At 38.1% G+C, this 71,550-nt stretch overlaps 4 protein-coding genes across 4 annotated transcripts; all 4 read left to right on the plus strand.

Annotated features, from left to right (window-relative positions):
- Positions 1–12,431: 12,431 nt before the first annotated feature.
- Positions 12,432–13,379, plus strand: LOC137817055 (uncharacterized). The gene has a single exon (XM_068620281.1). It carries the CDS (start codon positions 12,432–12,434, stop codon positions 13,377–13,379), a length of 948 nt encoding a protein of 315 aa, XP_068476382.1.
- A 1,450-nt stretch (positions 13,380–14,829) lies between these two features.
- On the plus strand, positions 14,830–19,183 carry LOC137817064 (uncharacterized). The gene is made up of 2 exons (XM_068620292.1): positions 14,830–14,840; positions 18,490–19,183. Exons 1-2 carry the CDS (start codon positions 14,830–14,832, stop codon positions 19,181–19,183), a joined length of 705 nt encoding a protein of 234 aa, XP_068476393.1.
- On the plus strand, positions 19,180–37,137 carry LOC137817076 (uncharacterized). The gene is made up of 10 exons (XM_068620304.1): positions 19,180–19,778; positions 19,874–20,546; positions 33,708–34,110; positions 34,193–34,250; positions 34,409–35,001; positions 35,048–35,051; positions 35,093–35,522; positions 35,597–36,162; positions 36,217–36,712; positions 36,766–37,137. The coding sequence occupies exons 1-10, from the start codon at positions 19,180–19,182 to the stop codon at positions 37,135–37,137; spliced, it is 4,194 nt and encodes a 1,397-aa protein (XP_068476405.1).
- A 10,466-nt stretch (positions 37,138–47,603) lies between these two features.
- Positions 47,604–54,868, plus strand: LOC137817083 (uncharacterized threonine-rich GPI-anchored glycoprotein PJ4664.02-like). Its single transcript, XM_068620315.1, has 6 exons — positions 47,604–47,852; positions 50,078–50,200; positions 51,762–52,268; positions 52,496–53,247; positions 54,232–54,611; positions 54,759–54,868. The coding sequence occupies exons 1-6, from the start codon at positions 47,604–47,606 to the stop codon at positions 54,866–54,868; spliced, it is 2,121 nt and encodes a 706-aa protein (XP_068476416.1).
- Positions 54,869–71,550: the final 16,682 nt, after the last annotated feature.

Consider the following 71,550-nt stretch of genomic DNA (forward strand, 5'->3'; position numbering starts at 1 on the left):
CTCCCGCTAGGCCACGCGCCCAGACCAGGATCCAGCCGCAGAGGGTGCTGGAGACAGCGGCGGCGTCCAGGAGGGACCAGAGGACTCGCCATCCTTATGATAGGAGGAACAAGGGCGGGGGCCAGGGACGCCAGCAACCAGCACGCCGGGAATACAATCGCCCGCCTAAGCACAAGTTTGTCATGGGACTGGCGGATCTGATCGCCATTCCTAACATATCTGCTAGGTTGAAAGCGCCTGAGAAGGTGGGCGACAAGGTGCTGGGGTCAAAGCCGGATGCCTGGTGTGAGTTTCACCAAGGCTTTGGCCACACTTTGGACTCGTGTTTGTCCTTGGGATATCAGCTCGACGATCTGGTTAAGAGAGGGTTCCTAAATGACTACCTGCTGGATAAAAGGACGGGGGGCGCGTCGAGCTCCCAGCCAGCAGGCGGAGAAGCCCAGCAGCACGAGATGCCTATCCACGGGGAGATCCACACCACTACTAGGAATACACACCATCGCAGAGGAAGAAGTACGCGCGGTCGGTGATGACAGTGGATATGTTTGAAGATCACTCGCCGGAGGTGGACATTACGTTCACCAAGCAGGATCTTCGGGACGTTGTGCCCCATGACAACGATCCCATAGTTATTTCGTTGGTTACGGCGGGAAGGAAGGTCCACAGAGTTCTGGTGGACCAGGGAAGTTCGGCAGACGTGATGTTCTGGCCGACTTTCACGCAGCTGGAGTTGCCCCTTGACCAGCTAAGGCCCTATGGAGGGTGCCTGTATGGGTTCGCTGGTGACCAGGTGGAGGTCAGGGGGTATATTGAGTTGAGGACCACGTTTACAGATGAGGCTGGTTCGAGGACGGAGAAAATCAAGTACCTCATCGTAAACGCTCCTTCAGCATACAACATCCTGTTGGGAAGGCCCACGCTTAACAGGATAGGCGCCATTCCGTCGACTCGGCACATGAAGGTGAAGTTGCCGTCTATGGAGGGGGTGGTGATCACGATCAAGTCTGATCAGAAAGAAGCGAAAAAGTGCTATGAGAATAGCCTGAAAAACAAGAGATCAGTGAGTTATGTAACAACCACCCCACCTCCCGGTGTAAAGCCCAGATCGACGGTAGCGGCAGAGACCGTCGGAAGGGACGTGGAGATGGTGGACGCTGAGCTAGTGAAGGGAGACGCTGGTCTGGAGGAGGAAGAGGCGCGGAATCGCCCTGAGGAAGCGAGGGAGCAGGGAATCGCCAGGGCGGTGATCGCCCGAGAATCCAGGCCAAAACCTGTCGAGCAGTGGCTCGAGAAAGAGATCGGAGGAAAGATCTTCAAGCTGGGAAGATCTCTGGAGGTCGAGCTCCAGGACCAGATCGCCAAGGTGATTGAGCGGCATCTGGACGCGTTTGCATGGTCCGCTTCGGACATGCCCGGGATCGATCCCGACTTCCTGTGCCATCATCTGGCGATGGACAATTTGGTGAGACCAGTGCGACAAAGGAGAAGAAAGTTCAACGAGGAGAGGAGGCAGGCGATCAGGGACGAAACACAGAAACTCCTCGCTGCAGGCCACATCAGAGAAGTCCAGTACCCTGAATGGCTGGCAAATGTCGTGCTGGTGAAGAAGAGTAACGGGAAATGGCGCATGTGCGTCGATTTCACCGACTTGAACAAAGCTTGCCCGAAGGATTCATATCCTTTACCAAGCATAGACGCCCTGGTGGATAGTGCTGCGGGATGTAAGTTGCTGAGTTTCCTGGATGCCTTCTCGGGGTATAATCAGATCAAGATGCATCCCATGGATGAAGAAAAGACAGCCTTCATGACGGAGAGGTCGTGCTATTGCTATAAGGTGATGCCGTTTGGGCTGAAGAACGCGGGGGCCACGTACCAGAGGCTGATGGATCGAGTACTTGCACCAATGCTGGGAAGGAACGTGCAAGCGTACGTCGATGACATGGTCGTGACCTCGCTGGAAAGGAGCAAGCACGTTGCAGACTTGGAAGAATTGTTCGCAACGATCGCCAAGTACAAGTTGAAGCTGAATCCAGAGAAATGCATTTTCGGCGTGGAGGCTGGAAAGTTTTTGGGTTTCCTCTTGACTGAAAGAGGAATAGAAGCCAACCCAGACAAGTGTGCCGCCATCTTGGCGATGAGGAGCCCAGCTACGGTGAAGGAGGTTCAACAGTTAACAGGTCGGATGGCAGCCCTGTCTCGCTTCGTGTCAGCTAGCGGAGAGAAGGGACATCCCTATTTTCAGTGCTTGAGGCGCAACAACAAGTTTGCTTGGACGAAGGAGTGCGAGGAAGCCTTCCTCAAGCTGAAGGAGTATCTGGTGAGCCCGCCGGTTTTGTGCAAACCGCTGGTCGGGATCCCTCTCAGGTTGTATTTTGCTGTAACTGAGAGGGCGGTGAGTGCGGTGCTCGCCCAAGACCAAGATCAGGTCCAAAAGCCTATCTACTTTGTTAGTAAGGTGCTGCAGGGCCCAGAAACGAGATATTAGGCCCTAGAGAAAGCTGCGTTGGCAGTGGTGTTTTCGGCGAGGAGGTTGCGCCACTATTTCCATAGCTTCACCATACTGGTGATGATTGACCTGCCCATCCAGAAAGTTTTGAAGAAGCCCGACGTTGCGGGAAGGATGGTGAAATGGGCAGTGGAGTTGTCAGAGTTTGATATCAGGTATGAGCCCCGGGGCCCGATCAAGGGGCAAATCTTTGCGGATTTCGTGGTCGAGCTCTCGTCTGAGGCGACACGAGTTGTGGGGGACGGTTTCCGTTGGGTACTTTCGGTGGATGGATCGTCGAACCAGCAGGGTAGCGGTGCTGGAGTCATTTTAGAAGGGCCCAACGGCGTGCTGATCGAACAATCTCTGAGGTTTGCCTTCAAAGCCAGTAACAATCAAGCAGAGTATGAGGCGCTGATCGCCGGAATTTTGTTGGCCAAGGAGATGGGAGTGAGGGTGCTGATGGCTAAGAGTGACTCGCTGCTAGTCACAAGGCAAGTAACAGGCGAGTTCCAGGCTAAAGATCCACAAATGGCGGCCTATCTGGAATATGTGCAGGAGTTGAAGAGTTCTTTTGCCTCCTTTGAAGTAGTGCATGTGCCCAGAGAGCAGAATGCCCGAGCTGACTTGCTAGCTAAGCTCGCCAGTTTAGGCAAGGGGGGTAGGCAGAGGACGGTGATTCAAGAAACTTTGAAGACGCCAAGGGCATTTGTGGCAGATCACCTGGTTCTTCAGATAAGCAAGTCGACGGAGAAGGCAGCAAGAAGTCACAAGTCCCTGACGCAAGAAACTCTCAGATCGCCGAGAATTAGAGCATGTCGAGGAGAGAAGGTGAATATGGCGCAGGTGTGTGCCATCCATGAGCCAGACACCTGGATAACCCAGTACAAGCGGTGCCTGGCAGATGGCCTCCTCCCACTGGATCCGACAGAAGCTAGGAAGGTAAAGAAAAATTCCAGCAAGTACACATTGATTGATGGCGATCTGTACAGGTTTGGGTTCACTCACCCGCTCTTGGAATGTATACATGGCGAGAAGTGCACGAGAATCATGGCGGAGCTCCACGAAGGTATATGCGGAAGCCACGTCGGGGGTCGAGCTCTGGCCGCGAGGACTCTCCGTGCAGGATACTACTGGCCATCGATGAGAGAAGATTGCAAGAAGTATGCCCAATGTTGCAAACAATGCCAACAGCACGCCGATTGGCACAAGGCACCTCCCGAGGAGTTGAAGTCGATCTATAGCCCTTGGCCGTTTCACAACTGGGGAATCGACATCCTGGGACCTTTCCCGCGGGCGATCAGGCAGATGAAGTACTTGGTGGTGGCGATTGAGTATTTCACCAAGTGGATTGAAGCAGAACCAGTGGCCCAGATCACCGCACACAAGATCGAAGGTTTCGTGTGGAAGAATATTGTGTGCCGGTTTGGTGTGCCCAAGCGCCTGGTGTCGGACAACGGGACTCAGTTTGCAAGTCACCTGTTGAAGAAGCTTTGCGAAGGGGTGGGAATTCAACAAGTGTTCGCATCCGTCGAGCACCCTCAGACGAATGGCCAGGTGGAGTCAGCTAATCGGGTGTTGCTGAGAGGATTGAAGAGAAGGCTCGAGAAAGCCAAGGGAAGCTGGGCTGAGGAGGTACCCCGTATAGTCTGGGCATACCATACCACCGAGCAGTCAGGAACCCATGAGACCCCGTTCAGCTTGGTCTATGGGTGTGACGCAATGATTCCAGTAGAAATTCAGGAGAGCTCGCCGAGATTCCAGAACTTCGTAGAGGAAGACTCGAATGAAGAGAGAAGGCTGAACCTGGATCTACTGGATGAGGTCAGGGAAGAGGCGAGATTGAGGGCTGAGGCGGTGAAGAGGAGGATTGAACGAAGATATAACTCGAAGGTGATGCCAAGGCAGTTTAGAGAAGGCGACCTGGTGATGAGGAAGGCCCACCAGTACGAGATGGAGAATAAACTGTCGCCCAAGTGGACTGGACCGTTTAGAATAACCGAGGCGCTCGGGAACGGCGCCTACCGCTTAGAGACGCTGGAAGGAGGGGCGATTCCTCGCACCTGGAACGCCACGCACCTGAAGTTGTACTATAGTTAAGAGCTTTGTAAGTAAAGACAAACACAAAAGTTATATTACAATGTCTCTGATGAAACAGTTTGAAGGGGGCACTCTTTTTTCCCTAAGGAGGGTTTTTAATGAGGCCACCCAATAAAAGAAGAGTTTTCAAAGTATAAGGCGTTTTCAGATTGCATGTTTGCTATTTTCCAAAAGTTTTGAAGAAAGACCTTGTCACTTGTACGTGATTTAAGGCAAGTAAAGATATATTGCATGCTTTCTAAAAAGTTTTTAAGTCCTCATCGTTTTTCGGCGATTGGAGGCATCAGTTAAAAGTTTTAAAGTCCTCATCGTCTTTCGGCGATTGGAGGCACCAGTTAAAGTTTTAAAGTCCTCATCGTTTTTCGGCGATTGGAGGCACCAGTTAAAGTTTTAAAGTCCTCATCGTCTTTCGGCGATTGGAGGCACCAGTTGAAGTTTTAAAGTCCTCATCGTTTTTCGGCGATCGGAGGCACCAGATAAAAGACCTCAACGCCCTCGCGCGTTCTGAGGCGAGATAAAGACCTCCTCGCCGTCGAGCGAGTGCAGGCGAGGAAGAGTAAAAGTCCTCAGTGTTTCTGAGGGCGAGAAGATGTAACCCCTGGGGCAATGTAGAGGCACCAGTAAAAAGTCCTCCGTGTTTCTGGGGGCGAGAAGATGTAACCCCTGGGGCAATGTAGAGGCACCAGTAAAAAGTCCTCCGTGTTTCTGGGGGCGAGAAGATGTAACCCCTGGGGCAATGTAGAGGCAAGTAAAAGACCTTCTCGCCGATGAGCGAGTTCAGGCAAGTAAAAGACCTTCTCGCCGATGAGCGAGTTCAGGCAAGTAAAAGACCTTCTCGCCGATGAGCGAGTTCAGGCGAGTTAAAGACCTTCTCGCCGATGAGCGAGTTCAGGCGAGTTTAAAGACCTTCTCGCCTATATGCGAGCTTAGGCAAGATAAAATCCTTCTCGTCTCGAACGAGTTCAGGTATGGTGTAGAGGGTGGAAGAAGTTTGGAAGGTGGCTAAGGTAGGTTCGAAGAGAACGCCTAGTCACCCGGTCTTTCGTTCTGAAGTTCAGGGAGGTAAAGAAGGATCCGAAAGGCGTTTCTACCCCAGATAAAGGAACAATGGCCAAAGCATGAGGCTAGAAAGAAGCTGATATCGCCAAGAGTCTTTGGCGACCAGGAAGAGTTCAAACAGCGGCGAGAAGGTTAAAAGACCCGTGTGATGAAGCAGGTCGAGTGGAGCAGTGTTCAAGCCAGTAGCTGAGTTACGGTTCGTTGCTTGAGGAATATTTTTACGATAAGGTTAATTGCCTTAAGATTACAAGTTGATTAAAATGATTGTTACTTAAGTTTGAAGTGGTTCGAAGCAGTTAAGTCAAAAGTCGTGTTTACAAAATCGTTAAGTTAAATCCGTTGAAGTTAAACACGCAAAGAAGGTTAAAGCGGTTAAAGAAGCCATGCAAGGAAAACCAGCAGAAGAAGGAAAGTAGGTACCTTTCGATGATCAGGAAGACGATGAAGGATGATGGTGATTCAGAATGTTGAAGAGCGCTGAGAGAGTTTTTGCAGGAGAAGGTGAGAGCGTTTGAAGATACGAAGAAAAGTGATGGAACAGTGTGGAGTGAAAATGGGTTTAAGGGTTTTTTTCGAAATGGGTTTAGGAAGCGCAAACGGCAACTGAAGAGAGCCGTTGATGAAGCCACGTGTCGAGCGATGGGTGAGGGGTTTGGTGGAGCGTCAGAGAAGCAGAAGGTACAACCGCTTGGAATTCTGCAACAGTGCCACGTAGACCGGTGTTGACATGACTCTTTCAGTCTTTTCGCTGGACAAGTCTTCGCTTAAGACTGGGGGGCTTGTGTACCGCCCTGGTAGTCGGGAGTGATGACGTGGCAACAAGCTACAGTATAGGCGTGTTGACAAGGCGCCAGGTTGGCAGAAGGGAAGGAAGTCGGGGGGCTCGTGAAGTCGTCAGTTGTTAAGTTGGCGTGTTCCGATCTCCAGCATACCAGAATCGGCGATCACCGGGTTAAAGATGAAGTCGCCAGACGTAGTGATTGGAGATCGCCAGAGCAAGCACATCGCCAGAGATGAAGGTGGTGCAGATTATGAAGGCGGCCGGCGAGACCACAGGGAAGGTGTATGAAGGCACCCTAACTCGCCAGTTCCAGTAGAGATCGCACTCCCAAGTTAGCTATGTACTGGGCAGCACCATGCATAAATAACTTAGCCAAAAGGAGAGTCAGAAGCAGCGCCCAAGTCAAGGAGGCTCCAGATGATGGCACGTGTACAGTTGGATGCGAGCCACGTGTCCAAGTCTGTAACTGCCAGGAGAGAGAAAGTAACCAGGTATATAAGAGTTCTCAACGAACTTTCTGAGGTACGCACGTTCAGAATACATTCTTCACGCTTGCGAGTTATAGAGCTTACTGTGAGAGAGGATTCGCACGGTTCTTGTTCTCTTAGTATTTGGTGATTCGGTCACTGACTTGGGCGTTGGAGTGCGATCGGCCGCAACGGCGCCGTTCTGTTTCTTTGCAGGTTCTTGAGGCGGATCTCGAAGAGGAACGGAGGTGTGAAGCGGTGCACACGTCGATCCTTTGACGAGGCAGTTTCCAGCGTTCTGGTCAACAGGCAGGATCAGCTAGTAAAACTAGTACTGCTAGTAATACTAGTTCTGCTAGAAATACTACTATTGCTAGTAAGACTAGTAATGCAAGTAATACTACAAGTGCAAGTAATACTAGTACTGCTAGACGATGGAAGAGGCCCAAGCACAAGCCCACATGCAAGCCCACCAAAGGGTAGATTTGGGCCAACCATAGAGTTATGGCCAAGAGGATCCAAGAAGACGTTCTTTTAGATGTTCAAATGCCACAAACTCTAGTGTAGAGTAGACTTTAATTTCTTGTCAAAATTAGCATAGGAACTTTATTTGTAATTTTCTTAGAATTAATTTTGGCACCTAAAACACCAACCTAGGTAAACTTAGAGTTTCTAAAAAAACCTCTAAATTTACCAAGGCCGGTCTAGAAAGCCCATGGAGGGGGTGAGCATAAAAACTAGACACACCCCTCCCCATGTGCTCATTTGTGCACCCATGTGCCATGTGCACCCATGTGCTTCACATTTACATTTCATTTGGCTAGCATTAGGGTTGCATTATGGTCCTCCTTAGCCTATAAAAGGAGGAGCCTACACCTTGTATTTTCAAGTTTATTGTGAGTAAAGTTATGCTGCCATTTTGTGCCAAGCTTTGCTTCTCCTAGAATTCTAGGCTCTAAACTTCACATCCTTCACCATTCCTTGGGCTGGCCGAACCTCCCTATAATCATACCTTTCATGCACCTTCAAGATCAACACCACTCTTAGGAGGATCTTGCTCACACACCTTCATAGCTTCCGCACCACTTTTTCTTACATGATTCAAGAAGACCTTCATGAAATGCCATCATTTGGTATCATGAGCTTGGGTTCTTCAAGATGAGTTGCTTTTGGTCTTTTCATTTCTAGTTCTTCTTTATTTCATGTTGTTCATCTGATTTCCATAATTGTCTTGCTATTTTTTGCATTTTAATTTGTTTTGGTGTGCTTTTTGGAAGATCCAACCGAAGCACTTTTGTTCAATTGATCTTGAACAATTTCTTGTGCAATTTGTGATAGGATTCCATACACCTTTGAGTTGCTGTTTTCTTTTAGGCTTTTGAGTCTTTATTGCTTTCTTATTTGGTTCATATTATGCTTTTGAGTCTTTAATTTCTGAATCCATATATGTTTTGTCAAGTCATGTTCATCCACAATGTCAACAATTCTTAGTAGTCCTTTATTTGGCTTGATTGTTTCTTGATTTTGGGTATCTTTAATTGCTTTGAATCTGCTGTTCTTTAATCTTTTGGTGCTTTTTTAATTTAGTTTGAGTTCCTATTTGTGTTTAGATCCTACACAAATTCTATTGTGTTTAAATTTTGGTATCTTGCTGTTTTTGTTTCCAGTTTCCAGAATCCCCTGTTTCACATTTTCTGTGCTGGCTGTTTTGTTCCAGAAAAATATTTTCACTCATAGGAAAATTTTGATTCTCTGGAATATGCAAGTTTGAAGTGTTATAGAAAGGAAAAAAAAAGAATTAGTCCAAAAGAATCAACAGAAAAAAAATGATAAATCTTTTAAAATCAGTGTGCAAATCTGAGGCGCTACAGCTGGCGTAACTGAACACCAAAATTGCAAAATTTATTAAAAAAAATTGGTTCATGCGTTTTCAGTGATTCTAAAGCCAGATTTTAGCTAAGATCTTGAATATCTTGCATATCAAATTTCAGAATCATATCTTAAAAACATAGCTCAGCATAAATTGGGGAAAAACACGTTTCTGGCCCACAACATTTTCCAGTGGTGCTGTTTTTTTTATTTGGTCATCTAATTCTAGTGCCATTCTTAGGATTCTTTTGTGTGCCTACCTTTATTTTGGTACCTTTTATTTGCTTGCTTAATATTTCTTGGACCTCTTTCTAGTTTTCATAATCTAACTCCTTTTGGTGGTACTGTTTTATTCAATTAAATTGTTTCTTGCTTTTGTTCTTTGACCTCTAATTTGGTGCTGGAATTTATTTCTCCTTTGGTGCTTAATTGAATGGAAACTTGACTTGGGTAAGGTCTAGTCTTTTGATAGGTGCTGGAATTGGAGAATTAAAACCTTCATTCTAAGGGGAAACAAAGCCAAGGCCGAAACAAGCTTTCTTGAAAAAACACTACAAACACTTGGAGGGCCAACAAGCAAAGACAACAAGGAAGTGCATTTAGCAAAAAGAGGATCAACAAAGGGAGTTTTTCTAAATTTCCTTGCAACTTAATTTGTGTTAATTACTTCTTAATTACGATTTAGACGGTGAGTGTGTCTTCAAGGGCTCCAAGTGTCCAAGAAGCCTCACCTAGGGCCGACTAGTATAGAACTCTTTAATTAGCAATTGTTAATTGTTCTTAGTTGTTTCTATATTGCTTAATTAGTAACGCCTTGTATGTGTGGTTGTTTTAAGTTTTGTTAAAAACCATCTAGCTTTGTTAATTAGTTAGCATGCATTGCTTTCTTGCATTAAAATCTGATTTCTCAACTTAATTGTGTTCCAAGTGGTTTACTAAGAGAAAGCTTTGTGTGAAGACATTGAGGGATAGTTTTTGGCTAAGGCAAAGGCTTGGTATTTAAGTAGTCCACTGTGACTCACCTCCCTTACCTGGAAGACTACCTTCTTTGACTTCCCTAAATTTTTCTCAAGGTAAAATACTTCTACACACAAAGTTTTAGTCATGTCTTCTCACTCCTCTAAATCTCTTAAAAGTGAGGTGAAATCCTTGGAATCTCTTTTGAAGCAACTTACTAAGGATATTCAATCAATTTCATCTAAACAATTGGAGAATGAGATCAAAACTAATGAATTGACTAAAGCAAAGAATGAGAAGTCTCAATTTTCAAAAAAATTACATTCTCATGCATCTAGCTCTAAACATCATGATTATCTTGGGGAAGAAAGTCTTAGGAAAAATGAATATCATCAACAATTCCCTAGGAGAGCTAGGAAAGAGAGACAAGAAAACCTAACCAAGCATATCTCTCACACTCAAGCTAGGGAAATTCCATGTTTAGAATACCTTGGCAATGATCAATTAGCATCTCAATGTTTCAATGAAAGATCTATGATCTTAAGGGACAAAGATGAGAATAGTAGCCAAGAAAAAGAAGCTAGTGAGAGTGAAGAAAAGGTAAAAATAGAAAAGCAAGAGAAAACCCTTGGGAAACAAAAGGCGTGGGAGAAGAGTGTTCCTTCCCACAAGGTCATTCAACAAGAAGGAAAAGTTGAAAATACATTTGAAAATATACCTGTTGTTGAACAACCTAGCCTTACCTTTTGTAAAGGAACACTTGCAAGCCTAGAAAAAAAAGAAGAATCCTTAAAAAAGGCTTGCATAGATAAAAATATAGTAGATTATTTTACATACATGCCAAGATATCACCAAGTGAAGGTCAAGTCATCTATAGGCATCTACAAAGACAATTTTTTATGTGAAGTAGTGCCTAAAGAAACTTGTCATGTCTTATTGAGACAACCTTTGCAACGAATTGAAATTTCCATGAACAAAGGTTGTATCAACGAGACTACCTTCACACATAAAAGAGAAATTCTTCATGAAGGAGAACTCATGGGTCAAATTAGAGTTGATAAAACTCTAAAGCTTTTAAAAGGAAAATTATTGTCACCCATGAGAAAAGATGTTCAAAGACATTACCCTAGATACATTCCGTGTTTTAAAAATACATCTAAGGCGATGTCTCATGAACTCTATACTCCTTCACCTTTTGCAAATGATCCTTGGGAAGACATAAGCCTAAATTTCATATTAGATCTTCCTAGGACAACAAAAGGTTTTGATTCCATTTTCATGGACATGGATAAACTCTTCCTTAAAGAAGTGACAAGTCTTCATGATTTCTCTTCAAACTTAGTGTTGGATAGAGCTCCAAAATTTGAAAACCATCATTTGAGGATTCTCTTGGAAAAACTTGCAACTAAGTTGTCCTTTTCAAATTCTTATCATCCTCAAAAGAATGGTCAAAATAAAATTGAAAACATAGCTCTTGTTACTATGCCTAGAGAAATCATGAAAGACAACCACAATTCTTGGGATGAGTATCCTTTTTCTATTGAACATGCATACAATAGAGTAGTCCACAAGACTACTAATATTTCTACATTTGAAGTTGTATGTGAACATAGTCCTCTTTCTCTTTTTGCGTTGTTACCACTTCCTAAAGGAATTATGCCTAAGGAACAAGTAACCACTATTGAAAATTTTACAAAGCATGAGAGGATTAGAGAACACATGCAACCATCAAAAGAGAAATATTGTAAAAAGTTGCCAAAAACAAAAGAAAAACAAAAATGGCAACTTCATAAAATTGATTTGTATATGACTGCTTCAACTAACTCATTTGCTTTATTTGATAATTCCCCTAGGTGGATGTTTGATCCGGGAGGGCAAGCATAGTTGAAGAAGCAAGAGGCTGCTATCCGAGATCAAATCTCTAGATCTGAGGATAGATCTTCTCGAGGAGAAGGAGATGATGGACACCATCCAGCCACATCCATTCCCCTAGCCATGAAGAAGAAGAAGCAATGGATTTGAGGACAAATCCTTTTCAAGAGGGAGGGGATGATGGAAGAGGCCCAAGCACAAGCCCACATGCAAGCCCACCAAAGGGTAGATTTGGGCCAACCATAGAGTTATGGCCAAGAGGATCCAAGAAGACGTTCTTTTACATGTTCAAATGCCATAAACTCTAGTGTACAGTAGACTTTAATTTCTTGTCAAAATTAGCATAGGAACTTTATTTGTAATTTTCTTAGAATTAATTTTGGCACCTAAAACACCAACCTAGGTAAACTTAGAGTTTCTAAAAAAACCTCTAAATTTACCAAGGCCGGTCTAGAAAGCCCATGGAGGGGGTGAGCATAAAAACTAGACACACCCCTCCCCATGTGCTCATTTGGGCACCCATGTGCCATGTGCACCCATGTGCTTCACATTTACATTTCATTTGGCTAGCATTAGGGTTGCATTATGGTCCTCCTTAGCCTATAAAAGGAGGAGCCTACACCTTGTATTTTCAAGTTTATTGTGAGTAAAGTTATGCTGCCATTTTGTGCCAAGCTTTGCTTCTCCTAGAATTCTAGGCTCTAAACTTCACATCCTTCACCATTCCTTGGGCTGGCTTAACCTCCCTATAATCATACCTTTCATGCACCTTCAAGATCAACACCACTCTTAGGAGGATCTTGCTCACACACCTTCATAGCTTCCGCACCACTTTTCTTACATGATTCAAGAAGACCTTCATGAAATGCCATCAAGTAATACTACTACTGCTAGTAATACCAGTGTTGCTAGTAATACTAGTACTGCTAGTAATACTACTACTGCAAGTACTGCTCGTGCATGTACTGCTTGTAATACTAGTACTGCTATTAATACTAGTAGTGCTAGTAATACTAGTAGTGGTAGTAATACAAGTACTGCTAGTAATATTAGTAATGCAAGTAATACCAGTACTGCATGTAATACGAGTAGCGCTAGTAATATTAGTAATGCTAGTAATACCAGTAATGCTAGTACTGCTAGAAATGCTTGTAATTCTAGTACTGCTAGTAATAATAGTACTGCTAGTAATACTAGTAATATTAGTACTGCTAGTAATACTAGTACTGCTAGTAATACTATTACTTCTAGTAATACTAGTACTGCTAGTAATACTAGTACTGCTAGTAATACTAGTACTGCGAATAATACTAGTTCTGCAAGTAATACTAGTTGTTCTAGTAATACTAGTTCTGCTAGTAATACTAGTACTGCTAGTAATACTAGTACTGGTAGTAATACTACTATTGCTAGTACTGCTACTAATACTAGTACTGTTACTAATACTGGTACTGTTACTAATACTAGTATTGGTAGTAATGCTAGTAATACTAGTAATGCTAGTTCTGCTAGTAATGCTAGTAATACTAGTTCTGCTTGTAATACTAGTTCTGCTAGTAATACTACTTGTGCTAGTAATACTAGTTATGCTAGTAATCATAGTACTGCTAGTAATACTTGTACTGCTAGTAACACTTGTTCTGCTAGTAATACTAATAATACTATTACTACAAGTAATACTAGTACTGCTAGTAATACTAGTAATGCTTGTACTGCTAGTAATACTAGTACTACTTGTAATACTAGTACTGCCAGTACTGCTCGTGCAAGTACTGGTAGTAATACTTGATGGAAGAGGCCCAAGCCCATGATAGAAAAAGCCCAAGCCAAAGCCCAAATACAAGTTCAAGCTTCAACTCAAGCCCAACAAATAGAAGATATGGGCAAACTAAGCATCATTGGATGTCTTTCTTTTGTAATTACTTTTGAGTATTTTTAGTAGAACATAAAGGGAGGTGTAGATATAAATATAAGAGGTGCAAATGTATAAAGCTAAGTCACACCTTCCATGTGACACAAAAGAAGGTGTAGCTATAGATTTAGGAGGTGCCAAAAATAGAAACCAAGTCACACTTCCCTTGTGACTAGGAATTGGCTCCAAATTCAAATGCTTCTCATTTGAATTTCCCCCCACTTTCTTTTTAATTTCCAGCCCCCTAAACACTATAAATAAGAGGGCTTGGCTCATGTATTTGCAAGATTATTGATAGTAAAGTTATGCTGCCAACTTTGTGCCAAGCTTTGCTTCTACCTAGTTTCTAGGCTCTAATCTTCACATCCTTCACCTCTCATTGGGTTGGTCGAACCTCCCAACTTCCATACACACCATGCACCTTCAAGATCACCATAGCTCTTAGGAGGATCTTGCTCACACACATCCATGGCTTCCGCACCATCTTTCACATGATTCTAAGAAGAACTTCATGAATTTGCCATCATTTGGTATCATGAGCATAGGTTCTTCAAAGATGAGTAGTTCTTGGTCTTTTCATTTTGAGTTCTTCTTTATTTCATGTTGTTCATCTTGTTTCCATAATTGTCTTGCTGTTTTTTAATTTTTATTTTGTTTTGGTGTGCTATTTGGAAGATCCAACCGGTGCACTTTGTTCAATTGATGTTGAACAATCCTTGTGCAATTTGTGATACGATTCCATACACCTTTGAGTTGCTGTTTTTCTTTTAGGTATTTGAGTCTTTATTGCACTTTTATTTGGTTCATTTTATGCTCTTTGAGTCTTTTAATTTCTGAATCCATATATGTTTTGTCAAGTCATGTTCATCCACAATGTCATCAATTCATAGTAGTCCTTTGCTTGGCTTGATTCTTTCTTGATTTTGGGTAATTTTGCTTGATTTGAAACTGCTGTGATATTGATCTTTTGGTGCCTTTTATTTTTAGTTTGAGTTCATATTTGTGTTTGGTTCTACACAAATTCCTTTACATTAATTCCATTGTGTTTATCTTTTGGTCTCTTGCTGTTTTTTTCCAGTTTTTCCAGAATCCCCTGTTTTACATTCTCTGTGCTGGCTGTTTTGTTCCAGAAAATTATTTTTACTCATAGGAAATTTTTGATTCTCTGGAATATGCAAGATTAGGCTGTTACAGAAAAGACAAAAAAAGAATCAGCTCAAAAGAGTCAATAGAAAAAAAATGATAAATATTTTAAAATCAGTGTGCAAATCTGGGCGCTACAGTTGGCGTGACTGAACACTGAAATTGAAAAAATTATTAAAAAACAATGGCTCATGGGTTTGGAGTGATTCCAAAGCCAGATTTTAGTTAAGATCTTGAATACCTTGCATATCAATTTTCAGAGGCAAATTACAAAAGGGCAGCTCAGCATAAATTGGGGAAAAACACGTTCTCTGGCCCACAACAATTTTCCAGTGGTGCTGTTTTTTATTTTGTAATCTAATTCTAGTGCTATTCTTAGGATTCTTTTTGTGTGCCTACCTTTATTTGAGTACCTTTATTTGCTTGTCTAATATTCTTGGAACTCTTTCTAGTTGTCACAATCTAACTCCATTTGTGTGGTACTGTATTCCAATTAAATTGTTTCTTGCTTTAATTCTTTGTCCTCTAAATTTGGTGCTGGAATTTATTCTCTTTTGGTGCTTAATTGAGTAGAAATTTGACTTGGGTAAGGTCTACTCGTCTTGATAGGTGCTGGAATTGGAGAATTAAGTCCTTAATTCTAAGGAGAACAAAGGCAAAGGCAGAATCAAAACACCACAAACACTTGGAGGGCCCAACAAGGAAAGACAACCAAGGAAGTGCCAATAGCAAAAACAAAAAAAGATCAACAAAGGGAGTTTTCTTAATTTTTGTCTTTGCTACTTAACTTGTGTTAATTACTTCTTTAATTACGTGATTAGACGGTGAGTGTGTCTTCAAGGGCTCCAAGTGTCCAAGAAGCCTCACCTAGGGCCGACTAGTGTAGAATTATCTAGTTTAGCAATTGTTAATTGTTTTGTTAATTGCTTTTGTTTAGTCTTGTTTAAAGCTTTGATTATTCGTTTTGTTTGTTAAATAGTTTGCATTGTTTTCTTGCATTCAAAATTTGATTTCTACATCCTCATTGTGTTTCAAGTGATTTACCTAAAGAAAGATTTGTGTGAAGGTCTTGAGGGATAGTTTTTGGCTAAGGCAAAGACTTGGTATTTAAGTAGTCCATTGTGACTCACCTCTCTTACCTGGAAAACTACCTTCATTAGCTTCCCTCCTCTTTCTTAAAAGTAAAACATTTCTAAACACAAAGCTTTAGTCATGTCTTCTCACTTCTCTAAATCTCTTAAAAGTGAGGTGAAATCCTTGAAATCTCTTTTGAAACAACTTTCCAAGGATATCCAATCAATTTCATCTAAACAATTGGAGAATGAGGCTAAAACTAATGAATTGACTAAAGCAAAGGATGAGAAGTCTCACATTTTAAAAAATTACCTTCTCATGCATCTATCTCTAAAGATCATGATTCTTTTGGGGAGGGAAGCCTTAGAATAAATTATTATTATCAAGCACCCCCTAGAAGACATAGAAGAGATAGAAAAGAACAAGAAAACCCAAGAGAGGTTAGGGTAGACCAACCCCATTTCCATGGAAAAGAAAATATAGAAGCTTGCCTAGATTGGGACATGAGGGTAGAAAAATTGTTTGCTTCCCATAAAGAAAGAAAGGAAAGAAAAATACAAAAGAAAAAAGAGGAAGTCGAAAGGGAAGCTAAAGAAAAAAAAAGCATGAGAAGACCCTTGAGAAACAAAAGGCGTGGGAGAAGAGTGTTCCTTCCCACAAGGTCATTCAACAAGACAAAAGATTTAAAAATACCTTTGAAAATATGTGTCTTGTTGAACAACCTCAAAGCCTTACCTTTTGTAAAGGAACACTTGCAAGCATAAGCAAAAAAGAAGAGTCTTTAAAAGAAGCTTGCATAGATAAAGATAAAGTAGATTATTTCTCATATGTGCTAGGATATCACCAATTGATATCTATAAGCATTTACAAAAACAAATTTTTATGTGAGGTAGTGCCTAAATAAACTTGTCATGTCTTATTGAGACAACCATTGCCAAGTGTACAAATTCTCATAAACAAAGGTTGTAACAACGAGACTATCTTTACACATAAGAGAGAAAGTCTTCACGAAGGAGAACTCATGGGTCAAATTAGAGTTGATAAAAATCTAGCGCTTTTAAAAGGAAAACTTTTGTCCCCAATGAGAAAAGAGGTTCAAAGACATTACCTTAGGTACAATTCTTGTTTTCAAATTACACCTAAGGCAATGTCTCAAGAACTCTATATTCCTTCACCTTTTGCAAATGATCCTTGGGAAGACACAAATTTCATATTAGAGCTTCCTAGGACAACAAAAGGTTTTGATTCCATTTTCATGGATATGGATAAACTCTTCTCTAGAGAAGTGATACCTCCTCATGGTTTATCTTCAAGCATAGTGTTGGATAGAGCTCCAAATTTCGCAAACCATGATTTGAGGATTCTCTTGGGAAAACTTGCAACTAAGTTGTACACTTTAAATTCTTATCATCCTCAAAAGCATGGTCAAAATACATTTGAAAATCTAGCTCTTTCTACTATGCCTAGAATAATCATAAAGGACAAACACAACTCTAGAGATGAGCATACATACCATAGTGTAGTTCACAAAACTACCAATATTTTCCCATTTGAAGTTGTATATGGACTTAATCCTCTTTCTCCTTTAGATTTATTACCCCTTCCTAATCCACATACCTTTGTGCATAAGGAAGGAGTTACAAAAGATGATTTTGTTAAGAAAATGCATGAGAGGATTCAAGAACAAATACAACAACAAATAGAGAAATATTATGAGAAGTTGCCAAAAACAATAGAAAAACAAAAGGAATGGCAACTTCCTAAAATTAATGTTTACACAACTGCTCAAACTAACACATTTGATTTGTTTGATGACTCACAGAGATGGACATTTGATCCTGGAGGACGAGCCTAGTTTTCAAAATAGGAATAAGGTTGTTGTTCGAGATCAAACCTGTAGATCTGAGGACAGATCCTCTCAAGAAGGAGGGGATGATGGAAACCATCCAGCCACATACATCCACATAATGATGATGAAGAAGAAACATTGGATTTGAGGACAAATCCTTTTCAAGAGGGAGGGGATGATGGAAGAGGCCCAAGCCCAAGCCCAAATACAAGTTCAAGCTTCAACTCAAGCCCAACAAATAGAAGATATGGGCAACCTAAGCATCATTGGATGTCTTTCTTTTGTAATTACTTTTGAGTATTTTTAGTAGAACATAAAGGGAGGTGTAGATATAAATATAAGAGGTGCAAATGTATAAAGCTAAGTCACACCTTCCATGTGACACAAAAGAAGGTGTAAGTATAGATTTAGGAGGTGCCAAAAATAGAAACCAAGTCACACTTCCCTTGTGACTAGGAATTGGCTCCAAATTCAAATGCTTCTCATTTGAATTTCCCTCCACTTTCTTTTTAATTTCCAGCCCCCTAAACACTATAAATAAGAGGGCTTGGCTCATGTATTTGCAAGATTATTGATAGTAAAATTATGCTGCCAACTTTGTGCCAAGCTTTGCTTCTATCTAGTTTCTAGGCTCTAATCTTCACATCCTTCACCTCTCATTGGGCTGGCCGAACCTTCCAACTTCCATACACACCATGCACCTTCAAGATCACCACAGCTCTTAGGAGGATCTTGCTCATACACATCCATGGCTTCCGCACCATCTTTCACATGATTTTAAGAAGAACTTCATGAATTTTCCATCAATACTAGTACTGCTAGTAATACTAGTACTGCAAGTAATACTAGTACTGCTAGTAATACTAGTACTGCTAGTAATACTATTACTGCTAGTAATGCTAGTACTGCTTGTAATACTAGTACTGCTTGTAATACTAGTACTGCTATTAATACTAGTATTGCTATTAATACTAGTACTGCTAATAATAGTAGTTCTACAAGTAATATTAGTTCTTCTAGTAATACTAGTTCTGCTAGTAATACTAGTACTGCTAGTAATACTTGTTCTGCTACTAATACTAGCACAGCTAGTAATACTAGTACTGCGAGTCATACTAGTATTGGTAGTAATACTACTATTGCTAGTACTGCTACTAATACTAGTACTGCTACTAATACTAGTATTGCTAGTAATGCTAGTAATACTAGTAATGTTAGTTCTGCTAGTAATGATAGTACTGCTAGTAGTAGTAGTTCTGCTAGTAATACTAGTTCTGCAAGTAATACTAGTTCTTCTAGTAATAATAGTTCTGCTAGTAATACTTGTTCTGCTAGTAATACTAGTATTGCTAGTAATACTAGCACTGGTAGTAATACTAGTATTGGTAGTAATACTACTATTGCTAGTACTGCTACTAATACTAGTACTGCTACTAATACTAGTATTGCTAATAATGCTAGTATTGCTAGTAATGCTAGTAATACTAGTAATGCTAGTTCTTCTAGTAATGCTAGTACTGCTAGTAATGCTAGTACTGCTTGTAATACTAGTACTGCTAGTAATACTAGTTTTGCTAGTCATACTAGTTCTGCTAGTCATACTAGTTCTGCATGAATACTAGTTCTGCTAGTAATACTAGTACTGCTAGTAATACTAGTACTGCTAGTAATACTTGTTCTGCTAGTAATACTAGTACTACTAGTAATACTAGTACTGCTAGTAATACTAGTACTTCTATAATACTAGTACTGCTAGTAATACTACTACTGCTATTAAAACAAGCACTGCTAGTAATATTAGTACTGCAAGTAATACTAGTACTACTAGTAATACATAGTACTGCTAGTAAAATTAGTACTGCTAGTAATACTAGTACTGCTAGTAAAACTAGTACTGCTAGTAATACTAGTTTTGTTAGAAATACTAGTACTGCTAGTAATACTAGTACTACTAGTAATACTAGTACTGCTAGTAATACTATTACTGCTAGTAATCCTAATACTGCTAGTAATCCTAGTACTGCTAGTAATCCTAGTAATGCTAGTAATGCTAGTACTGCTTGTAATACTAGTACTACTAGTAATACTAGTAATACTAGTACTGCTAGTAATACTATTACTGCTTGTAAAATTAGTACTGCTAGTAATACTAGTAATACTAGTACTGCTGGTAATACTAGTAAAACTAGTACTACTAGTAATACTAGTATGCAAGTAATACCTGTACTACAAGTAATACGAGTAGTGCTAGTAATACTAATAATACTAGTACTGCTAGTAATACTAGTAATGCTTGTACTACTAGTAATACTAGTACTGCTTGTAATACTAGTAATACTTGTACTGCAAGTAATACGAGTAGTGTTAGTAATGCTAGTAATACTAATAATAATAGTACTGCATGTAATACTAGTAGTGTTAGTAATGCTAGTAATACTAATAATAATAGTACTGCATGTAATACTAGTACTGCTAGTAATACTAGTAATGCTTGTACTACTAGTAATACTAGTACTGCTAGTAATACTAGTAATGCATGTCATACCAGTACTGCAAGTAATACGAATAGTGCTAGTAGTATTAGTAATGCTAGTAATACCAGTAATGCTAGTACTTCTAGTAATGCTAGTATTGCTAGTAATTCTAGTACTGCTAATAATAGTAGTACTGCTAGTAATACTAGTAATACTATTATTGCTAGTAAAACTAGTAATACTAGTACTGCTTGTAATACTAGTACTGCTAGTAATACCAGTACTGGTAGTAATACTAGTACTGCTAGTAATACCAGTACTGGTAGTAATACTAGTACTGGTAGTAATACGAGTACTGGTAGTAATACTAGTACTGTTAGTAATACTAGTACTGATATTAATACTAGTATTGCAAGTAATACTAGTACTGCTAATAATACTAGTTCTGCAAGTAATACTAGTTCTGCTAGTAATACTAGTCTTCTAGTAATACTAGTTCTGCTAGTAATACTAGTACTGCTAGTAATATTACTATTGCTAGTACTGCTAGTATTGCTACTAATACTAGTACTGCTATTATTATTAGTATTGTTAGTAATGCTAGTACTGCTAGTAATGCTAGTACTGCTAGTAATACTGCTATTGCTAGTACTGCTAGTAATACTAGTGATGGCAAAATTCATGAAGTTCTCCTTGAATCATGTAAGAGATGGTGCGGAAGCTATGAATGTGAGTGTGCAAGATCCTCCTAAGAGTGATGTTGACCTTGAAGGTGCATGATGTGTATGAACATTGGGAGGTTCGGCCAGCCCAAGGAAAGGTGAAGGATGTGAAGTTTAGAGCCTAGAGTTCTAGGGAGAAGCAAAGCTTGGCACAAAATGGCAGTATAACTTTACTCACAATAAACTTGCAAATACAAGGTGTAGGCCTTCCTATTTATAAGTTAAATGGCCGTAGAAGCTAAGCTAATGTCTAATGAAATGAAAGCCAAATGAAATGCAAATCACAAAGCACATAGTACATGTGCTCATGATCGGCCAAACAAAAGAGATTCTAGAATGTTCACTCAATTATGCTTTCTACACTACTCTAATTACTAAGCACCCCTAATGGGCCTCCATGTAACATGTACAAGGCTTTCTCTCTTCCATCCGTGGCTTCATTCAATTGGGCGTGAATGTGCTTAGCCATTGACCTTGTAATAGGGCCTAGACGCTCATCACGGTCTAGCTTTAGGTCTTGGCTTTCATGGTGGGATGTGCTTGGCCCTCCTCCATCATCCCCTCCCTCTTGGAAAGGATTTGTCCTCAAATCCAGCTCGTCATCGTCATTGGTACCTACAAATGGAGAAAGGTCAATTACATTAAAAGTGTCATGAACTCCATATTCAAGAGGTAGATCCAATTTATATGCATTGTTATTGACTCGCTTGAGGACTTGAAAGGGTCCATCACCTCGGGGACTTAGTTTGGACTTCCTCTGAGTTGGAAATCTATCTTTGCGAAGGTGAAGCCAAACTAAGTCTCCTTCCTCAAAAATTATTTCCTTCTTCCCTTTATTGTTATATTTTGCGTACTTCTCATTTTGTTGTTGTATTTGGAGTTTAATCTTCTCATGCATTTTCTTTACAAAGTCGGCTTTGATGACTCCTTCCTTATGCACAAATTCTTGTGGATTAGGAAGAGGTAACAAATCCATGGGTGTGAGAGGATTAAAACCATATACCACTTCAAAAGGAGAAGCATTAGTAGTCTTGTGAACTACTCGATTGTAAGCAAATTCAATGTGGGGAAGATACTCATCCCAAGATTTATGGTTGCCTTTCATGAGAGCCCTAAGCATAGTCCCAAGAGATCTATTGACTACTTCGGTTTGGCCATCCGTTTGAGGATGACAAGAAGTTGAAAATTGTAGTCTTGTTCCAAGTTTGCCCCAAAGAGTTTTCCAAAAATGGCTTATAAACTTCGGATCTCTATCGGATACTATACTTCTAGGGAGACCATAAAGTCTCACCACTTCTCTAAAGAAGAGTCTAGAAATATTTTGAGCATCATCTACCTTGTGGCATGGAATAAAATGGGACATTTTGCTAAAACGGTCCACTACCACAAAGATAGAGTCATGGCCTCTTGCAGTCCTAGGAAGTCCTAAAATGAAATCCATGCTAATGTCTTCCCAAGGAGCATTTGCAATCGGCAAAGGGGTTTAGAGTCCATGAGGCATTGTTCTAGACTTTGCTTTTAAACATGAGATGCATCTAGAACAATGTCTTTGGACATCTTTCCTCATGTGTGGCCAACAAAATTTTGCTTTTAAAAGGTCTAGAGTCTTATCAACTCCAAAATGGCCCATGAGTCCCCACTCCTGTGATTCTTTGACAAGGAGTTTCCTATGTGTTCCTTGGGGAATGCAAAGTTTTCCCTCTTTAAAAAGATATCCCTCGGACACATAGTAACCTCCTTGCGCTCTATGTAGACATTGGGCATAGATGGATGATAGTTCTTGATCTTCTTGGTAAAGCTCCCTTATGTGATCAAATCCAAGAATTTGGGCACCCAATTTTGAAAAGAGTGTATGCCACTTATTTGATTACATAAGGAAATTGTTCAAGAAATTCCATCCATTTAGCATGTCTCTTGTAGAGCTTGTGTTGGCCCTTCAAATATTTTAAAGACTCGTGATCACTATGGATGACAAATTCTTTGGACACAAGGTAGTGTTCCCAAGTTTTTAGGGCTCGCACAAGAGCATAGAGCTCTTTGTCATAGGTGGGGTAGTTGAGGGTGGCACCATGGAGTTTTTCACTAAAATAAGCAATGGAGTGTCCACCTTGCAACAATACCGCACCTATGCCTACCCCCGATGCATCACACTCTATCTCAAAAGTTTTGGAAAAATTTGGGAGAGATAGAATTGGTGCATTGGTGAGTTGAGCTTTTAGCCTTTGGAAGGCTTGCTCATGCTTTTCATTCCAACAAAATGCAACATCTTTTTTAACAAGTTCATTCAAAGGAGAAGCTAGACTAGAAAAATTAGGCACAAACCTTCTATAGAAGCTAGCTAACCCATGAAAACTTCTTACATCACTTACATTTTGTGGAGTGGGCCACTCGCGGATGGCTTTGATTTTCTCGGGATCTATAGATACTTTTGTTTACTATGAAGCCTAAGAAAACTACACTATCTACACAAAAGGTACACTTATCCCTATTTGCAAAAGGACTATTTTTCCTAAGCACTAGAAGAACTTCCCTAAGGTGTCTTAGATGGTCTTCTAGGGTTTTACTATACACTAAGATATCATCAAAATAAACTACTACATATTTACCTATACAATCTCTCAAGGTGTGATTCATAAGCCTCATGAAAGTACTTGGGGCATAGCCCAAAGGGCATCACCAACCACTCATATAATCCAAATTTGGTCTTAAAAGCGGTTTTCCACTCATCACCCTCCTTGATTCGAATTTGGTGATATCCACTTTTAAGGTCAATTTTGGAGAATAGAGTTGACCCATGTAATTCATCAAGCATATCGTTAAGCCTTGGGATTGGATGCCTATACTTGATGGTGATGTTGTTGATTGCTCGACAATCACAACACATGCGCCATTTTCCATCCTTTTTGGGCACCAACAAGACAGGTACAGCACAAGGACTTAGGCTCTTTTGAACCCAACCCTTCTCCAACAAGTCTTGAACTTGTGATTCTATCTCCTTTGTTTCCTCGGGGTTGGTTCTATAAGCAGGCCTATTTGGTAGGCTTGCCCCCGGAATGAAGTCAATTTGATGTTCTATACCTCTAAGGGGAGGAAGCCCAATGGGACCCTCATTAGAGAATAGATCTTCAAATTCACTTAAAAGGTTTTCTATTTTAGGAGGTAAATTCATAAGTTCACTACTTGTGGCAGTGCATGTAAGTGCTCCTTTACAAAAGATAAGGCTTGGTTGTTCAACAAGAAGCAAATTTTCAAAAACGTTTTCAAGAGGCTTTTCTTGTTGATCAACTTTGTGGGAAGGAACACTCTTCTCCCACGCCTTCCTATCCCAAAGGATTTTCTCTTTTTCTAGCGCTTTTTTTTTTTTGTTTTCCTCATCCCTCTTTTGCTTCATTTGTATTTGGTCTTTTACCACTTGAGAATGTGGTAAAGGACTAAGTACAAACTTTTTATACTTGTGGGTGAAGGAAATCTCGTTAGTGAGACCATCATGCAAGGTTTTCTTATCAAATTGCCATGGTCTCTCTAATAAGATATGACAAGCTTCCATAGGTACTACATCACATAAAACCTTGTCTTTGTAGTTCCCTATGGAAAACTTGATTTCCACTTGCTTGTCTACATGTAGTTCCCCATTTTCATTAAGCCATTGAAGTTTATAAGGTTTTGGGTGAGGAACTACTTGTAGCTTAAGCTTCTCCACCATCCTAGCACTACAACAATTACAACTAGATCCACTATCCACAATGAGGGAACATATGTTTTCTAAAACATTGCATCTTGTATGAAATATGTTCTCTCTTTGTGTTTCAATGGATGTGCTAGGGTGATTGTTGAGGGTTCTCCTAATCATAAGCAATTCTCCCTCTAGTGGAGCTACCCTCTCATCCTCTCCCCCCTCCTCTCTCTCACTAGGCTCATCCTCGCCACTAGTGTATTCATCTACACCCTTAAGAAACAAAGTCCTTTGGTTTGGACATTGTGCTTGCACATGCCCTCTACCATAGCACTTGAAACACTTAACATCTCTAGCTCGGATGGGTGGGGTGGAGGTTTCTTTGGTGAAAGGTTTGGTAGGTTCTTTTGGTTTTTCTTTTGATGTACTACCCTCCCTTCTAAACTCTTTTTTGGGATAAAAGTTAGAGTAAGGGCTCACCTTTTGACTTGACGTTTTGCGTAAGATTTGTTGCTCAACTTTAATGCAAAGTTGAACCAAGTCATTCAAGTCTTGGTAAGGTAAGAGCTCCATTCTATCTCTTATCTCAAGTGATAGGCCACTAAGGAACCTAGCTATTGTGGTATCCTTCTCTTCTATAATGGATGCTCTCATCATGTAGAGCTCCATTTTTTGTCTATACTCTTCCACACTCATGTTTTTTTGTTGGAGTCTTTGGAGCTTTTCCATCAACTCCCTATGGTAGTAGGAAGGTATGTGTCGGCGTCTTAGGGCTCCCCTAAGGTCATTCCAATATGTAATGGGAGGTTCCCTATGAAGACGCCTTTCTCTTTCGAGAGAGGTCCACCAATACATGGCGTTCCCTTGGAAGCTAAGGGTGGCTAGGGGTACCTTACGTTCTTCACTCACCCTATGGCAAGCAAAGAGTTGTTCTACCTTCATCTCCCAATCTAGGTAGGTTTCTACATTCTCCTTACCATGAAAGTGAGGTAGGTCTACTCTAGTTTCCCTTGGCCCCTCTTGCTCCCTTTGCCTATTCCTTCTAGGGGGTGGTTGGTAATAGTCATTAATTCTAAGGCTTCCCTATCCTAGAGACTCATTACTCCTAGATAGATGAGTATGAGTTTTCTTGGATTTTTGTGATTTTTGGGATTTCTCCTCTTGGGCTTTAGCCAATTCATTGATTTTATTCTCATTCTCCAATTGTCTAAAAGAAATCATTTGTACATCTTGTGAAACTTCTTTTAAAAGAGATTTTATAGATTAGACTTCACTTTCAATAGACTTTGGAGAGTGAGGAGGAGAAGACATGGCTAAAGTTTTTTGTGTATATAAGTGTTTTACCTTGAGGAAATTTAGGAAAGTCAAAGAAGGTAGTTTTCCAGGTAAGGGATGATGGAGGAGGGCCCAAGCTCACCACACGATGAAAGCCAAGCCTCCAAGACTAGACGGTCTAGGCCATGATGAGGAGCGGCTACATAAGGAGCGTCTAGGCCATGATGAGGATTCCTTCTAGACCGTCTAGCTTCACATACACATGGGTCAAAACTACGGTTTTGGGAAGAGAAGACCTTTGTAATTGTTACATAAAGGCCCATTAGGGGTGCTTAGTAATTAGAGTAGTGTAGAAAGCATATTTGTGTGAACATTCTAGAAAGACCATGGAGGGGGTGAGCATAAAAACTAGACACACCCCTCCCCATGTGCTCATTTGTGCACCCATGTGCCATGTGCACCCATGTGCTTCACATTTACATTTCATTTGGATAGCATTAGGGTTGCATTATGGTCCTCCTTAGCCTATAAAAGGAGGAGCCTACACCTTGTATTTTCAAGTTTAATTGAGTAAGGTTATGCTGCCATTTTTGTGCACAAGCTTTACTTCTCCTAGAAATCTAGGCTCTAAACTTCAATCCTTTCACCTTCTCCCTTGAGCTGGCCGAACCACTCAAACACCATACTCATCATGCACCTACAAGGCCAACACAACTCCTAGGAGGGTCTTGATCATCTCACCCATTGCTTCCGCACCTTATTTTCTACTTTGATTCAAGAAGAACACATGAAAATGCCATCAAGGGAGGTGAGTCACAAAGGACTACTTAAGTACCAAGCCTTTGCCTTAGCCAAAAACTATACCTCAATGTCTTCACACAAAACTTCCTCTTAGTAAACTACTTAGAACACAATTAAGTTGAGAAATCAAAACTTTTTTTTTTCAATGCAAGAAAAACAATGTATGCTAACTAATTAACAAAGCTAGACGGTTTTAACAAAACTTAAAACAACCACACATACAAAGCGTTACTAATTAAGCAATATAGAAACAACTAAGAACAATTAACAATTTCTAATTAAAGAGTTCTATACTAGTCGGCCCTAGGTGAGGCTTCTTGGACACTTGGAGCCCTTGAAGACAGACTCACCGTCTAATAACGTAATTAAGAAGTAATTAACACAAATTAAGTTGCAAGGAAATTAAGAAAACTCCCTTTGTTGATCCTCTTTTTCCTAAATGCACTTCCTTGTTCTCTTTCCATGTTGGCCCTCCAAGTGTTTGTAGTGTTTTTCAAGAAAGCTTGATTCGGCCTTGGCTTTGTTTCCCCTTAGAATGAAGGTTTTAATTCTCCAATTCCAGCACCTATCAAAAGACTAGACCTTACCCAAGTCAAGTTTCCATTCAATTAAGCACCAAAGGAGAAATAAATTCCAGCACCAAATTAGAGGTCAAAGAACAAAAGCAAGAAACAATTTAATTGAATAAAACAGTACCACCAAAAGGAGTTAGATTATGACAACTAGAAAGAGGTCCAAGAAATATTAAGCAAGCAAATAAAAGGTACTCAATTAAAGGTAGGCACACAAAAGAATTCCTAAGAATGGCACTAGAATTAGATTACAAAATAAAAAACAGCACCACTGGAAAATTTGTTGTGGGCCAGAAACGTGTTTTTCCCCAATTTATGCTGAGCTGTTTTTTTAAGATATGATTCTGAAATTTGATATGCAAGATATTCAAGATCTTAGCTAAAATCTGGCTTTGGAATCACTCAAAACGCATGCACCATTTGTTTTTAATAAATTTTGCAATTTTGGTGTTCAGTTACGCCAGTTGTAGCGCCTCAGGTTTGCACACTGATTTTAAAAGATTTATCATTTTTTTTCTGTTGATTCTTTTGAACTAATTCTTTTTTTGTCCTTTCTATAACACTTCAAACTTGCATATTCCAGAGAATCAAAATTTTCCTATGAGTGAAAATATTTTTCTGGAACAAAACAGCCAGCACAGAGAAAGTGAAACAGGGAATTCTGGAAACTGGAAACAAAAACAGCAAGATACCAAAATTTAAACACAATGGAATTTGTGAAATAGAATTTGTGTAGGATCTAAACACAAATAGGAACTCAAACAAAAATTAAAAAGGCACCAAAAGATCAAAGAACAGCAGATTCAAAGCAATTAAAGATACCCAAAATCAAGAAACAATCAAGCCAAATAAAGGACTACTAAGAATTGTTGACATTGTGGATGAACATGACTTGACAAAACATATATGGATTCAGAAATTAAAGATTCAAAAGCATAATATGAACCAAATTAAAAGTGCAATAAAGACTCAAAAGCCTAAAAGAAAACAGCAACTCAAAGGTGTATGGAATCCTATCACAATTTGCACAAGAATTGTTCAAGATCAATTGAACAAAGTGCACCGGTTGGATCTTCCAAATAGCACACCAAAACAAATTAAAATGTAAAAAACAACAAGACAATTATGGAAATAAGATGAACAACATGAGAAGAACTAAAAATGAAAAGACCAAAAGCAACTCATCTTGAAGAACCTAAGCTCATGATACCAAATGATGGCAAAATTCATGAAGTTCTTCTTGAATCATGTAAGAGATGGTGCGGAAGCTATGGATATGTGTGTGCAAGATCCTCCTAAGAGTGATGTTGATCTTGAAGGTGCATGATGTGTATGAACATTGGGAGGTTCGGCCAGCCCAAGGAAAGGTGAAGGATGTGAAGTTTAGAGCCTAGAGTTCTAGGGAGAAGCAAAGCTTGGCACAAAATGGCAGCACAACTTTACTCACAATAAACTTGCAAATACAAGGTGTAGGCCTTCCTATTTATAAGCTAAATGGCCGTAGAAGCTAAGCTAATGTCTAATGAAATGAAACCCAAAGTTATGCTTAGTATTAGTTGTGGTGTAAATAGCATAAACTTGATTCCATGAGACTTGACCTAGATTTACTAAAGATTTGGTCACTTTCTAGAAGGATTCTCCACATGGCCATGTGCTCCATGTGATGTAAATTTGCATTTCATTTTGATTAGCATTAGGGTTGCATTATGGTCCTCTTTAGCCTATAAAAAGAGGAGCCTGCACCTTGTATTTTCAAGTTTATTGTGAGTAAAAGTTATGCTGCCATTTTGTGCCAAGCTTTGCTTCTCCCTGGAACTCTAGGCTCTAAACTTCACATCCTTCACCTTTCCTTGGGCTGGCCGAACCTCCCTATGTTCATACCTATCATGCACCTTCAAGATCAACATCACTCTTAGGAGGATCTTGCACACACCTTGATGTGATTCCAATAGCCATATAGAGAAAGGTTCTTGACCTTCTTAGGAATCACCTTGAGTTGGACATTATAGAGGCACTTTTCTTAGAGTTGGATCATTGTTCTAAGACAAGAACTCACCAAAAACTAGTACCAAATCCCAAACTCATTTGGATGAACCAATTTTAGTCAAATTGAACCGAACAAAAGAGTAAGAAAAGCAAAGGAACAAGATGAATGGACAGAATTATAAAATTGCCGAACCAAAATACTCATAAAAACAGCAAGAACACCAAACCAAACTCAAGAACACAAGCTAACAAAAACAAATGAAAGAGGAGAAAGGAAGGAGAGAAGAAATGCTCATGAAGATGGAAGGAGGATGGATGATCTCGCCACTAGAAGTGTGGAATGCTCCTAGATGAGAGTGATGCCGCCACTTGAGGACTCCATTGATCCATCAAGATAAGACTAGAGAAGAAGGCTCAAAGCTCTCCAAAGTTCACTCAAAATTTGAGTAGAGTTTTCTTAGATTAATTCCAATCTTAATTTTACAAAGGAAGCACCTCTATTTATAGCCTAAGGTGCTGAAAAATAGGTGGGAAATTTCAAATAAACTCATTTGAAATTCCCACCAAAAACAAGTCACATGGGAGGTGTGACCTTTTTCTACTATGACACCTCCCAAAAACTACACCTACACCACTCTCCTAAGTCAAATGGGTAATGTGACTTTATTTTACATTTTCACACTCCTTTATTTAATAACCACACCTCCTAAAACTATACAAGAGTATTTCAAAGCTTGGCCTTGCCCCTCATGGGATGGACTTGGGCTCTTTGGGCTTTGGCCTTCTTGGGCTTGGGCTTTGGGCTTGGGCCTCATCTTTATTTTATGTATTCTTTTAATTTTGAGAAGACTAGAAGGAAGAACTTCAAATGTGAGGGTGGATGTCCTCTTCCTCCATTAATAAAAGCCTCCTTTATTTGATTCTCATCATACTCCTCGAGTTGGAGAGAATTCGTCCACGAATTCTGAATCCCTGCATATAACAAAGTCAGTTTAGTTTTACAATTAAAAGTGGAAGAAAAATGTAAACATGACTTAGCATTTGTAAATAATGGGATTTCAGAAAAGGAGGTTCTATTAATCGACCAAGTTGGAAAAATTTGTTTGGGAATGATGTGATGTTTTGGAAAAAGACCTCTTAAATGGTGACAACCATTAGGAGGTATGAACAAATTATCCCTAACAGTTTTTAACCAAGATGGTGGTGAAATAGGAACCTTGGGTAAGGAAAAAGATAAGGAAGGAAAACACCTTGGAGGTGAAAGGATTAGATCCATGTCAACTTGGCCTTCTTTGTCTTTTTCTTTTTTACTTGTGGTAGGTGGGTGAGGTAGGTCTTGTTTTACCTTTTTTATCATTAAGATTTGTTTTTGTGGACAATGAAGAGCTATGTTCCCAAAACCTAAACATTTAAAACATTTGATATTTGAAGGTTGGGTAGGTGACTTAGGATTAGAAGGATTTGTAGTAGAAACTTTCTTTGGAAACATGGTTTGTTTGGAAAAATTGGAAGGACAATTTTGAGTAGACATTTTGTTGGCATCCTTCCTAGAAGAGTTGTAGAAATTATAATCATGAGTATTTTTGAAAGTTGTTTTCAAAAGATAGGATTCTACCTTGATGGCTTGGCGAAACACTTTCTTTAAAGAAGAGTACTCATTTAATTCTGCAATTTCTCTAATATCTCTTCTCAAACCATGTACAAACCATTTTAGCTTTGACTCTTCATTAGCATGCATATTCATTTTAGTCAAAGTTGATTCAAAATCTTTAATGTATTCTTCTACCATCCTATGTCCTTGAGGAAGCCTTTGGAACTTCAACAAGTGTTCCTTCCTAGAAGGAGGAACAAACCTCACGCGCATACACTCTTTCAAAGCATTCCAAGAAACCACGGGAGGTTTCTTGCGATATATAATGTCCATTACAATTTTATGCCACCATTCTTTGGCATAGCCCAAAAAGGATGAAGAAACTATCCTAAGTTTATCGTCATCTTGGACCCTATACACATGAAAATAATGGTCAACCTTAGTCTCCCAATCTAAATACACATTAGGATCACTATCACCATTAAAACTAGGGACTTTTTTACAAGCAATGTTGAACACTTGGTGATATCTTTGGTCACGGTTATAGCTCTCTTCATGAGAATGATGGTGATGCCTCCTTCTTCTATGTTCTTCTTCACCAAGGACTGAAGCTTTGGAAGGAGAATGCTGTTTGTAAGATGCACCACTTGAATAGCCAGCCATTTTGCAAATATAAAACAGAAAACACACAGAAACAGCAAACAAGTTAAGAAACAAAATTAGCAAAAACAGTGAGCTTGGCAATGAAATTGCCGAAGTGAATTGAGGCAGAAAAATAGGTCACTCTCAAAGAAATAATGTCCTTGCACCAATCTGATCTTGAGGCCTTGGAATCCTCAAATGAAAGATGTCAAAGCAAGCACACCAATCTCAAAGGCAACCACCACAAAACCAATGAAACAATAAAGACAAACAAGAAAAGGTATAAGCAAAGAAAGGTATTTGCAAAAGGAATACTATATGTAAGACAAACTCAAAGAGTAAAGAATGAAAGACAATCAAGAAAATAAAGAACTCAATGAGAAAGTAGGCACACAAAAGAATACTTAAGGAAAAGCACTAGAGTAGATGAAGAAAACAAAAATTTAGCTACTGGAAAATTTTTTTTAATGCAAACTGTGCTTGATATTCACTGATTTAACTGGAATGATGTAGAGCGAACTGGATTATGAAATTTAAACCACAGAAACTTCAAGATATTAACTCAATAATGGCACTGAAATCAATTCAAAACAGTAAGCCAATTGAGAGAAATAAATTTTTCAAAATCGCTGCCAGATTACCGTATTTTTTTCGGCAGAAATGTACACTTTTTTTTATTTTATTTATCATTTTTTGTGTACTTCGTATTTTTGAATGATTATTTTTTCTATTCTTTTCTAACACTTTGAATATCTCAAATCCAGAATTTCAGAATTTTCCAGTAAGTAAATCAATTGCAATAAGGAAAAACAGTAAGCACTTTTTTTTCAGAAACAGAGGAATCCTAATAGGAATAAAAAAAACAGGATGATGAACTAGCAAAGACATAATAGAAAATGATGTATTGGAACTTGTATAGGTCTAGAATACAAGTATGAACTCAATTCTAAAAAGAAAATGCACAAAGGATCAACATCAATTCAGAAAATTATATGATACCAAAGCAAGAAACAATCAAAACAATAAAAGTACTACTAGAAGTAATGACAATTATGGAATAACATGACTAAGACAAAACTTGACATGATTCAAAAATTAAAAGACACTTCACAAATTTTAATAACAAGTGAAAGGAAGCTTAAGGTAAACTCTAGGAAGGATAATGCCATTCCAAAAGAGCAACCATACTCATAAGAATTATGAGTGCCATAAACCTTTTCACAAGCACTTGGTGTAAAAGAAAAACAGCAAGAAAACTCAATTAACACCTAAAACAGAAACTTAAATTGCAAGAAAAATTAAAGAGCTCTTGAAATTAAAGTGCACACAACTCAACAATTAAGCAAGAAGAACCTAAGACTCATGATACCACATGATGTGATTCCAATAGCCATATAGAGAAAGGTTCTTGACCTTCTTAGGAATCACCTTAAGTTGGACATTATAGAGGCACTTTTCTTAGAGTTGGATCATTGTTCTAAGACAAGAACTCACCAAAAACTAGTACCAAATCCCAAACTCATTTGGATGAACCAATTTTAGTCAAATTGAACCGAACAAAAGAGTAAGAAAAGCAAAGGAACAAGATGAATCGACAGAATTATAAAACTGCCGAACCAAAATACTCATAAAAACAGCAAGAACACCAAACCAAACTCAAGAACACAAGCTAACAAAAACAAATGAAAGAGGAGAAAGGAAGGAGAGAAGAAATGCTCATGAAGATGGAAGGAGGATGGATGATCTCGCCACTAGAAGTGTGGAATGCTCCTAGATGAGAGTGATGCCGCCACTTGAGGACTCCATTGATCCATCAAGATAAGACTAGAGAAGAAGGCTCAAAGCTCTCCAAAGTTCACTCAAAATTTGAGTAGAGTTTTCTTAGATTAATTCCAATCTGAATTTTACAAAGGAAGCACCTCTATTTATAGCCTAAGGTGCTGAAAAATAGGTGGGAAATTTCAAATAAACTCATTTGAAATTCCCACCAAAAACAAGTCACATGGGAGGTGTGACCTTTTTCTACTATGACACCTCCCAAAAACTACACCTACACCACTCTCCTAAGTCAAATGGGTAATGTGACTTTATTTTACATTTTCACACTCCTTTATTTAATAACCACACCTCCTAAAACTATACAAGAGTATTTCAAAGCTTGGCCTTGCCCCTCATGGGATGGACTTGGGCTCTTTGGGCTTTGGCCTTCTTGGGCTTGGGCTTGGGCTTTGGGCTTGGGCCTCATCTTTATTTTATGTATTCTTTTAATTTTGAGAAGACTAGAAGGAAGAACTTCAAATGTGAGGGTGGATGTCCTCTTCCTCCATTAAGAAAAGCCTCCTTTATTTGATTCTCATCACACCTACATAGCTTCCGCACAATTTTCTTACATGATTCAAGAAGACCTTCATGAAATTTGCCATCAGTAATACTAGTACTGCGAGTACTGCTCGTGCAAGTACTGGTAGTAATACTAGTACTGTTAGTAATACTAGTACTGCTAGTACTGCTCGTGCAAGTACTGGTAGTAATACTAGTACTGTTAGTAATACCAGTACTGCTAGTAATACCAGTACTGCTTGTAATACTAGCACTGCAAGTAATACTAGCACTGCTAGTAATACTAGCACTCCAAGTAATACTAGCACTGCTAGTAATACTAGCACTGCAAGTAATACTAGCACTGCTAGTAATACTAGCACTGGTAGTAATACTACTATTGCTAGTACTGCTACTAATACTAGTATTGCTAGTAATGCTAGTAATACTAGTAATGCTAGTTTTGCTAGTAATGCTAGTACTGCTTGTAATACTATTACTGCTAGTAATACTAGTTCTGTTAGTAATACTAGTTCTGCTAGTAATACTAGTTCTGCTAGTAATACTAGTTCTGCTAGTAATACTAGTACTGCTAGTAATACTTGTTCTGCTAGTAATAGTAGTACTGCTAGTAATACTAGTACTGCTAGTAATACTAGTACTTTTATAATACTAGTACTGCTAGTTATACTACTACTGATATTAAAACGAGTACTGCTAGTAATATTAGTACTGCAAGTAATACTAGTACTACTAGTAATACATAGTACTGCTAGTAAAACTAGTACTGCTAGTAATACAAGTTCTGCTAGTAATACTAGTACTGCTAGTAAAACTGGTACTGCTAGTAATACTAGTTCTGCTAGTAATGCTTGTACTACTAGTAATACTAGTACTGCTTGTAATACTAGTGATGCAAGTAATACTTGTAATGCAAGTAATACGAGTAGTGCTAGTAATGTTAGTAATGCTAGTAATACTAATAATACTAGTACTACAAGTAATACTAGTACTGCTAGTAATACTAGTAATGCTTGTACTACTAGTACTGCTACTAATACTAGTAATGCATGTCATACCAGTACTGCAAGTAATACGAATAGTGTTAGTAATATTAGTAATGCTAGTAATACTAGTAATTCTAGTACTTCTAGTAATGCTAGTATTGCTAGTAATTCTAGTACTGCTAGTAATAATAGTATTGCTAGTAAAACTAGTAATACTAGTACTGCTACTACTGCTTGTAATACTAGTACTAAGAGTAATACTAGTACTAGTAGTAATACTAGTACTGGTAGTAATACGAGTACTGCTAGTAATACTAGTACTGCTATTAATACTAGTATTGCTAGTAATGCTAGTAATACTAGTAATGCTAGTACTGCTAGTACTGCTAGTATTGCTAGTATTGCTAGTACTGCTAGTACTGCTAGTATTGCTAGTACTGCTAGTAATACTGCTATTGCTAGTACTGCTAGTAATACTAGTACTGCTAATAATACTAGTTCTGCTACTAATACTACTTGTGCTAGAAATACTAGTTATGCTAGTAATCCTAGTATTGCTAGTAATACTAGTACTGCTATTATTATTATTATTGTTAGTAATACTAGTAATGCTAGTACTGCTAGTAATGCTAGTACTGCTAGTAATACTGCTATTGTTAGTACTGCTAGTAATACTAGTACTGCTAATAATACTAGTTCTGCTAGTAATACTACTTGTGTTAGTAATACTAGTTATGCTAGTAATCCTAGTATTGCTAGTAATACTAGTACTGCTAGTAATACTTGTTCTGCTAGTAATACTTGTTCTGCTAGTAATACTAGTACTGCTAGTAATACTAGTACTGCTAGTAATACTAGTACTGCTAGTAATACTGGTACTTCTATAATACTAGTAATGCTAGTAATACTACTACTGCTATTCAAACGAGTACTGCTAGTAATACTAGTACTGCAAGTAATACATAGTTCTCTAGTAAAACTAGTACTGCTAGTAATACAAGTACTGCTAGTAATACTAGTACTGCTAGTAAAACTAGTACTGCTAGTAATACTAGTTCTGCTAGAAATACTAGTACTGCTAGTAATACTAGGAATACTAATACTGCTAGTAATACTAGTACTGCTAGTAATACTAGTAATGGTAGTACTGCTAGTAATGCTAGTACTGCTAGTAATGCTAGTACTGCTAGTAATGCTAGTACTGCTAGTAATACCAGTACTGCTGGTAATACTAGTACTGCTTGTAATACTAGTAATACTAGTACTGCCAGTAATACTAGTAATGCAAGTAATACCAGTACTGCAAGTAATACGAGTAGTGCTAATAGTATTTGTAATGCTAGTAATACCAGTGATGCTAGTACTGCTAGTAATGCTAGTAATTCTAGTACTGCTAGTAATACTAGTACTGCTAGTAATACTAGTAATACTAGTACTGCAAGTAAAACTAGTAATGCTAGTAATACTACTACTGCTATTCAAACGAGTACTGCTAGTAATACAAGTACTGCAAGTAATGCTAGTAATACATAGTTCTCTAGTAAAAGTAGTACTGCTAGTAATACAAGTACTGCTAGTAATACTAGTACTGCTAGTAAAACTAGTACTGCTAGTAATACTAGTTATGCTAGAAATACTATTACTGCTAGTAATACTAGTAATACTAGTACTGCTAGTAATACTAGTACTGCTTGTAATACTAGTAATACTAGTACTGCCAGTAATACTAGTAGTGCAAGTAATACCAGTACTGCAAGTAATACGAGTAGTGCTAATAGTATTTGTAATGCTAGTAATACCAGTAATGCTAGTACTGCTAGTAATGCTAGTATTGCTAGTAATTCTAGTACTGCTAGTAATACTAGTACTGCTAGTAATACTAGTACTGCTAGTAATACTAGTACTGCAAGTAAAACTAGTATTACTAGTACTGCTAGTACTGCTCATGCAAGTTCTGCTTGTAATACTCGTACTGCTTGTAATACTAGTACTTCTCGTAATACTAGTACTGCTAGTAATACTAGTACTGCTAGTAATACTAGTACTTCTATTAATACTAGTATTGCTAGTAATACAAGTACTGCTAGTAATACTACAATTGCTAGTAAGACTTGTAATGCAAGTAATACTACTAGTCAAGCAATACTAGTACTGCTAGTACTGCTAGTAATACTAGTGCTACTAGTAATACCAGTGCTGCTAGTAATGCTAGTACTGGTAGTAATACTACTACTGCTAGTACGGCTCGGGCAAGTACTGCTTGTAATACTAGTACTGCTATTAATACTAGTACTGCTAGTAATACTAGTACTGCTAGTAAGACTAATAATGCAAGTAATACTACTAGTGCAAGTAATACTAGTACTGCTAGTAATACTAGTGCTGCTAGTAATACTAGTGCTGCTAGTAATACTAGTAATGCAAAGTATACTAGCTCTCCAAGTAATACTAGCACTGCTAGTAATACTAGTAATATTAGTACTGTTAGTAATGCTACTACTTGTTGAACCTAGTTGTGTACAAGCTTTGAAGAGATCAAACCCTTTGAAGGATGTTGAAGGCTTGGTTGTGCTTGTTGTTGCTGAGTTGTCTTAGTTAGGATCTGGAGTAGATTGGTTACGTAATTCACTCTTGATTGAATCCAAAGCATAGGCATTCTCAATCTTTTTAAAAGAAAAGTGGTTTTCAAACTAAGTGAAAAAGAATCGATTTTTTTGTCGAAACAACCGATTGTTTTATACTTAGGTGTTTTTAGAAAGGGTTGAAAACTATTTTTCAAATGGTTGAGCTGGTAAAACTAAAACAACCGATTGATTCGAGGAAACAACCGATTGTTTGTTTCGGTATCATAACAGGAAAAATTGTTTTAGCTTTGGCCGAGCTTGAAATGTTCTAACTGTTTACGCTGCAGTCTTTAAAAGCTTTGACCAATCTTTAAATGAAATAAATATGTTTGTTAAGATTTGATAACAAACATCTTTGAAAAAATTCAGAAAAACAGATTTCAAAAAGAACAATCTTTTGAGAACAACAAGATTCTGATTTTCAAAGAGTTGAGATTGCTTAGAGATTGAGATTGATTAAAGTGTTTGAGATAGGATTTCTGCTTGTACTGATTTCAGATTTGCTTCTGTAACAAGTGTAATCCTTGTACTTTGTTGAACAACTTTCTTCTGTGTGTTTGCTGAGAAGTGTTGTGTGTTCTTGAGGGGATCAAGATCAGCATTCTTTGTGTTGGTGTGTTGGCCAAGAGAAGTGTGTGTCTTGAGGGGATCAAGGTCACTTTCTTGGTTGTGTTGTAAGTCATCTAGGTTTGATTGCTTAGTGGAATTCCTCAGTGGTTTCTGAGAAGACTTGATGTAGCTCTAGATTTAGAGTGAACCAGTATAAACATTTGTGTGCATTCTCTCTATCCTTAATCTCTTTAAATTCAGTTTTGATATTTGTTAACTGGTATAAACAACCGATTGTTTCTGTGAAACAACCGATTGTTTTTCTGGTGCTGCTGTTTTTTTCTTATTGATTTGGCAAACTGAATTCCTTATCAATTGTTTCTTGAGATAATTTCATTCTTGACTTAAAAGTTTTCGAAATCCCTCTTTAAACCATTCTTCCCCCTTCTAGTTTAAATCCATACATTCTAACAATTGGCATCAAGAGCTTGGTTCTTGAAAGTTATTCAAGTTGATCTTAAAACTGTTTTTAAATCAACAGACCACCTCTGTTTTGTGGTTTGAACTACCAATTTTGGAAAGTAAGAATGAAAATCTTTATGGAATCACTTGACAAAGGAATTTGGGATGCAATTGAAAATGGTCCTTTTGTCCCAAAGTTTAAAAAAGAAGGATTTGTCATTGAAAAGCCTTGGCCACAATGGACTGATTCAGAAAGCAAGAAGGCCAAATTCGATTGCATTGCCAAAAATATAATAACATCTGCTTTAAATTCTGATGAGTTTTTCAGGGTCTCTCAATGCAAATCATCAAAAGAAATGTGGGACACCTTGGAAGTAACTCATGAAGGTAAAAATGAGGTAAAGAGAGCTAGGAAGCATACTCTAATCCAAGAGTATGAGATGTTCAGAATGCTCAAAGGTGAAACAATTGCTGAAGTGCAGAAAAGATTCACGCACATCATCAATCATCTCATGAGCCTTGACAAGACCTTTGAAAAGGAAGAGCTAAACATCAAGATCTTGAAATGTCTTGATAGAGCATGGCAACCCAAGCTCACCACACTATGAAATGCCAAGCTCCAAGTCTAGACCGTCTAGAACCATGTGGGGAGCGTCTAGACTAAAAAAGGAGAGCGTCTAGCACAAGATGAGGGGCGGCTACATAAGGAGCGTCTAGAAGGAAGCCTAGACCTTCTAGGACCAAGCACGTTCACGCACACATGTGTCAAAGCTACGTTTGGAGGGAGAATACCTTGTACATGTTACATGGAGGCCCATTAGGGGCGCCTTAGTAATTAGTGTAGTGTTAGAAAGCATAAACTTGTCTTACACATGATTTACCCTAGATTTTGTGCACATTCTAGAACTTTGCTTCACATGGCCGACCATGTGCCCATGTGCTCCATGTGGAGTCATTTCCATTTCATTTGAGAAGCATTTCATCTTCTCTTAGCTTAGGATTTACGGCCTCCTTGGCTTATAAAAGGAGAAGCCATCTCTTGTATTTTTCAAGATTAATGAGAGTAATGTTATGCTGCCAACATTGTGCCATACATTGCTTTTCCCTAGTTTCTAGGACCTAATCTTCATCTTCATACACATCATGCACCTTCAAGATCACCATAGCTCCTAGGAGGATCTTGCACATTTACATCCATAGCTTCCGCACCATTTTTCACATGATTCCGAGAAGAGCTCCATGAATTTGCCATCATTTGGTATCATGAGCATATGTTCTTCAAAGATGAGTAGTTCTTGGTCTTTTTCATTTTGAGTTCTTCTTTATTTCATGTTGTTCATCTTGTTTCCATAATTGTCTTGCTTTTTTTTAAATTTTACTTTGATTTGGTGTGCTATTTGGAAGATCCAACCGGTGCATTTTGTTCAATTGATCTTGAACAATCCTTGTGCAATTTGTGATAGGATTCCATACACCTTTGAGTTGCTGTTTTTTCCTTTAGGTATTTGAGTCTTTATTGCACTTTTATTTGGTTCATATTATGCTCTTTGAGTCTTTTAATTTCTGAATCCATATATGTTTTGTCAAGTCATGTTCATCCACAATGTCATCAAATCATAAGTAGTACTTTGTTTGGCTTGATTGTTTCTTGATTTTGGGTATTTTTGCTTGTTTTGAATCTGTTGTGATTTTGATCTTTTGGTGCCTTTTATTTTTAGTTTGAGTTCATATTTGTGTTTAGATCTACACAAATTCCTTTACATTAATTCCATTGTGTTTATCTTTTGGTCTCTTGCTGTTTTTTTTCCAGTTTTTCCAGAATCCCCTGTTTTACATACTCTGTGCTGGTTGTTTTGTTTCAGAAAATTATTTTCCCTCATAGGAAATTTTTGATTCTCTGGATTATGCAAGATTGAGGTGTTACAGAAAAGACAAAAAAAAAGAATCAGCTCAAAAGAGTCAATAGAAAAAAAATGATAAATATTTTAAAAACAGTGTGCAAATCTGGACGCTACAGTTGGCGTAACTGAACACTGAATTTGAAAAATTTAATAAAAAACAATGGTTCATGCGTTTGGAGTGATTCCAACGCCAGATTTTAGTTAAGATCTTGAATATATTGCATATAAAATTTCAGAATAAAATCTTAAAGGGGCAGCTCAGCATAAATTGGGGAAAATCACGTTCTCTGGCACACAACAATTTTCCAGTGGTGCTGTTTTTTATTTTGAAATCTATTCTAGTGCTATTCTTAGGATTCATTTTGTGTGACTACCTTTATTTGAGTACCTTTATTTGCTTGTCTAATATTTCTTGTAACTCTTTCTAGTTGACACAATCTAACTCCATTTGTGTGGTATTGTTTTTTCCAATTAAATTGTTTCTTGCTTTTATTCTTTGACCTCTAAATTTGGTGTTGGAATTTATTCTCATTTGGTGCTTATTTGAGTGGAAATTTGACTTGAGTAAGGTCTAGTCTTCTTGATAGGTGCTGGAATTGGAGAATTAAGTCCTTAATTCTAAGGGGAACAAAGGCAAAGGCAGAATCAAACACTTCTCAAAACACCACAAACACTTGGACGGCCCAACAAGAAAAGACAACCAAGGAAGTGCCAATAACAAAAAGGATCAACAAAGGGAGTTTTCTTAAATTTTCTTTGCAACTTAACTTGTGTTAATTACTTCTTTAATTACGTGATTAGACGGTGAGTGTGTCTTCAAGGGCTCCAAGTGTCCAAGAAGCCTCACCTAGGGCCGACTAGTATAGAGTTTACTAATTAGCAAATTGTTAATTGTTTTTAGCTACTTTTCCTTGCTTAATTAGCTACGCTTTTCACTTGTATTGCTTTGTTTAAGCTTTGGTTAATTCGTCTTGCTTGGTTCATTAGTTAGCTTGCATTGTTTTCTTGCATTAAAATCTGATTTCTCAACTTAATCGTGTTCTAAGTAGTTTACTAAGAGAAAGCTTTGTGTGAAGACATTAAGGGATAGTTTTTGGCTAAGGCAAAGGCTTGGTATTTAAGTAGTCCTTTGTGACTCACCTCCCTTACCTGGAAAACTACCTTCTTTGACTTTCCTAAGTTTTCTTAAGGAAAAATACTTGTATACACAAAGCTTTAGCCATGTCTTCTTCTTCTCACTCTCCAAAGTCTATTGAAAGTGAAGTAAAATCTATAAAAACTCTTTTGAAAGAAGTTTCACAAGCTGTGCAATTGATTTCATCTAGACAATTGGAGAATGAGGCTAAAATCAATGAGTTGACTAAAGCACAAGAAGAGAAGTCAAAAAAATAAAAAAAATCTCATACTCATGCATCCCATTCTAAAAGTAATGAGTCTTTAGGGGAGGGAAGCCTTAGAATCAATGACTATTACCAACCACCCCCTAGAAGAAATAGGCAAAGGGAGCAAGAGAGCCCAAGGGAAGTAAGGGTACACCTACCCCATTTCTATGGTAAGGAAGATGTAGAGGCATACCTAGATTGGGAGATGAAAGTAGAGCAACTCTTTGCTTGCCATAGGGTGAGTGAAGAGAGGAAGGTACCCTTAGCAACCCTTAGTTTCCAAAGCAATGCCATGTATTGGTGGACCTCTCTAGAGATAGACCGACGTCTTCATAGGGAGCCTCCCATAGAATATTGGAATGACCTTAGGGGAGCCCTAAGACGTCGCCACATACCTTCCTACTACCATAGGGAGTTAATGGACAAGCTCCAAAGACTCCAACAAAAGAACATGAGTGTGGAAGAGTATAGGCAGAAAATGAAGCTCTACATGATGAGAGCATCCATTAGAGAGGAAGAAACCACCACCATATCTAGGTTTCTAAGTGGGCTCAACCTTGAGATAAGGGATAGAGTAGAACTTCTACCCTACCAAGATTTGAATGACTTGGTTCAACTTTGCATTAAAGTTGAACAACAAAATTTGCGCAAAACTTCAAGTCAAAGGGTGGGTTCTTACTCCAACTTTTATCCCAAGAAAGATTTTAAAAGGGAGGGTAGTACATCTAGAGACGAACCCAAAGAAACTACCAAACCTTTAGTGAAAGATGCCTCCACCCCATCCATCCGAGCTAGGGACACCAAGTGTTTTAAATGTTTTGGAAGAGGGCATGTGCAAGCGCAATGTCCAAACCAAAGGGTTTTGTTCTTAAAAGGAAAAGATGAGTACACAAGTGGTGAGGATGAAACTAGTACACAAGAAAAGGGGGAAGGAGAGAGGATAAATCCTTTGGAGGGGGACTTATTGATGATTCAAAGAATCCTCCACAATCAACCTAGTGCATCCATCGAGACACAACGAGAGAACATTTTTCATACTAGATGCAATGTTTTAGAAAATATATGCTCTCTTATTGTGGATGGTGGATCATGCTGCAATTGCTGTAGCACTAGATTGATTGAGAAACTAAATCTACAAGTAGTTCCTCATCCAAAACCTTACAATTTACAATGGATCAATGAGGATGGAGAACTACGTGTAGACAAACAAGTGGAAATCAAGTTTTCTATAGGTAACTACAAAGACAATGTTTTATGTGATGTAGTACCTATGGAAGCTTGCCACATCTTATTAGGTAGACCATGGCAATTTGATAAGAAAACCTTGCATCATGGTCTAACTAACGAGATTTCTTTCATCCACAAGCACAAAAAGTTTGTACTTAGCCCTTTACCACATTCCCAAGTGGTAAAAGACCAAATACAAATCAAACATAAAAGGGATGAAGAGAAAATAGAAAAAGAGAAAACTTTTGGGAAACAAAAGGCGTGGGAGAAGAGTGTTCCTTCCCACAAGGTCATTCAACAAGTCAAGCACATTGAAAATACCCTTGCCAACATGCTTCTTGTTGAACAACCTAGCCTTACCTATTATAAAGGAACACTTGCAAGCATGAGCACAAAAGAAGAGTCTTTAAACGAAGCTTGCATAGATAAAGACTATTTCTCAAATGTGTTAAGATATCCCTACAAGAATGTCAAGTTATCTATAAGCACCTACAAAATTTCGTATGAAGTAGTGCCTAGAACAACTTGTCATGTCTTATTGAGACAACCATTGCAAAGTGTACAAATTTTCATAAACAATGGTTGTACCAACGAGACTCTCTTTACACATGAGAGAAAAAGTCTACAAGAAGGAGAACTCATGGGACAAATGAGAGTTGATGAAACTCTAGAGCTTTTAAAAGGAAAACTTTTGTCACCCATGAGAAGAGAGGTTCAAAGACATTACTTTAGGCACAACTCTTGTTTTCAAACTACACCTAAAGCAAACTCTCAAGAACTCTATACTCCTTCACCTTTTGTAAATGATCCTTGGGAAGACACACATTGCATATTAGAACAAAAGGTTTTGATTCCTTCTTCATGGATGTGGATAAACTCTTCCTAAGAAACGTGACAAGCCTCCATGATTTATGTTCAAAAATAATGATGGATAGAGCTCCAAAATTTGAAAACATAGCTCTTCCTTCTATGCTTCACGAAATCATGAGGGACACCCACAATTCTTGGGATAAGAATCCTTTTCCTTTTGAGCATGCATATAATGGAGTACTCCACAAGATTACTCATATTTCTCCTTTTGAAGTTGTATGTGAACATAGTCCTCTTGCCCTTTTAAAGTTGTTACCATCTCCTAAAGAAATTATGCCTAAGGGAAAAGTAACTACTATTGGAAATTTTAGAAAACATAAGAGGATTAGAGGACACATACAACCATCAAAAGGGAAATATTGTGAGAAGTTGCCAAAAACAAAAGAAAAACAAAAATGGCAACTTCACACAATTAAATTTTCTCCAAATGCTCACACTAACTCCTTTTCTTTGTTTCAAGATTCCCATAGATTGACATTTGATCCGGGAGGACACACCTTGACGAAGCAAAAGGCTGCTATCTGAGATCAAGACTGCAAATCTGATGATAGATCTTCTCAAGAAGGAGGAGATGATGGACACCATCCAGCCACAACCATCCCCCTAGGAAGCAAAAGCATTGGATTTGAGGACAAATCCTTTTCAAGAGGGAGGGGATGATGGAGGAGGGCCAGGCTCACCACACTATGAAATGCCAAGCTCCAAGTCTAGACTGTCTAGAACCATGTGGGGAGCGTCTAGACTAAAAAAGGAGAGTGTCTAGCACAAGATGAGGGGCGGCTACATAAGGAGCGTGTAGGAGGAAGCCTAGACCGTCTAGAACCAAGCACCTTCACGCACACATGGGTCAAAGCTACGTTTGGAGGGAGAAGACCTTGTACATGTTACATGGAGGCCCATTAGGGGTGCCTTAATAATTAGTGTAGTATTAGAAAGCATAAACTTGTCTTACACATGATTTACCCTAGATTTTGTGCACATTCTAGAAATTTGCTTCACATGGCCGGCCATGTGCCCATGTGCTCCATGTGGAGTCATTTCCATTTCATTTGAGAAGCATTTCATCTTCTCTTAGCTTAGGATTTACGGCCTCCTTGGCTTATAAAAGGAGAAGCCATCTCTTGTATTTTTCAAGATTAATGAGAGTAATGCTATGCTACCAACATTGTGCCATACATTGCTTTTCCCTAGTTTCTAGGACCTAATCTTCATCTTCATCACCTACCATAGGGCTGGCCGAACCTCCCTCTTTCCATACACATCATGCACCTTCAAGATCACCATAGCTCCTAGGAGGATCTTGCACATTTACATCCATAGCTTCCGCACCATTTTTCACATGATTCCGAGAAGAGCTCCATGAATTTTCCATCAGATAGGTATGGAAACAAGAAATCCTATGATTTTAATTCCAATAACTATACTTGTTTTGGTTGTGGTGAGCAAGGTCATATAAAGGCATGTTGTCCAAACAAGAGCAAGGAGAAAAAGCCTAGCTACAAGGAAAAGAAAGGCAAAACCAAGAGAGCCTACATAGCTTGGGATGAAAATGAGGTATCATCATCAAGTTCTTCATCAAGTGAAGATGAGAAAGCAAACATCTGTTTGATTGTTGAAGATGATGAATCTTGTAGCTCAAGTGAGGTAAGTTCATGTGCTTTTTTAAATGAACAAAATTATAGTGAATTGCTTGAAGCTTTTCAAGAAACTCATGATGAAGCTAATAGATTGGTTCTTTCAAACAACCGATTGAAAGATCTTAACAGTTGGCTTGAAAAGAGAGTTAAATCACTTGAAGAAGATCTGGAAAAAGCAAAAAGTTATTTTGAAAAATTAGAAACACATTTCAAAAACTCTTCTTGCAAGTGTGACACTCTCATTTGTGAAAATTGAGAAAACCTTGAAAAGAAAGTGCACTATCTTGTAAGTACTGTGGATAAGCTTTCGAAAGGAAAATCTAACTTTGAGAATGTCTTGGCATCTCAAAACTGTATTTTTGGAAGGGCTGGTTTAGGCTTTAATCCACAAAACAAACAAGATAAGTTTTCAAAAAGTTTTTAAGAAAGCCAGAAAAACAACCGATTGTTAAGACGAAACAACCGATTGTTACATGCTTTTACTGTATGAAGAAAGGCCATTCTGTTAGGTTCTGCAAAATTGGGAAATATTCAGTTCCTAGAGGCGACATGAAATGGATTCCTAAAGGATGTGAGGTTCCAAATGAGAAAAAGAAACCTATTGGACCGACATTTGTGAAGGGACCAAATCTTGTTGCTTGAACTCATGCTTGTGCAGGTATTCTAAAGAAGTGTGAAGGACTAAGTCATATGATCAAGTTTTTGGAAGAAAAAGACCAACATTGAAGCTGAATCAATGCTCTACATCTGTCCAAAGGCCCTCAATAGTTAAAAAAGGCTTCTTGATCATAAAGCACATGGCTCATTGAATGAACAATATAAAGGATAAGACCTTCCTTTCTCTGTTCTTAATTTCTGTTTTAAAGTTCTTTCTCATGGTTAAATATCTTCTTTAAAATGCTTAATTTCATATGCTTTGAACTCTTTCTGCTCATGGTTAAAATTCAAAATCAATTTTAACTGCTGCAGAAAAACAACCCATTGTTTTGAGCCTGGCAGCACTGTGAAGAAATCAATTTAATTTCTATTTTGAATTTCTATCCGTTGCAGATCAATTTAAAGAGATAATCCTTGGTCAATGAACCTGTGTTGAAAGATGATCACGTTCAGAGAGAAGTTACAACAGTCATAAAGGAATATATTCCAAAATCTTGGAAATTCAAGAGCCTTAATGACTAGTCAAAGATCACATGTGAAGACCATGTGATTTTTAGCTTTTTCTGACGTTTTCTGTGCAGGGCAGGGTCAAGTCCTCTCTCTTTGAAAATCTGGTACCCACTCATGTCATTGAATGCTTTTTAATTCTATTACTGCTATAAAATCTGTTGCAGCTATCTCTTCCACAAGAACAACCAATTGCAACATCTCTTGCAAAATCTGTGAGTGAGCTTTTCTCTATGTTCTTCTCTGCCATCATGGACTCAACTCCTCCCACCTCAAAGAGAGTCAAAACCAGAGCTGTAAGGTCTGGAGGAAGGATAGAAGGATGGTTTTCTGGAGACAATGATCTAATTGAGAGATATAGGTTTGAAACAAGCACCAAAGTGATAAACAACCCCAAGGTAGTGTGCTTTGATTGGCTGAAAAGCCAAAAGCTGGACAATGTAAGGAGGCTGCTCAAAGATCAATCTCTCAGAAAGTTCCTGGAGATGAAGGGAAACATCTACCCAGATTTAATAAGGATATTCTACACAAATCTCAAGTTTGAGGGAAACAACCTTGTTTCTCATGTAAAAGGTGTAGATATGGAGATAACCCATGATGTATGGGCTGCTGTTACTGGTCTTAAGTACTTTGGCCTCAGAATTAACAAAGGGAACCTTGGTGTAGTGGAGGACTTCGACAAAATCCAATACTACAAAAGCTGCTTCAAGAACCAAAATGCTCAAGTTAGTACTTGCTCGGTTGGTGGCTTGAGGCTTGATGAAAGGTTGCTAGCCCTCATTGTGACTTGGATTCTAACTCCAAGGGGGAGCAATCAGTCAGTGTTGATGAAGGAAGATCTGGTGTAAATCTTCTGCATTATGAAGAAGATCAAAATCAATTGGATCCACATCATCAAAAAGCACATGCAAAAGGCAATGAGGTTAAGTGACTATCGCTATCCATATGCTGTTTTGGTATCTAAATTTCTACTCTATTTTGAAGTGAACCTAGAGGATGAAACATCCGAGTTGGTCAAGTCAACTCAAGAGATGAACAATGGATCACTTAGCAAAATGGGTTTTACCAAAGTAGGTGGCAAATGGATTAGCAAAGATGGTGATTTTGGTGCCTCATCTAGTGCTGCTGCTGATCATGAACAAGATGAACCTGCTGATATGGATTTTCAACATGAAGATCTACCTGAAGCACATCAAGGTGCTGGACCTAGTGCTGGTGCTGGAAATCAAGGAGAGAGAATGCAATCCATGTCTTCTTTTGAAGAACTTATGATGAATAGGCTTGATAGCTTTGCGGAGAATCAAAGGAATCTCCATGATCTATGTGTCAGCAATTTCCAGAGGATTGATAACAGGTTTGATAGCATGGATGCACGCTTCATGACCCTAGATGAACAGATCGAGACTGTACAGAATCAAATAATTGATCTTTAATATACTGATGATGATGAATGAAGAGAAAACAACCGGTTGGTGTATCCAAACAACCGATTGTTTTTAGTGGTTGCATCAGTTTTCTATGTTTCTGATTTTGCTGTTTTATTCTGATGTATTCAAAACAATTATCTTGTTTTATCTCTTCTCTTTGTCTATTTGTGAAGACAAATAGGGGGAGATATATGTTGTGTTTGATTTCAGTTTTTATTTTCTGCAAAACAGTTTGGATGAGTGAAACCTTATAGGTTTTTGCTCCTATATTTGTGTGTTGTGTACTCGGATATTATGCTCTGAATTTCTGTATTTGTTTATGTGCTAACCAAATATCAGAAGTTCTATGCTTTGCTTAAAACTGTATCTTGCAGGAACTGCTTCAGATTCAATCAGGTACAACACAAGCATCAGGGATTTGTCTTCATCAAATAGGGGGAGATTGTTCAACCAAGTAGTGTTCAAGCTTTGAAGAATCCAAACCCTTTGAAGGATGTTGAAGGCTTGACTGTGCTTGCTGTTGCTGAGTTGTCTTAGTTAGGATCTGGAGTAGATTGGTTATGTAATCCACTCTTGATTGAATCCAAAGCATAGACATTCTCAATCTTTTTAAAAGAAAAGTGTTTTTCAAACTATGTGAAAAACAACCAATTGTTTTGTCGAAACAACCGATTGTTTTATACTTAGGTGTTTTTAGAAAAGGTTGAAAATTGTTTTTCAAATGGATGAGCTGTTAAAACTAAAACAACCGATTGATTCGAGGAAACAACCGATTTTTTGTTTTGGTACCATAACAGAAAAATTGTTTTAGCTTTGACTGAGCTTTAAATGTTCTAACTGTTTACGCTCCAGTCTTTAAAAGCTTTGACCAATCTTTAAATGCAATAAATAAGTTTGTTAAGATTTGATAACAAAAATCTTTGAATAAATTCAGAAAAACAGATTTGAAAAAGAACAATCTTTTGAGAACAACAAGATTCTGATTTTCAAAGAGTTGAGATTGCTTAGAGATTGAGATTGATCAAAGTGTCTGAGATTGGATTTCTGCTTGTATTGATTTCATATTTGCTTCTGTAACAAGTGTAATCCTTGTACTTTGTTGAACAAGTTTCTTCTGTGTGTTTGCTGAGAAGTGTTGTGTGTTCTTGAGGGGATCAAGATCAGCATTCTTTGTGTTGGTGTGTTGGCCAAGAGAAGTGTGTGTCTTGAGGGGATCAAGGTCACTTTCTTGGTTGTGTTGTAAGTCATCTAGGTTTGATTGCTTAGTGGAATTCCTCAGTGGTTTCTGAGAAGACTTGATGTAGCTCTGGATTTAGAGTGAACCAGTATAAACATTTGTGTGCATTCTCTCTATCCTTAATCTCTTTAAATTCAGTTTTGATATTTGTTAACTGGTATAAACAACCGATTGTTTCTGTGAAACAACCGATTGTTTTTATGGTGCTGCTGTTTTTGGTTATTGATTTGGCAAACTGAATTCCTTATCAATTGTTTCTTGAGATAATTTCATTCTTGACTTAAAAGTTTTTGAAACCCCTCTTTAAACCATTCACCCCCCCTCTAGTTTAAAGCCATACGTTCTAACAATTGACATCAAGAGCTTGGTTCTTGAAAGTTATTCAAGTTGATCTTAAAACTGTTTTTAAATGGCTGATAGACTACCTTTTGGGCAAGGTGGTTCAATCAACAGACCACCTGTGTTTTGTGGTTTGAACAACCAATTTTGGAAAGTAAGAATGAAAATCTTTATGGAATCACTTGACAAAGGAATTTGGGATGCAATTGAAAATGGTCCTTTTGTCCCAAAGTTTGAAAAAGATGGATCTGTCATTAAAAAGCCTTGGTCTCAATGGACTGATTCAGAAAGCAAGAAGGCCAAATTCGATTGCATTGCCAAAAATATAATAACCTCTGCTTTAAATTCTGATGAGTTTTTCAGGGTCTCTCGATGCAAATCATCAAAAGAAATGTGGGACACCTTGGAAGTAACTCATGAAGGTAAAAATGAGGTAAAGAGAGCTAGGAAGCATACTCTAATCCAAGAGTATGAGATGTTCAGAATGCTCAAAGGTGAAACAATTGCTGAAGTGCAGAAAAGATTCACGCACATCATCAATCATCTCATGAGCCTTGACAAGACCTTTGAAAAGGAAGAGCTCAACATCAAGATCTTGAAATGTCTTGATAGAGCATGGCAACCCCAGGTAACTGCAATCTCCGAATCTAAAGATCTAATATCCTTGAGTATGGCTTCTTTGTTTGGTAAGCTTAGAGAACATGAGTTAGGGATGAACCGACTCAATGTTCAAGAAAGAGAAGACAAGCAGGTAAGGAGCATAGCCTTAAAAGCTTCCAAGCACAAAGGAAAACAAGAATCCAGTGATGATAGTGATGAGGAAAACCTTAGCTTGCTATCAAGAAAGTTTAGCAAATTCTTGAATAGGAACCGCAACAAGGACAACAACAAAGATAGGTATGGAAACAAGAAATCCAATGATTTTAATTCAAATAACTATACTTGTTTTGGTTGTGGTGAGTAAGGTCATATAAAGGCAGATTGTCCAAACAAGAGCAAGGAGAAAAAGCCTAGCTACAATGATGTGAATGTAACTACAAGAATACATGATTCTTTGACATTCTTAGGAGCAACTTGAGCTGGTCATAAATGGCACCTTACTTTAGAATTGGATCAATGTTCTAATTCAAGAACTCACCAAGACTTAGCACCAACCAAGACTCATATGGAAGTCCATATATTGTCAAATGGAATCAAAACACAAGGAATGGAAGAACACAAATGATAAACCGAACAGAAAAAGGAAATGAATGAAATTGCACCGAACAGAAACAAGAAACAATGCTGGAAATAGAAACTAATCGGTACAAATGAAAAGGAAAGACTAGGAATTTAAAACTGCCGAATGGAAAATTGAATAAAAGGAAGAAGAACACTTATAGAAGAAGCTTGCTGGATTTTGAGAATTGGAAGAACACTTCACGCCACTTGGTTCCTTGATCCAAGATAAGTGATGGAATGCCGCCACTTGAAGCTCACCATTGCTCACAAGATAAGGCAAAGGAAGAAGAAGACTCAAGACTCACAATTTCTCTCCAAATTTGAGTATAGTCTCTCTACTATAAAATTCCAATCTGAAAAATACAAAGAGAAACACCTTATTTATAGCCTATGAGGTGCTGAAAATGCAAGCTAAATGACACACAAATGCAATGAAATTCGACGCCAATCTAGACAATGAAGGAAGTGTGACTTTCCTGCCTAGTTTGGCACCTCCTAATCTCCTATCTACACTCCCCCCTAGACTCCCTTACTACTTACACCTTTTTATTACATCTACACCCCTATTCTACAAAAGAAATAAGAAGAGCCATCTTATTATACTCTTGTCCCAAAGCTCTTGCCATGCTTCTAGTAATTCGTTGGACTTGGGCCCCTTGTTGGGCTTGGGCTTCATGGGCTTGAGCATCCTCTACTTGGTTTCCATCATACAAGGAAAAGAAAGGCAAGACAAAGCAAGCATACATAGCTTGGGATGAAAATGAGGTATCATAGTCAAGTTCTTCATCAAGTGAAGATGAGAAAGCGAACATCTACTTGATAGCTGAAGAAGATGATGAATATGGTAGCTCAAGTGAGCTAAGTTCATGTGGTTCTTTAAATAAACAAAATTATAGTGAATTGCTACTAAAACTAGTAATACTAGCACTGCTAGTAATACTAGTACTGCTAGTAATACTAGTACAGCTAGTAATACTAGTAATACTAGTACTGCTAGTCATACTAGTACTACTAGTACTGCTAGCAGTACTAATATTACTTGCTAGTAATACTAGTACGGTTACTAATAATAGTACTGCTAGTAATACTAGTATTGTAGTAAAACTAGTACTGCAAGTAATACTAGTACTGCTAGTAATACTAGTACTACTAGTACTGCTAGTAATACTAATACTGCTAATAATACTTGTACTGCTAGTAATACTAGTAGTGCTAGTAATATTAGTACTGTTAGTACTGCTAGTAATACTAGTACAGCTAGTAATACTAGTACTCTTAGTAATACTAGTACTCTTAGTAATACTAGTACTGTTAATAATACTAGTACTGCAAGGAATACTAGTACTGCAAGGAATACTAGTACTCCTAGTACTGCTACCAATACTAGTAATGCTAGCACTACTAGTATTGCTAGCAATACTAGTACCGCTAGCAATACTAATACTACTAATAATACTTGTACTGCTAGAAATACTAGTAGTGCTAGTAATATTAGTACAATATGTACTGCTAGTAATACTAGTACAGCTAGTAATACTGGAACTCTTAGTAATACTAGTACTGCTAGTAATACTAGTATTGTTAGTAATACTAGTATTGTTAGTAATACTAGTACTGCAAGAAATACTAGTACTGCTACCAATACTAGTACTGCTAGAAATACTAGTACTGCTAGTAATACTACTAGTATTACTAGCAGTACTAGTATTACTAGCATTACTTGCATTACTAGTAGTACTAGCACTGCTGGTATTTCTAGCATTTCCAGCAGTGCTGGTATTACGAGCAGTGCTAGTATTACAAGCAGGGCTGGTATTACTAGCAGTGCTACTATAATAATAGTACTGCTAGTAATACTAATACTGGTAGTAATTCTAGTACTCTTAGAATTACTAGTACTGCTAGCAACAGTACTAGTATTACTAAGAGTACTAGTATTACTAGCTGTACTAGTATTCCTAGCAGTACTAGTATTCCTAGCAGTACTAGTATTCCTAGAAGTACTAGTATTCCTAGGAGTACTAGTGTTGCAAGCAGTACTAGTATTGCTAGCAGTACTAGCAGTTCTAGCAGTACTAGTATTCCTTGCAGTACAAGTATTACTAGCAGTACTAGTATTACTAACAGTACTAGAATTACTAGCAGTACTAGTATTACTAAGAGTACCAGTATTACTAGCAGTACTAACAGTACTAATATTACTAGCACTGTTAGTATTACTAGCAGTACAAGTATTATTAGCAGTATTAGTATTACTAGCAGTACTAGTATTACAAGCAGTACTAGCTTTACTAGCAGAACTAGCATTACTAGCATTACTAGCATTACTAGCAATACTAGTATTAGTAGCAGTACTAGTATTAGTAGCAGTACTAGCAATAGTAGTATTACTACCAGTACTAGTATTACTACCAGTACTAGTATTACTAGCAGTGCTAGTATTACTAGCAGTACTAGTTTTACGTGCAGTACTAGTATTACTTGCAGTACAAGTATTACTACCAGTACTAGTACTACTAGTAGTACCAGTATTACTAGCAGTACTATTATTAGTAGCCGTACTAGTATTACTAAAAGGTAATATTAGTACTGCTAGCAGTACTAGTATTACTAGTATAACTAGCAGTACTGGCAGTACTAGTATTGGCAACACTAGTATTACTAGAAGAGCTACTATTACTAGCAGCACAGGTTTTACTAGCAGTACTAGTATTACTAGCAGTACTAGTATTCCTAACAGTACTGGTATTACTAGCAGTACTAGTATTACTAGGAGTACTACTATTACTTACAGTACTAGTATTACTTGCAGGACTAGTATTACTAGCAGCGCTAGTATTACAAGCAGTACTAGTATTACTAGCAGCGCTAGTATTACAAGCAGTACTAGTATTACTAGCAGTACTAGCATTTCTAGCAGTACTAGTATTACTAGCAGTACTAGTATTACTGGCAGTACTAGTATTAGTGGCAGTACTAGTATTACTAGTATTACTGGCAGCACTAGTATTACTTGCAGCACTAATATTACTAGCAGTACCAGTATTACTAGCAGAACAAGTATTACTAGCAGTACTAATATTATTAATATTACTAGTAGTACTAGTATCACGAGCAGTACTAGTATTACTAGCAGTACTAGTATTACTAGTTTACTAGCAGTATTAGAAGTACTAGTATTACTAGCATAACTAACAGTACTAGTATTACTAGCAGTACTAGTATTAGTAGTTGTACTAGCAGTACTAGTATTACTAGCAGTACTAGTATTACTAGCAGTACTAGTATTACTAGCAGTACTAGTATTACTAGCAGTACTAGTGATACTAGCAGTAGTAGCAATACTAGTATTACTAGTACTACTAGCATTACTAGCAATACTACTATTACTAGTATTACTAAGAGTACTAGTATTACTAGCAATACTAGTATTACTAGCAATACTAGTATTACTAGCAATACTAGTATTACTAGTATTACTATTACTAGCAGTACTAGTTTTACTAGCAGTACTAGAACAACTAGTATTACTAATATTACTAGTATTACTAATATTACTAGTATTACTAGTGTTACTGTTAGTAATACGAGTACTGCTAGTAATACGAGCACGGCTAGTAATACGAGCCCTTCTAGTAATATTAATACTGCTAGTAATAGTTGTACTGCTTGTAATACTAGTACTGCTAGTACTGCTAGTAATACTAGTATTGCTAGTACTGCTAGTAATACTAGTACTCTTAGTAATACTTGTGTTGCTAGTAATACTAGTGCTGCTTGTAATACTAGTGCTGCTAGTAATACTAGTGCTGCTAGTAATACCTGTGCTGTTAGTAATACTAGTGTTGCTAGTAATATTAGTGCTGCGAGTAATACTAGTGCTGCGAGTAATACTAGTACTGCCAGTAATACTAGTACTTCCAGTAATACTAGTACTGCCAGTAATACTAGTAATACTAGTAATACTAGTACTACTAGTAATACTAGTATTGCTAGTAATATACTAGTACTGCTTGTTATACTAGTACTGCTAGTAATTCTAGTAATACTAGTACTACTTGTACTGCTAGTAATACTTCTTCTATTAGTACTGCTAGTAATACTTGTTGAACCAAGTGGTGTTCAAGCTTTGAAGAATCCAATCTCTCTGAATGATGTTGAGGTCTTGGCTGAGCTTGCTGTTGCTGTGCTGTTTTAGTTAGGATCTGGGTAGATTGTGTTTGTAATCCACCTCTTGATTGAATCTAAAGCATAGGCATTCTCAATCTTTTTGAAAGAAAAATGTTTTTCAAACTAAGTTAAAAACAAACGATTGTTTTGTCTAAACAACCGATTGTTTTATACTTAGGTGTTTTTAGAAAAGGTTGAAAATTGTTTTTCTAATGGTTGAGCTGTTAAAACTAAAACAACCGATTGATTCGAGGAAACAACCGATTGTTTGTTTTGGTACCATAACAGAAAAACTGTTTTAGCTTTGACTGAGCTTTAAATGTTCTAACTGTTTACGCTCCAGTCTTTAAAAGCTTTGACCAATCTTTAAATGCAATAAATAAGTTTGTTAAGATTTGATAACAAACATCTTTGAATAAATTCAGAAAAACAGATTTGTGTAACATGATTTTTTAATAGAATTTTTGAGTTTTTCAAAGAGCTGAGATTTCTTAGAGTTTGTGATTTGATTAAAGTGTGTGGAATAGGATTCTGCTTGTATTGATTTCAGATTATCTTCTGTAACAAGTGTAATCCTTGTACTCTGCTGAACTAGTTTCGTTTCTGTGTTTGCTGAGATTGGCTGTGTGTTCTTGAGGGGATCAAGATTAGCAATCTTAGTGTTGGTGTGTTGGCCAAGAAGAGTGTGTGTCTTGAGGTGATCAAGGTCACTTTCTTGGTTGTGGTCTAAGTGATAAAGGTGTGGTTGCTTAGTGGATTTCCTCAGTGGTTGTGTGAGAAGACTAGATGTAGCTCTGGGTTTGGAGTGAACCAGTATAAACATCTGTGTGCAATCTCTCTATCCTTAATCTCTTTAAATTCAATTTTGTTGGTTGTTAGTTGGTATAAACAACCGATTGTTTCTGTGAAACAACCGATTGTTTTTCTGGTACTGTAGTTTTTGCTTGCTGTTTCGGCAAACTGAATTCTTTATCAATTGTTTTCTTAAGAGAATTTCATTCTTGACTTAAAAGTTTGCGAAAACCCTCTAAAAGCAATTCACCCCTCTCTAGTTTAAAGCCATCAATTCTAACAATACTAACACTGCAAGTACTGCTAGTAATACTAGTACTTCAAGTATTGCTAGTGTACTGCTTGTAATATTAGTTATGTACTAATACTAGTACTACTAGTACTGCGAGTACTACTAGTACTGTTAGTAATATGAGTACTGCTAGTAATACTAGTAGTGATATTAATACTGGTACTACTATTAATATTGGTATTGCTAGTACTACTAGTGATAATAGTAATACTCGTAATGTTAGTACTGCTGGTAGTACTAGTACTGCTAGTATTGCTAGTAATACTGGTACTGCTAGTAATACTAGTAATACTGGTACTGCTAGTACTGCTAGTAATAGTAGTACTACTATTTATACTTGTACTGGTAGTAATACTAGTGTTGTTAGTAATACTTGTACTATTAGTACTGCTAGAACTGCTAGTATTACTAGTTATACTACTAATACTAGTACTGCTAGTAATATTAGTTATTTTAGAAATAATAGTACTACTTGTAATGCTAGTAATACTAGCATTGCTGGTACTTCGAGTACTAGTAGTACTGCTAGTAATACTAGTAATGCTAGTTATCCTAATACTTCTAGTAATACTAGTACTGCTTGTGATATGACCCAAATCCATAAGAAGATGAGCATGGATGCCAAATTTGAAGGGTTATTTCAACAAGCAAAAGAAGATACCATCAATAGGTGGAATGGTCAAGGACCAAAATATTTGAAGTTCTTATATTACTATTGTTACTAGTAATTACAGTAATATTAATACTGCTAGTAATACAAATACTATTAGTACCACTAGTAATATTAATAATGTTAGTACTGCTAGTAATACTAGTACTGATAGTAGTACTAGTACTACTAGTAATACTAGTACTCCTAGTAATGCTAGTAATACTAGTACTGCGAGTAATACTAGTACTCGTAGTAATATTAGTACTGGTAGTAGTGCTAGTAATACTGGTACTACTAGTAATATTGGTACTGCTAATAAGATTAGTACTGCTAGTTATACAAGTAATACCATTATTGCTAGTAATACTCGTACTGCTAGTAATACTGTTACTACTAGTAATATTGGTACTGCTAGAAAGACTAGTACTGCGAGTTGTACTAGTAATACTATGATTGCTAGTACTGTTAATAATACTAGTACTGCTAGTAATACCTGTGTTGCTAGTAATACTAGTGTTCCTAGTAATACTAGTACTGCTAGTAATATTAGTAATAATAGTATTGCTAGTAATACTAGTACTGCTAGTAGTACTTGTATTGCTTGTAATATTAGTAATACTAGTACTATTAGTAATACTTGTACTGCTAGTACTACTAGCAATAATAGTAATACTAGTAATGTTAGTAGTGCTAGTAGTACTAGTACTGCTAGTATTGTTAGGAATACTGGTACTGCTAGTAATACTTGTAATATTGGTACTGCTAGTATTTCTAATAATACTAGTACTACTAGTAATACTTGTATTGGTAGTAATACTAGTACTGTTAATGTTTGATCAAGTGTGATCAAGGTATTTGAAGAATCCAAATCCAAGTGTTTGATGCAAGGCTGGAGTTTTTGTTGTGTTTAGGATAGGATCTGGGTAGTTTAAAAGTGTAATCCAGTCTTTGTTGAATCTAAAGCTAATGTGTTTTAAAACCTTTTTGAATTTAAATTGTTTTTTAAACTAAGTGAAAAACAACCTGTTGTTTTATCGGAAACAACCGATTGTTTTACTCTTAGGTGTTTTTGAAAAGGTTGAAAACTATTTTGTTGGTTGACTTGCTGTCAAACCAAAACAATCGTTTGTTTCGTGGTTTCAATCAATTATTTCTTTGAAAATCCTAACAGAATTATGTTTTGATAATTGAATGTGCTTTAAATGATTTCCAACTGAATACGCTCCTCTATTAAATGCTTTGACCAATCTTTGAAAAGTATAAATGTTTTTTTTTATGTTTTAAAACAAACAAGAAAAACATATTTGAGTTTTTAGTTGTGAGAAAGATTGATTTCAAGGTTTGGGTTTTCTCAAGAAAGAGTGGAATAGGATTGCGTCTGAATTGATTTCAGATTATTCTGTAAACAAGTGTAATTCGTTCTGAATCTTCTATAAATTCTGGTGTTGTTGCCAAGGAGTGTTGTGTGCTCTTTAGGTGGTTAAGATCAACATTCTTGGTGTGTGTTGTGCCAATGTGAGTGTGTTTCTTGAAGGGTTCAAGCTCACTACTTTGGTCTTTTGCGTGTAATCTGTTTTGATTGCTTAGTAGATTGCCCAGTGGCTTCTGGAGACTGGATGTAGCTCTTGATTTAAGAGTGAACCAGTATAAATTGTTTGTGTATCTTTTTCTTCTCTTAAACTCCTTTAAATTCAGTTGTTATTGCTTTACTGGTATAAACAACCGATTGTTTTTCTAGTGCTTTGCTGTTTTGTGCTTAAATTCTTGGCTAACTGAAATTCTGATCTAAGGATTTTGTTCTAGCTGAAAAAAATTTCAAAACCCCTGTTAAACAATTCACCCCCCCCCCCCTCTCGTTTAAGGCCATATATTCTAACAATTGGCATCAAGAGCTTGGTACTTGAAAATATTCAAGTTTGATCCTAAAATCTTTTTTCTATGGCTTAAAAACTACCTTTTGGGGAGGGTGCCTCAATTAACAGACCACCTCTGTTTTGTGGTTTGAATTATCAATTTTGGAAAGTTAAAATGAAAATATTTGTTGAATCTCTTGATAAAGGAATTTGGGATGCAATTGAAAATGGCCCTTTTATTCCTAAATTTGATAAGGATGGATCTTCTATTGAAAAACCTTGGTCCCAGTGGACTGATGCTGAAAATAAAAAGGCCAAGTTTGATTGTATTGCCAAGAATATCATAACATCTGCTTTGAATTCGGATGAATTTTTCAAGATCTCACAATGTTCATCGGCCAAGGAGATGTGGGACACTTTGGAAGTTACCCATGAAGGAACAAATGATGTGAAGAGAGCAAGGAAACATACTCTAATACAAGAGAATGATTAAGGGAGAATCTATTGTTGAAGTGCAAAAGAGGTTCACTCACATCATCAACCATCTAATGAGCCTTGGGAAAACCTTTGATAAAGAGGAACTAAACATCAAGATTCTCAAGTGCCTTGATAGATCTTGGCAACCTAAGGTAACAACAATCTCTGAATCAAAAGACTTAACATCCTTGACTACGACCTCATTGTTTGGTATGCTTAGAGAACATGAGTTGGAGATGAATAGACTCAATGTTCAAGAAAGTGAAGACAAGCATGTGAGGAGCATTTCCTTGAAAGTTGCCAAGCACAAGAGAAAACAAGATTCAAGTGATGAAAGTGAGGAAGAAAACCATAGCTTGCTGTCCAAAAAGTTTAGTAAATTCTTGAAGAGAAATCGCAACAAAGAAGCCAACAAATAAAGGTATGGAAACAAGAAAACTAGTGATTTCAATTCTAACAATTATACTTGCTTTGGTTGTGGTGAACAAGGGCATATAAAAGTTGATTGCCCAAATAAAGAAAGCAATGAAAAGAAATCAAGCTACAAGGAAAAGAAGGGAAAATCAAGAAGAGCATATATTGCTTGGGATGAAAATGAACTCTCTTCATCAAGCTCATCAAGTGAAGATGAAAAGGCCAACCTATGCTTAATGGCAGAAGGTGATGATGATTCAAGCAGTGTAAGTTCATGTGCTTCCTTAAGTGCTAAAAATTATAGTCAATTACTTCAAGCTTTTAAATAAACTCATAAATAAGCTAACCGATTGGCTCTCTCAAACAACCGATTGAAAGGGTTGAATAACTTGCTTGAAAAAAAGGGTCAAAACACTTGAAGAAGAACTGGAAAAGTCAAAAAATGATTTTGAAAATCTTGAAAAGCATTGCAAAAACTCTTCTCATGTGTGTGACTCTCTTGTTTGTGAAAATTGTGAAAACCTTGAAAACAAAGTTCATTATCTTGTTAGAACTGTGGACAAGCTTTCAAAGGGCAAATCCAACTTTGAGAATGTCTTGGCATCTCAAAATTGTGTTTTTGGAAAAGCAGGACTAGGTTTTAATCCACAGAACAAGCAAGATAAGTTTTCAAAGTCTTTTTTCAAAACTACCAGGAAAACAACCGATTGTTAAGTCAAAACAACCAGTTGTTACATGCTTTTATTGCATGAAAAGAGGTCATTCAGTCAGATTTTGTAAAATAAGGAAATATTTTGTTCCCCAAGGTTTCATGAAATGAATTCCCAAAGGTTTTGAGGTTTCAAATGATAAAGGTAAATCAAAAGGACCCACATTTGTAAAGGGACCAAATCTTGTTGCTTGAACTTATTATGATGCAGGGATACTGAGTAAAGTGTGAAGTCTTGAGTTAGCTGATCAAGCTTTTGGAAGAAAAGCAGTGTGTCTGGAACTGAATTAAAAGTTGGTACCAGTCCAAGTTGTTTCAAAAGCCAAAAGAAGCATTCTTGATCACAAACAATGACTCATTGAAGGAACTTCATAACAAAAGGATAAGACCTTCCTTGTCTTTACTTTTCAATTACTGATTCATGATTAATTTCTCCTTTTTTCAATTGAGCAATTGCATCTGTTTTGAACCTTTCTCAATTTATGCTTGGAATTCACATTCTGTTAAACTGCTGCAGAAAAAACAACTGATTGTTTCTTCTCTGACAGCACAGTGAAGAATTGATTTGATTTCTCTATGAATTCTATCTTTTGCAAATTCAAAATTTAATGAGTCTTTAAGTCAATAAAGCAATCTTGAAGCCTGATTTATCTCTGAAGGAAGCTACATCTTGTCATAAAGGAATATATTCCATATCTTGGAAATTCAAGAGCCTTTATGTCTAGTCAAAACTCACATGTGTTGACCATGTGTTTTTCTGCTCTATGCTGACTTTTTTGTGCAAAGCTTGGACCAGTTTTTCTACCTTGAAGACTGAAACCCACTATCACCAAAGGATCAAAGAAGGTTTCTGCTTTGCTATAAAATCTGGTGCAACTGTTTTCCTTCATAAAAACAACCCATTGGCTCATCTCTTGCAACATCTTTTTCTATCCTTGTGTGTGTGCCTTTTTCTCATTATGCTTTCATGGATTCCACTCCACCTACCTCAAAGAGGATTAAAACTAGGGCTGTGAGATCAGGAGGATGTCTTGAGGGATGGTTTTCAGGTGATAATGAATTGATTAAGAGGTATCGCTTTGAAACAAGTACAAAAGTGATAAACAATCCAAAAGTTGCCTCCTTTGATTGGTTGAAAAGCCAAAAGCTGGACAATGTGAGAAGGCTTGTCAAGGAACAGCTGCTGAAGAGGTTCTTGGAGATGAATGGGAACATATATCTAGATTTAATCCGGGTCTTCTACACAAACTTGAAGTTTGAAGGAAACAATCTTGTTTCACATGTTAAGGGTGTAGACATGGAGATTACCCATGATGTATGGGCTGCTGTAAGTGGTTTGAAGTATGATGTGCTGAGAATTAATAAAGGAAACATTGGTGTAGTGGAAGACTTCAACAAGATTCAATATTACAAAAGCTATTTGAAGAATCCACAAGCTCAAGTAAGAACTTGTTCAGTTGGAGGGCTGAAATTAGATGAGAGGGTGTTGGCTCTCATTGTTACTTGGATTCCAACTCCAAGGGGGAGCAACCATTCTATTTTAACAGAAGAAAAACTGGTCTATATCTATTGCATCATGAAGAAATTCAAGATCAATTGGATTCATATCATCAAAGAGCATATGCAAAAATCCATGAGGTTAAGTGACTACCATTACCCCTATGCTGTTTTAATTTCTAAATTTCTACTCTATTTTGAAGTGAATCTTGAGGATGAAACTTCTGAGTTGGTGAAATCAACACAAGAAGTGAAAAATGGTTCACTAAGCAAATGGGTTTCACCAAGATCAATGGAAAATGGGTAAGCAAAGATGGTGATCATGGTGGTTCGTCAAGTACTGCACCTACTGATTTTGATGAAGAAGATCAAGATGCTGATATGAATGTTCAGAATGAAGAACAACCTGCAACTGACTTTAATGCTGGAACAAGTGTTGGACATCAAGGGGATGGGACTCCCTTAATGTCTTCTTTTGAGAGATACATGGTGGATAGGCTTGATGGCTATGCGGAAAATCAAAGAAATCTCCATGATCTTTGTGTTACAAATTTCTAGAACATTGACAACAAATTCCAGAGCATGGACACTCGCTTTCAGGCTCTTGATGAACAGCTTGAAGCTTTTCAGAATCAGATTTTTGAGCTACAATATGGAAAGGAAGACTGAAGGAAAAACAATCGGTTGATTGCTCGGGACAACCGATTGTTTCTGCAATTTGTAGCTGCTTTACTGCACTTTCTCTTTATATTCTGTTTTATCTGGAACAATTTATGTTTTATCTCTTCCTAAATACTATTTGTGAAGACAAATAGAGGGAGAATTTGGTTTTGTGTTGTCTTAAACTCTGCAAACTCTATCTGCTTGAATGGTTTTTTATTCTGCTATTGCTGTTGATGTTTAAAGTTTGAATATTTGCTTTTTTGGCTGGTTTTCTCTGCTTTGATGTTTATGTAGAAAACAAGCTAATGTGTTATTCTAACCTGCTACTATAGATGCTTTGTATTGCATAAGTTTTGTTTTGCAGGAACTGCTTCAGATTCAAACAAAGTCCAACACAAGCAACCAGAGATTTGTCTTCATCAAATAGGAGGAGATTGTTGATCAAGAGTGATCAAGGGCTTTGAAGAATCCAAATCGAAGTGTTTGATGAAATGCCGGAGTTGCTGTTGTGTTTAGGATAGGATCTAGGTAGTTTAAAAGTGTAATCCACTCTTTGTTGAATCTAAAGCTAATGTGTTTTAAAACCTTTTTGAATTTAAAGTGTTTTTCAAACTAAGTGAGAAAGATTGATTTCAAGGTTTGAACATTCACATCAAGCTTTGGGTTTTCTCAAAAAAGAGTGGAATAGGATTGCATCTGTACTGATTTCAGATTATTTTGTAAACAAGTGTAATTCGTTCTGAATCTTCTATAACTTCTGGTGTTGTAGCCAAGGAGTGTTGTGTGCTCTTGAGGTGGTCAAGATCAACATTCTTCGTGTGTGTTGTGCCAAAGTGAGTGTGTTTCTTGAAGGGTTCAAGGTCACTACTTTGGTGGTTTGTGTGTAATCTGTTTTGATTGCTTAGTGGATTGCCCAGTGGCTTCTGGGGACTAGATGAAGGTCTTCTTGAATCATGTAAGAAAAAGTGGTGCGGAAGCTATGAAGGTGTGTGAGCAAGATCCTCCTAAGAGTGGTGTTGATCTTGAAGGTGCATGAAAGGTATGATTATAGGGAGGTTCGGCCAGCCCAAGGAGATGTGAAGGAAATGAAGTTTAGAGCCTAGAATTCTAGGAGAACCAAAGCTTGGCACAAAATGGCAGCATAACTTTACTCACAATAAACTTGAAAAAACAAGGTGTAGGATCCTCCTTTTATAGGCTAAGGAGGACCATAATGCAACCCTAATGCTAGCCAAATGAAATGTAAATGTGAAGCACATGGGTGCACATGGCACATGGGTGCACAAATGAGCACATGGGGAGGGGTGTGTCTAGTTTTTATGCTCACCCCCTCCATGGGCTTTCTAGACCGGCCTTGGTAAATTTAGAGGTTTTTTTAGAAACTCTAAGTTTACCTAGGTTGGTGTTTTAGGTGCCAAAATTAATTCTAAGAAAATTACAAATAAAGTTCCTATGCTAATTTTGACAAGAAATTAAAGTCTACTCTACACTAGAGTTTATGGCATTTGAACATGTAAAAGAACGTCTTCTTGGATCCTCTTGGCCATAACTCTATGGTTGGCCCAAATCTACCCTTTGGTGGGCTTGCATGTGGGCTTGTGCTTGGGCCTCTTCCATCAGGATGTAGCTCTTGATTTAAGAGTGAACCAGTATAAACTGTTTGTGTATCTCTTTCTTCTCTTAAACTCCTTTAAATTCAGTTGTTATTGCTTTACTTGTATAAACAACCGATTGTTTTGCATAAACAACCGATTGTTTTTCTGGTGCTTTGCTGTTTTGTGCTTAAATTCTTGGCTAACTGAAATTCTGATCTGGATTCACACAAAGGATTTTGTTCTAGCTGAAAAAGTTTTCAAAAACCCCTCTTAAACAATTCACCCCCCTCTCGTTTAAGGCCATATATTCTAACAATACTAGTACTGTTAGTACTGCTAGAACTACTAGTAGTACTACTAATACTAGTACTGCTAGTAATATTAGTTATTCTAGAAATACTAGTTCTGCTTGTAATACTAGTAATACTAGTAATACTAGTACTGCTAGTACATCTAGTACTGGTAGTACTGCTAGTAATACTAGTAATTCTTGTAATACTAGTAGTACTAGTACTTCTAGTAATACTAATACTGCTTGTGATACGATCTAAATCCATAAGAAGATGACCATGGATGCCAACTTTGAAGGGTCATTTCAACAAGCAAAAGAAGATGCCATCAATAGGTGGAATGGTCAAGGACCAAAACATTAGAAGTTCTTCCTATTAGTGTTCTTAACATTGAGGCCCAAGCCCAATAAAAGCCCAAGCCCAAACTGAGGCCCAAGCCTAAACACATGATTTCATCATCCATCATGCCTCAGAAGATTACTAAGAACAAGGGCACAAGCATTAGTAAATGAGCTTCAATTGATGTCTCTTTTGTAATTTCTTTAGAGTAGTTTTAAAATAGAACATAAAAGGGAGTTGTGGATTGGAGTTTAGGGCTTATGAGAAGAAGAAACAAAGTTACACCTTCCATGTGACGTCACACCTTCCGTGTGACTAGATTTAGGCGCCATTTTTCAAATAACTTTCATTTGAATTTTCCCACTTTAATTTCAGCCCTCTCACACTATAAATAGATGTGCTTGGCTCATGTAAAATACATTGAAATTGAAGTAAAGTTACTATACTCAAATTGAGTGAGAATTTGTGAGACTTGTTACTCCTTTCCCAGTCTTATCTTGTGATTCTTTGAGAGCTCTCAAGTGGCGACAACCTTCACTCATCTTGGAGTCTATCACCTTCCAAATGGCGTGTACCTCTTCCCTTGCTTCAACCACATAAGTTTTCCTATCATTCATCTTCCAATTCCATTTCCATTCCATATCAAACTCTAAACATGTCTTGTTCATTTGTTCTTGTTTTCAATCGGTAGAATTTGTGTTGTTCTTGAATCTAATCAGTTGTTTTCTGTTGTTTGATGATTTCAATCAGTTCATTGTCCTTTAATTGTGTTTTCATTCGGTTCATATTAATTGTTTTGTATTCTAGAATCCGCACCACTAATTGACATTCATAATCACCTATTCTTGTATTTTTCCTTGGGTATTTGTAAATGAACCTTCTCATCTACTTAACACTTGTTAAGTTAATGTCCAGTGGGGATTTTCCTTAGATTACTCACCTTAATTGCTTAAAGAATTCAGATCCTAATTCTAAAAAGTGTCACCTAATGAATCAACCTAAAATAAACTCACATCACATGAAAAGTCCATTAAGGAAGGAAGGAAACCCTAGGTTCTAGAATGTGTAGGAAGTGGTAGCATTGACCTAAAGTCCAACCCTAGGTTGCCCCCTTGCATAGACCATCCTACCTCTATCCCTTCTTGTTCTCCAAGGCTCTTCATTCTATAAATAGGAGGCCTCACCCTTTATAAACACAAGTTGAAATTATAGTAAAGAAATTCTGCACAATTTTTGTGTGAGTTGTGAGTGAGTGAGTCTCCTCCAAAATTGGTCTTATCTTGTGAGATATGATTCTCTCAAGTGGCGGCCTCCTTTCACTCATCTTGGTGATTCCACCCCATCAAGTGACATGATACATCCTTGTTTCACCATCCATAAGTTCTTCTTTCATCATCTCTTCCATTAAAGAAAAAAGTTATATGAATAAAATATAAATAAAAATTAAATATATATTGATGATTAATTGAAATGTAATTTGGCATTTTATGTAATTGTTATTTGGCATTTTATTTTAAGATTTATTTAAATTTACATGGAAGAAAAGAGAAAATGCATCTTCTTTTGATATTTATTCCTTCATCATATCATGTTTGTTTTCTTGTGATTTTTTTTGTAAAAAAGTTATAAATTATTTAATTAATATTTGAAAGAGTGTGTGATGAGAGTCTAACATAAATTAACTTTATTAATGTTTAAGAACTTGAATTTGTTTATTTTTTAAGATTTAAATAAAAAAAACATGAAACTTAAATATGTTCAACACTAGATACAAATTTAATCCATAAAACTATATAAGTTTGAAAAATCGTTTCAAAGAAGAGAATATATAAAAGAAGCATTTGGTTGAATAGAAAGAATTAAAGAGAAAGTGGAAAAGAAAAATTTATGAGAGATACAAGTTGTCATATCATTTGGAGAATCTCCCAGACAAATGTTGATGAAGTCATCAATATGTGGCTAAAAATTACAAGCTTGGAATTAAATTTTAAAGAGGTCTTCATTGATAGGCTAAAAAATAAGAGCATGTTAAGTCATGTTTTTCATGTTCTCTTTACACTTGCATTGCCTTCCTTTATTCCTTGACTTATCTTGCTTTGACTTCCCACATTGCCAAAAATTAAGATGACTTCATTGTGCTTGATGAACTTCAAATTACTTCTTTTTTTTTCTTTTAATGCTACAACCCTCCTTATTTGGCTTAATAAACAAAAATACAAAAAATTATTTGCATTTATTCAACACATAAAAGAAAATGAAGTAAATTTCTAATATTTAAAATTTACCATCAAAATAATATTCAACTATACAAGTATTTATTTATTCAAGATCCTTCGTTTCTATGCACTTAATAGAATGTGATACAAATTTCATATGACATGGAGATGAGGATAAAGATGGGTATTTATTTTTACTTTAGAGTTGAGGACAAGGACGAGTATTGGTAAATTTGCATTCTGTCTTGTCTCGTTACCATTCCTACTTACCCTAGAGAAGTGGTGAGTTTTGGGATGAAAGACACCCTAGATTTACGATGTTGTGCATTCTTCCTCATGTCCACACTACGTTATTAGGAACCCAAGTGAGTTTGAGTCCTACATTGAGTAGAAATAAGAAAGTTTAGCAACAAACATGAAAGAAGACCCACAAACTCATTGTCTTAAGGTTTTAAGTTGGAGGAAGTGTTATAATTTTTTATGTGAGTTTACTCATGATTTATTGGTGACAAATCTTCCTAGTGTATCCCCCTCGAAAGACCCAACACATGTGTGCATAATGAATAAAACCACGAGCAACTTGTTTGTCATGGAGATCACATATGAATATTCTCTTCCTTTGTCTTTGCATATTTAATCTCTCAAAACTACAACACTGCAGAGATTTTATAATATTTTTTTTCTTATTTTAATTTGAAAACTTATTTCAAATTTAATTTATATTTTAATTTTTTTACATTAATTATGTATTTAAATATTTTTATTATTCAATTAAATATGATTTTTAATATGAGAATAATTTAGCCATTTTGTAAATTCCTACAATTAACATATTTTTATTTATTTTATCATATGAATCAAACACTCACAAACTTTTCATTCATATTTTTAAACTTTTATATTTTTTCTCTTAATAACAATCTTTAATTGTTAATCATTGTTTCAATTGTAAATAACTTGCTCACCATACAATATAAGAATGTGATGGAAAACAACTAAATCATTCGTAAGTTCCCAATTCAACCTTTTTTGTTGAATTTTTTTCTAAGGTAAACAAACCATGTTATCCTTAAATCTACTTCACTATTATTGTTCATGTCGGTTGATTCGATTGCCTTCATAGCTCTAACGAAAATCACACGCCCAATTCTTCCTGCCTTGGTTCGTGCTTTCTTTCTATCAAAGCATTTTGTACCTACAAAGACAAAGGGGCGCCCTAGAGGCCATTTGCACTCTGACGCTCAAGTCAATACTGGGGCAAAGAAACAGAAAAGTGTGTAATAGTTCTAGTCTCAAGAACTGCGTACCTTGTAGGTTTTCTTACTACCCTTTATATAGTCTAGGGTTTCCGCTGTTTCCGTTACCCGCATTTAGGGTTTCTGGGGGAATGTCCTAACGTCGCTATTGCCCAATCTTAGTGCAATCTAGCGCGTAAGGCTCTCTTAACGGAATGGCCACCTGGGTACCAACTTGTGCACCTAATCTCTGGGACCATCCATTTTGGGGGAGCCCTAACTGTTCACGTGCCATGCATGCAGCCTACCCCTGGAAGACGTAACCCTAACGGGCCTTAGCGCCTCCAATGGTTCTTTACTTGTGATGCGCCTGAATGTGCTATTCACACCACACGCATGGACCCTTCGTGATCTAGGCTTCCCCTACTAATAACTTGTGTGTTGTCTAGGACCCACCTCTCGTGGTCCAGTTCTTCTGTTTGAATCACCGATTCCCGATGTCACATCGGCCTTACTCTGTTGCCGAGGACACATCGGCACATCCTGGTGATCGACGTCTGACCACTCCTCGACACCCTGGCGCATGTCCCTTGTGAGACAGTGGCCCATGCCGCTTGTGGGTCCCATCTTACATGGCCCACCATTACTAGTAGTCAGCGATGTCCGAGGACTGGTCGGTACACAAGCCCCCAGTCTCGAGCTGTTAACTTGTTTAGCGAAGAGACTAAGTCATCGCCCTTGGAGACCTACGTGGCACTGTGTGAAGGGACGTGAACAGTGCACCGAAGTGACGCTTCTCTGTACCAGTTTTAATCTTCGCACACGTGGCTAGATCAACGACTAGGACTTATTTTTGCTTGCGCTCCCTCGTTTACATTAACTTTTTCAAAAACGTGCGCTTCACCATTGTTCCATCACTTCACTTACTATTTCTTCGATCATTCTCTCTTTTCTTTGAACGCTCTCGTTTCTCCTTCTTCGAAACTCAAAACTTCCAATCTACTTCGATCAAAAGGTATGATCTTTATGCACTGAATGCTCTTATCTTGAGATTATGTCGTTCATAACATATGATAAACTATTCTGGGACTGTTTAAAGTTTCTGCATTTAGGTTTTCTCTGTTTTTCCTTTAAGTCTCTGCTTTTTTTCTGGGTTTCTCTAGTCACGCCATCGCCGTCTTCTAAACCCTCGTTTTCTTCCTTCCTTTCTCTCTTTTTAGCTTTCTCCTTGAGATGGCCAGAACAAAAACCACCTTCAACCCTCCTCCCAACGTTCCTCCCAACATTGACTACAAAGCCCTATACCCTTGGGCTTCTGACGAACTCCTCGCTAAAACCTCCACGCTCACTTCCAGCGGGGACGTGATAAAGCACAGGGAGGACGAGGTTGTGAGTATGAGCCACATGTTTGGGAGAGAATGTGATGCGTATGTATCCATTCGGCCTTGCGCGAAGGGTGAGCCTGTGTGCATTGATGATCGCGCCAATGACGGGGAACCCTTCTTTTTCCTCTACGCCACCGTCTTCAAGCGGATCAAACTTCGTTTACTGCTCTCGGGTTTCGAGCGGGCACTCCTGAAGGAAATCAGCGTGGCCTCCGCCCAGCTGCACCCCAACAGTTGGGCCTTCGCGATCTTGTGCAACCATTTTGGGCACCCTCCCTCCGTGGACGTCTTCCTCCACTTCTTCGAGGCTAAAAGTCCAGGGAAGAAGCTTTGGGTAAGATTCAATGGGGTGGCGGGGAGAGTCCTCCTAACCCTATTTCAGCAATCTTATAAGGGCTTCAAAGGGAAGTTCTTTAAGGTGTGTTGCACCGACCATGACCCCACCCTGCTGGATGGATTCCCCCTTTACTGGGTGGGGAAGCTGAAATTCAGGAAACCCAAGAGTCTCGAGGAGCTGACTCCCCCTGATCGTGAGTTGTGTCAAGTCCTTGCAAGCTTGGGAGCAGTGTTTAACACTGCCCAACTAATCAAGCACGAGTATAGGCCCTCAGACCTCAAGGGCTACATTGGTACTTGCTTCTACTCTTCCCCCACCTCGCTTTACATATCAGTTGTTAACTTACACATCACGCGTTTTGTCTTTTCATGCTTGTGCATTTACTGGTTTACCTCTTACATACTGTGGCTCTTGTGCTTTCTTATTGATGGTTGCATATTATGTAGGACTATCTTCTCATGTTTCATTGCCTTGGCGCAGGTATGGTGCTTAACGAGGAGAAAAGGAACAGGTTGGCTGATGTGATCGCCCGCCACCAAGCGGCACTTGGTGGTGCAGGTGGCTCAGCCCCCGTTGTTCCTCTTATTGCTGCCCAAGCCTCGCCCATTCTAGCCCCTGCTGAGAAGAATAAAGGGGTGGTGGCGGTTGATTCTGACGACGATGAGGACACCAGCGAGGGCCTCGTCTTCAAGAGGCCAAGAGTGGGTGTCATGGCGACCTCGCTCTCTGCCACCGATGGCCACCCTCCGTTGTTCAGGGATAATCCCCCTAGCGCCTCCTCTCCTCGCGCTCGAAGGCGGTGGGGAGAGCACTCCTGGGGATGACCAAGTGCCCCCAGCTCCTGAGCTTCCCGCTGTTCTCCAACCTGCCCTCAAGTGCTTCCAGGAGAAGGAGGCAACGGAGACCTTGGGTGGGGATCTGCTGAAGGAGCGCATGGGCCAAAGCCTTAGGGAGTTCCTCGTCAACTCCCTTGCCTTCGTGAGCCAGGTGGAGGCGAGGATGAAGGAAGAACTTCCTCGCCAAGCCTAGACTTTCGTCAATCGCGAACCTGCCTTGACTTAAGAGTTGAGCTGCCTTCATCAATCAGAGAAGGATACCAAGAAGCGGCTCTTCGACGAGGGTCAGGAGAACCTTCAGCTGGAGGCAAAGATCCTGCCTCTGCGCAATAGGGTCATTGAACTGGAGGAAGAGACTGAGGGGACCAAGGCCAAGATGGCCAAACTGGAAGAAAGGGCCATCCGGTAAGAAGTCCAGCTTGGTCGTGTAGAGGGTGAACTTGCCGAAAAGATTGAGCAATTCAGTAAGACTGAGGCGGAGCTCATCGAGGACGCCGCTGATGCTTACGGAGCAGGGTTTGAAAATTCCCTTGCTCAGGTTTCCTGTGTGCACCCTGATTTGGACATCTCCCCCTTCGCAATGTCAAAACGGGTCGTTGATGGGCAGCTCTCGCCCAAAAACTGACTTGTTCAATGCCTAGAACTTTGGCTTTCTTATGAACAATATTCAATATGTATATGTACCTTGTATTATTTATAAACATGTTTGCCTTAAACTTGCTTTAATTTGCTTTCTTCGTCTTGGTCGTTAACTGTCGTGCCTCGCACTAACCTTTGCTAACAACGCATCTGACGATCATCCATACTCTAGGTAGCGCGCCTGTCCACTACCCGTTCTACATTACCTTCTTTTTAGCGGCTTAAGGTAGCGGTGATGCGCACACAAACCCTTAACTGACCTCACCTTCATTACACAAAGAAGAGGGAATTCTTTATAGTCGCTCTTCAATCCTGCCTTATAAGACAAGAGAGAGAGAGAGAAAGATCCACTAACTGACTTCGCTCCTACTTCAATGGGTAAGGAGATACTTTGCTGATGCCGCTGATGAACCGTGTTGTCTTTGCCTTGGCGTTCTCACTCGGGGGGGGGGGGGGGCGCTCTCTGCACTATCCCGCTTCGAGTCTTCT

The sequence above is a fragment of the Phaseolus vulgaris genome, chromosome 10, assembly GCF_000499845.2.
Source record: "Phaseolus vulgaris cultivar G19833 chromosome 10, P. vulgaris v2.0, whole genome shotgun sequence".
Lineage (NCBI taxonomy): Eukaryota > Viridiplantae > Streptophyta > Magnoliopsida > Fabales > Fabaceae > Phaseolus > Phaseolus vulgaris.

Coding starts and splice junctions, on each gene's coding strand:
- LOC137817055 (XM_068620281.1), top strand. CDS start 12,432: ATGATTCAAGAAGACCTTCATGAAATGCCATCAAGTAATACTACTACT.
- LOC137817076 (XM_068620304.1), top strand. CDS start 19,180: ATGAATACTAGTTCTGCTAGTAATACTAGTACTGCTAGTAATACTAGT. Junction 36,163..36,216: donor AGTAATGCTAGTAATACATA/GTTCTCTAGTAA, acceptor TAGTAATACTAG/TACTGCTAGTAAAACTAGTA. Junction 36,713..36,765: donor TTGCTAGTAATACAAGTACT/GCTAGTAATACT, acceptor TAATACTACTAG/TCAAGCAATACTAGTACTGC.
- LOC137817083 (XM_068620315.1), top strand. CDS start 47,604: ATGGATTTTCAACATGAAGATCTACCTGAAGCACATCAAGGTGCTGGA. Junction 52,269..52,495: donor TTGTTAGTAATACTAGTATT/GTTAGTAATACT, acceptor TATTACTAGCAG/TGCTACTATAATAATAGTAC. Junction 54,612..54,758: donor CAGTAATACTAGTACTGCCA/GTAATACTAGTA, acceptor TTCTTCTATTAG/TACTGCTAGTAATACTTGTT.